At 42.4% G+C, this 69,960-nt stretch overlaps 13 protein-coding genes and 1 pseudogene across 64 annotated transcripts in view; 5 read left to right on the top strand and 9 right to left on the bottom strand.

Annotated features, from left to right (window-relative positions):
* sh3bp4a (SH3-domain binding protein 4a) overlaps positions 1–8,862 on the top strand; it is a 19,579-nt gene extending 10,717 nt beyond the window's left edge. The window contains exons 3-4 of the mRNA XM_083551348.1: positions 6,475–6,663; positions 6,973–8,862. Coding sequence (XP_083407474.1) covers positions 6,475–6,663; positions 6,973–7,197 — 414 coding nt within the window. The 3' untranslated portion in view covers positions 7,198–8,862. The remainder of the gene's footprint in view (positions 1–6,474; positions 6,664–6,972) is intronic.
* Positions 8,863–14,158: 5,296 nt separating this feature from the next.
* LOC310731665 (ADP-ribosylation factor-like protein 4C pseudogene) lies at positions 14,159–15,420 on the top strand (annotated as a pseudogene). 2 transcript variants are annotated; one of them, XR_014538410.1, is made up of 2 exons: positions 14,159–14,496; positions 14,683–15,420. The product of XR_014538410.1 is annotated as an ADP-ribosylation factor-like protein 4C pseudogene (transcript). The 2 variants fall into 2 exon arrangements; XR_014538411.1 differs by having other exon boundaries at positions 14,665–15,420.
* A 9,914-nt stretch (positions 15,421–25,334) lies between these two features.
* Positions 25,335–26,563, top strand: LOC310731633 (hatching enzyme 1.2-like; the record flags this gene model as incomplete). Its single annotated transcript, XM_083551293.1, has 4 exons — positions 25,335–25,452; positions 25,653–25,793; positions 25,934–26,051; positions 26,176–26,563. The coding sequence occupies 4 exons, from the start codon at positions 25,335–25,337 to the stop codon at positions 26,561–26,563; spliced, it is 765 nt and encodes a 254-aa protein (XP_083407419.1).
* Positions 26,564–30,657: 4,094 nt separating this feature from the next.
* On the top strand, positions 30,658–31,886 carry LOC310731632 (hatching enzyme 1.2-like; the record flags this gene model as incomplete). The annotated part of the gene is made up of 4 exons (XM_083551292.1): positions 30,658–30,775; positions 30,976–31,116; positions 31,257–31,374; positions 31,499–31,886. 4 exons carry the CDS (start codon positions 30,658–30,660, stop codon positions 31,884–31,886), a joined length of 765 nt encoding a protein of 254 aa, XP_083407418.1.
* Positions 31,887–35,829: 3,943 nt separating this feature from the next.
* Positions 35,830–37,132, bottom strand: LOC310731631 (hatching enzyme 1.2-like; the record flags this gene model as incomplete). Its single annotated transcript, XM_083551291.1, has 4 exons — positions 35,830–36,265; positions 36,402–36,519; positions 36,607–36,747; positions 37,015–37,132. The coding sequence occupies 4 exons, from the start codon at positions 37,130–37,132 to the stop codon at positions 35,878–35,880; spliced, it is 765 nt and encodes a 254-aa protein (XP_083407417.1). The 3' UTR covers positions 35,830–35,877.
* A 2,098-nt stretch (positions 37,133–39,230) lies between these two features.
* LOC310731630 (hatching enzyme 1.2-like) lies at positions 39,231–40,533 on the bottom strand (the record flags this gene model as incomplete). Its single annotated transcript, XM_083551290.1, has 4 exons — positions 39,231–39,666; positions 39,803–39,920; positions 40,008–40,148; positions 40,416–40,533. 4 exons carry the CDS (start codon positions 40,531–40,533, stop codon positions 39,279–39,281), a joined length of 765 nt encoding a protein of 254 aa, XP_083407416.1. The 3' UTR covers positions 39,231–39,278.
* Positions 40,534–42,666: 2,133 nt separating this feature from the next.
* On the bottom strand, positions 42,667–43,933 carry LOC310731629 (hatching enzyme 1.2-like; the record flags this gene model as incomplete). The annotated part of the gene is made up of 4 exons (XM_083551289.1): positions 42,667–43,066; positions 43,203–43,320; positions 43,408–43,548; positions 43,816–43,933. The coding sequence occupies 4 exons, from the start codon at positions 43,931–43,933 to the stop codon at positions 42,679–42,681; spliced, it is 765 nt and encodes a 254-aa protein (XP_083407415.1). The 3' UTR covers positions 42,667–42,678.
* A 2,132-nt stretch (positions 43,934–46,065) lies between these two features.
* On the bottom strand, positions 46,066–47,332 carry LOC310731628 (hatching enzyme 1.2-like; the record flags this gene model as incomplete). The annotated part of the gene is made up of 4 exons (XM_083551288.1): positions 46,066–46,465; positions 46,602–46,719; positions 46,807–46,947; positions 47,215–47,332. 4 exons carry the CDS (start codon positions 47,330–47,332, stop codon positions 46,078–46,080), a joined length of 765 nt encoding a protein of 254 aa, XP_083407414.1. The 3' UTR covers positions 46,066–46,077.
* Positions 47,333–49,465: 2,133 nt separating this feature from the next.
* LOC310731627 (hatching enzyme 1.2-like) lies at positions 49,466–50,732 on the bottom strand (the record flags this gene model as incomplete). The annotated part of the gene is made up of 4 exons (XM_083551287.1): positions 49,466–49,865; positions 50,002–50,119; positions 50,207–50,347; positions 50,615–50,732. 4 exons carry the CDS (start codon positions 50,730–50,732, stop codon positions 49,478–49,480), a joined length of 765 nt encoding a protein of 254 aa, XP_083407413.1. The 3' UTR covers positions 49,466–49,477.
* Positions 50,733–52,864: 2,132 nt separating this feature from the next.
* Positions 52,865–54,131, bottom strand: LOC310731626 (hatching enzyme 1.2-like; the record flags this gene model as incomplete). Its single annotated transcript, XM_083551286.1, has 4 exons — positions 52,865–53,264; positions 53,401–53,518; positions 53,606–53,746; positions 54,014–54,131. 4 exons carry the CDS (start codon positions 54,129–54,131, stop codon positions 52,877–52,879), a joined length of 765 nt encoding a protein of 254 aa, XP_083407412.1. The 3' UTR covers positions 52,865–52,876.
* Positions 54,132–56,263: 2,132 nt separating this feature from the next.
* LOC310731625 (hatching enzyme 1.2-like) lies at positions 56,264–57,530 on the bottom strand (the record flags this gene model as incomplete). Its single annotated transcript, XM_083551285.1, has 4 exons — positions 56,264–56,663; positions 56,800–56,917; positions 57,005–57,145; positions 57,413–57,530. 4 exons carry the CDS (start codon positions 57,528–57,530, stop codon positions 56,276–56,278), a joined length of 765 nt encoding a protein of 254 aa, XP_083407411.1. The 3' UTR covers positions 56,264–56,275.
* Positions 57,531–59,662: 2,132 nt separating this feature from the next.
* Positions 59,663–60,929, bottom strand: LOC310731624 (hatching enzyme 1.2-like; the record flags this gene model as incomplete). The annotated part of the gene is made up of 4 exons (XM_083551284.1): positions 59,663–60,062; positions 60,199–60,316; positions 60,404–60,544; positions 60,812–60,929. 4 exons carry the CDS (start codon positions 60,927–60,929, stop codon positions 59,675–59,677), a joined length of 765 nt encoding a protein of 254 aa, XP_083407410.1. The 3' UTR covers positions 59,663–59,674.
* A 2,132-nt stretch (positions 60,930–63,061) lies between these two features.
* LOC310731623 (hatching enzyme 1.2-like) lies at positions 63,062–64,328 on the bottom strand (the record flags this gene model as incomplete). Its single annotated transcript, XM_083551283.1, has 4 exons — positions 63,062–63,461; positions 63,598–63,715; positions 63,803–63,943; positions 64,211–64,328. The coding sequence occupies 4 exons, from the start codon at positions 64,326–64,328 to the stop codon at positions 63,074–63,076; spliced, it is 765 nt and encodes a 254-aa protein (XP_083407409.1). The 3' UTR covers positions 63,062–63,073.
* A 3,268-nt stretch (positions 64,329–67,596) lies between these two features.
* Positions 67,597–69,960, top strand: part of aox6 (aldehyde oxidase 6) — a 21,203-nt gene continuing 18,839 nt past the window's right edge. For all 50 annotated transcript variants that reach the window (XM_083551342.1, XM_083551334.1, XM_083551323.1 and 47 more), the window contains exons 1-6: positions 67,597–67,723; positions 67,909–67,966; positions 68,908–69,004; positions 69,346–69,454; positions 69,670–69,796; position 69,960. The exon at position 69,960 is cut by the window's right edge and continues 61 nt beyond it. In XM_083551342.1, coding sequence (XP_083407468.1) covers positions 67,670–67,723; positions 67,909–67,966; positions 68,908–69,004; positions 69,346–69,454; positions 69,670–69,796; position 69,960 — 446 coding nt within the window. In that variant the 5' untranslated portion in view covers positions 67,597–67,669. The remainder of the gene's footprint in view (positions 67,724–67,908; positions 67,967–68,907; positions 69,005–69,345; positions 69,455–69,669; positions 69,797–69,959) is intronic.

The raw sequence follows: 69,960 nt of genomic DNA, 5'->3' as shown, positions 1-69,960 counted from the left end.
AGGAGTTGGGAGCTCAGTGGTTAATATGTTGGATTTCCCAGGGCCCCTGAACAAGGCTCTGAACCTGAACTGTTTAGGTATAGAAATAAATGTATAAATGATTATCATTGCACGGTTTTAGCTACAACCTTCCAGCAATTATTTGCTAATATAATAGAACACGTCAGAGATTGTAACGTAACACATGTAACACGTTCTAATTCAAATGTAATCATTATTTCAGATGTTAGATATGATCTTAAAAACCTTTAGCAAAGTCTGCAGATTTAAGTCTGGAAAAGTCTGGGATCAGCTTTCGCTATCGGACCCCATTTTTAGTAAATGAGAAAGTGGAAGCGTATCTCACCATGCACTCGTCTCATTTCGTCTCGTCTCTTTTGTCAGAGAGTGAATGAGATAGAGAAGAAGAAAAGCAGTGACACTTCTCTGCTACGTCTCCTCCTTCCCTGCTAATCGAATCATTCGTCTTCTGCGGATATCTCACCGAGTTATGAGACAGGATACACACAAATCTACTTAAACCGGATAAAGGGTCGCTCGTCCTGCCAGGCTCTCAGTAGGTTCCTCAATCATTTACCAACAGTCAGAAGCATTCGAGATACACCAAGCCACACCCACCACCTAATCGTGAACAACCCAGATGGAGCTCAGTGCGCTAGCTGAACGTTAGCTGTATGTCTGACGATCACTATGGTTAGTGTAAAAACACAAGATGGTGCACAGCATTACATTTATAGAGTTTATAGATTTTCCTTCTTGCTAATGCTCTAAAACGGAAAAGTTTGCCTAATTAATAAATGTAAATGTGTGTGAGATGCAAACGATCATTAATATTTATCACCACGTAATAGCAGCAAACACAAGCGTGACTGATAGAGCGTGAGAACTCGGGAGAACGTTTTTTAGGGCTGCAGCTGCTAACGCAGGTAGAGTGCTTGTCTGTACAAATTCCGAGAAAAGCAATTATTGTTTGTGTGTTTGTGCCAAAATGAAGTGTAAAAAAGTTTTAAGAGAGAAAAAAGCCTCATTGCAGCAGAGCTTAGTAACGTATCAGAGTCACGGGGAGAGAGAGCGCTCACACACCGAGCCGAGCGAGTTACAGCACTGACTGCTCAAAAACCATGCAAAGTCAAATCATGGGGCTTCATTATGCCTTACATTGAGGGTGGGACACTAATGGTGAGACGTGTTGGGGGTGGGACACATTGGTAATGAGACACATTGGGGGTGATACAGGGGGATGGGACACATTGGGAGTGGGACACATTGGTGATGAGACACGGTGGTAAAACACTTCGGAGGTCAAAAATATTAGGGCTGGAATACACTGAGGGAAAGACACTGTGGGAAGAATTTACCGGGGGACACATTGGTGTTGGGATACATTGGTAATGAGACACATTGGGGGATTGGACACACTGGAAGAGGTAAGAAACTTCGGGAGTGGGACACACTGGTGGTGGGATACATTGAGGGTGGGACACTGGTGGTGAGATATTGAAGGTGAGACACACAAGGGGTGAGACACATTGGTAGTGAAACATTGGGGTTAAGACACATTAAGGGGTGAGGGTTGACTACAAAGACACACTGAATGTGACACTGAGGCTGGAATACACTGAGGGTAAGACACTGGGGGGGATAGACTGAGGGTAAGAGACTGGTTTATGAATTCATTGGGTGTAAGAGACTGATGGAGGAATACACTGAGGGTAAGACACTGGGGGGGATACACTGAGGGTAAGAGACTGGGGGTAAGAGACTGGGGGTAAGACACTGGGGAAGGAATACACTGAGGGTAAGACACTGGGGGGGATACACTGAGGGTAAGAGACTGGGGGTAAGACACTGGGGGGATACACTGGGGAAGGAATACACTGATGGTGAGACAGGTTGAGTTTGAGACACTAAGAGGATGAGAGTGAGACAGTGGAAATGAAATACACAGAGGGTGAGACACACTGGGGACAAAAAAATTAGGGTGAGACAAACTGGGGGTGAATCACATGGTGAAACACACTAGGTGTGGAGTACACTGGAGTAAAACACACTGGGGAAACTTCTGAGTTTCTGAGCTCCACATTCAGAAGGAGTTTTACTACCAAAAGTCTCGCCTTTAAACCGAAAAGAAACCAGGGATAGAAAATACGGACTGAAGACTGTTTGACAATGTGAAGAATCATCTGACCTGTCACTCTCCTGCAACGGCCCTCACATCTACATACAGTAACTCCTCGCCTGAGCTGATATCATGCAGGAAACACGTTTCAACCAGACATGCCCCTTTTTTTAGCTAAACCCCACCGTCACTTTTGTAACTCTCACATGAGTTCTGAATACTGATTTGGATCATTTAAGTCTAAAATTCATTTTGTGATGTTAGCAGTGTCGCGTCGTGAACATCCACCTCCAGGCTGCTGGGAAAGCTTCACTAAGCCCTAGGAGTTCTCCAGGGGCCTTGTCTGGCACAGACCCAAACACGCCATTAGCCAAGCGGAAAAGAAAGCGATCGCTCATCCTGGGAGCGGATTAAAGCGTGCATGAGCCGAAGAGAAGAATCAATCAGAGCGCAGAGACGGAGGAAATTGTTTTTATGGGAATTTATGTGACGGTTTCTTCATGCATTAAAGCGAAGAGTGTTCGCGTGAGAGATTCGACTCGGGCAATTCGGCGCACTTTTACAGGCGAAGATTATCCCTCCAATCATACGCCTATTAACCCGAGCGGAAATACCTGCAGGTCTCACCTCGCTTTACTCATAACAACCCAATACCGTGTTCAATAAATGTTTACTGCATTAAACAAACCACAGGACGGGAACGACTCCACAATCGCAACGTATAACGAGGCGTCGTTTCCACAGCCGATGAGTATGCAAATGAGGAGCCGCCCCTAATATCATTATCATAACAGTCTTGGGTTCTCTTCTCATTCCCTCACGTGGTTATTTTACAGTGGCAACTTCCATCAGCGGTTAAGGCGCTGGGTTGCCGATCGGAAGGTCTGGGGTTCAGGCCGTGGTATCGCCAAGCTGCCACTCTTGGGCCCTTGAGCAAGGCCCGTAACCCTCTATGCTCCGGGGGTCCCTTACGAGGGAAATATCAAGGTCCGTGATGTGGAGCCGCCTTCCCGTGGACTCACCACCTGCAGGAGGGAGCGTAAGGGACGGTGCTGTGAGGATTGGGCAGCAGTCGAAGGCGGGGGCCTGCTTAGACTGCTGCCCCCGCGACCCGAATTACGGATGAGAGGGAGAAAATGAATGAATGAATTGAACTTCCATCACTGATCGTCGCTAACTTTACCTGGGTTCACTCATTTGCATACCACTAATTTTGAGACATCATAAATTAGTGTTTTGTTAGCCCCGCCCCTAAATCAGTTTTAGATTTTCAAGTTAAGTTTAAACGTCTTATTTAGAAGCGCTCCTATTGACCGAAATGATATCAAACGTCAGTCGAACGATTTCCATTACATCTTACGCGATCGTTCTTCTATTTAATGCTAACAAATTCCACATTCAACTCCATTTCCCATCATGCACAAGGACTACAAACACTGTCACATGACCAATAACCAGGCTCAAGTTCATTGGATGTCTAATTAGCCACATCTGTTTGCAATCACACACTATATATATATATATAAACAACACACAGGCAGTTCTTACAGAGTCTTGCTAACAAACAGCAGTGAGGTTATTAAGCGCGTGTCCTCATGCGAGTAGTTTGTTTGCTTCTACTGATCATTTGAGCCACTTTCTTTTTGGATTCACGACTCCTGACTCCTAATTATGATCCTGCACGTAGCTCCAGCAGGTAGAGAGAACTTTGCTAGCAAAAAAAGTTACTCTTCATAGAAACTCTGCAGGATCTGAACCTTCTCGATCTTTTCCCCAGCCGTGTATCTGAGATTCTGAAATGGCGAAATTCTCTCAGTGGGGGATTTAAATAAAGTATCGATCGTTCTACCCACACTTTCACCCATTCCTCTGCTCTGCTCTGCTCTGCTCTGATTGATCTGCTGATTTCTTTCTCCGTCCCTTTTTACTCCTGCTGAGAAGGTGTTTATCACACGTCATCTCCTGCATCTGACCAACATGAATCACTAACGCTGACGTTACTCAACATCCGATTATTCACCGTCTAATCATACAACATCCGATTATTCACCGTCTAATCATACAACATCCGATTATTCAACGTCTAATCATACAACATCCGATTATTCAACGTCTAATCATACAACATCCGATTATTCAACATCCCATTATTCACCGTCTAATCATACAACATCCGATTATTCAACGTCTAATCATACAACATCCGATTATTTACCGTCTAATCATACAGCATCCGATTATTCAACATCCGATTATTCACCGTCTAATCATACAACATCCGATTATTCACCGTCTAATCATACAACATCCGATTATTCACCATCTAATCATACAACATCCGATTATTCACCGTCTAATCATACAACATCCGATTATTCAACGTCTAATCATACAACATCCGATTATTCAACATCCCATTATTCACCGTCTAATCATACAACATCCGATTATTCAACGTCTAATCATACAACATCCGATTATTTACCGTCTAATCATACAGCATCCGATTATTCAACATCCGTTTATTCACCGTCTAATCATACAACATCCGATTATTCGCCGTCTAATCATACAACATCCGATTATTCAACATCCGATTATTCACCGTCTAATCATACAACATCCGATTATTCAACATCCGATTATTCACCGTCTAATCATACAACATCCGATTATTCAACATCCCATTATTCACCGTCTAATCATACAACATCCGATTATTCAACGTCTAATCATACAACATCCGATTATTTGCCGTCTAATCATACAGCATCCGATTATTCAACATCCGATTATTCACCGTCTAATCATACAACATCCGATTATTCAACGTCTAATCATACAACATCCCATTATTCAACATCCCATTATTCACCGTCTAATCATACAACATCCGATTATTCAACGTCTAATCATACAACATCCGATTATTTACTGTCTAATCATACAGCATCCGATTATTCAACATCCGATTATTCACCGTCTAATCATACAACATCCGATTATTCACCGTCTAATCATACAACATCCGATTATTCACCGTCTAATCATACAACATCCGATTATTCACCGTCTAATCATACAACATCCGATTATTCACCGTCTAATCATACAACATCCGATTATTCTACATCCGATTATTCAACACCTGATTATTTAACATTGGATTATTTGACATCAATCAATGTCTGATTATACAACGATTATTTGACATTTGATTATTTAACATCTGATTATTCCGTGTCCATCAACATCTGATTAGTCGACACCTGATCATTTGTCTTTTGATTATTCAATGTCTGAATATAAGTCCATTGATATCTGATTATTTGACATCTGATTAATTGCCACCTGATTATTCAACGTCCACCTTCATCTGATTATTCAATGTCTGATTATACATCGTTCATTTATTTAACATCCGCTTACTCGACGTCAGATTTTTCTCTTTTTTTTACGGATTTTTGATTATTTGGCATTTAATCTGATTATTTGACATCTAATTAGTCGACACCTGATTATTCAATGTCATCTAATTGTTTTACAGTTGCCTTCATCAGATTACACATCGTTTGATTATTTGACACCTGATCATTTAATTATTCGAGCTCCGGTTATTCAGTATTTAATTATTCGACATTAGATTTTTCATCATGCTTGCAGTCTATCAAATGAAAGTTATTAATGACAATAAACATCCCATTTTGTTATCACTGCCACTGTTTATAAATATACATGAGTATGCAAATGACAAACCGCCCCTATACACTGATCACCGCTACCTTAACCTGGGTTAGCTCATTTGCATATCATATATGAGCTGATTTTGTGACATCATAAATCATGGTTTTGTTTGGGTCATATATATCCAGTCATATATATCCTAAACTCCACACACAGGCATAGGGGAGTTACCAGTTCATTCTGTAAATCCCTACAGACCCATTCTTATTCCAAATATGGCTTCCTGTGTGTGTGTGTGTGTGTGTGTGTGTGTGTGTGTGTGTGTGTGTGTGTCGGCACTGTGTTAGAAAGAGGCAGGAAACAGGGCTGGACCCCCCTGATGCAGTAGAGGATGCAATTATTTACTCCTGTTGTCTACTGCGAGACACAGAGCAGACAGAGTGAGAGAGAGTGAGAGAGATTAGGAGAAACATGAGCGAAAGAAAGAGACTGGGACTAAAAGTGAGACAGAAGGAGGAAACAGAGAGAGAGAGAGACAGGAAACGTGAAAAAAACAAAAAGAAAGCTGTAGAAGGCAGACAAAAAGTTCACGACCTCATGTCCGACTGCTCTCGCTGTTTACTGACTGTGTGTGTGTGTGTGTGTGTGTGTGTGTGTGTGTTTCTATACAGGCTCTGTTAAAGATGGACTGTCAGGGTCTGGTGGTGCGTCTCCTGCTGGACTTCGTCCTCCTGACGACGGCGGTGGAAGTGGCTCCTCGCTGGAGGGAACTGGCCGAGAAACTCGCTCACGTCTCCAAGCAGCAGATGGACGACTACGAAGCTCCACATAGAGACCGCAATGGCGTGATGGACGCTGAAGTGAGAAAACGCACACACACACACACACACACACACAAACTCACACACCTTCTAGCGTTCTAAACAAACTAACACTGGAGACTCCTTACTTGATCAACAGCTTTATACTCGTCCCTGTATAGCAACCGCAATGCAATAAATATAAATAAATGTGATAAAAAACACCATACCTCCTGTGGAATAGCCGTTACTATAGTAACCGTAATTCAATCATTATAAATCAATGCGATTTTTTGTTCTTTAATATTTTTGAATAATCAACCTGCCGAGCGTAGCATTGAACACAGCACTCTGTGTCTCCATCGGCAGGCCATGTGGAAGCCGGCGTACGACTTCCTGCTGACGTGGGCAGCTCAGATTGGAGACAGCTACCGTGACGTGATCCAGGAGCTGCAGCTGGGCCTGGACCGCATGAAGAACCCCATCACCAAGCGCTGGAAACATCTCACGGGCACGCTCATCCTCGTCAACTGCCTCGACATGCTGCGGAGCTCCGCCTTCAGCCCCGCCTCTCACGACGACTTCGCCATCTAAACTCCGCGCATCGTCGCACACGTTTTTTACCTCAGAATCATCTGTGACACGTCCTTCTTCACAGTTTGACTTTTGACCTCTTTCAGTTGGTCTGCGTTCGTCTCTGGAAGCCAAAACATTCGCGTAGCGTCACTTTCCCATTCCGCATGTTTTTTTGTCGCCGCCTTTCTTTTTCCTTTTTTTTTTTTTTTTTATATATAAATGATTTTTAGACTAAATTATTTTTCTTTCAGTAGAAGATAAAAAAGCGTAATGTGTACTAACGTGGCTTTATTTCCACATTTTCTCTCCACCTGATGGACAATCAGTGAACCAGAATGTAGAACGGTAGCAGTAGCAAAGTCACTAAGATTGCGCTAGCTGTGAATTAGCATTAGCGAACCGCCTGGACACACGCTGTACGTGTGTTACCTGTTTTTTCCCCTCACCTTTCTGAGCGCGATCAGTTCGATTGTTGGAATTGATGTTAAATCCTGTTTGTTTGTCTGTTTTTCTTTGTCAGTCAGAATGAGGTTAATGTTACTATCTACTGCTTTCTAAATCCAGTGAGACTCCAGTGAGACAACAGTCTGGGCTACAGCGCTAATGCTAAAGTTCTTTTGAGCTACTTTCAAAGTAGATGTTCAGTGATGTTCTCTTCGCTGTATGGTTTTTGTCTTTGGATATGAACTCGTAAATAAAAAACCTTTGTGGTTAGCATTAGCTGTGTAAGACTCGTTAGCAATGTGGATTTCTTCCAACTTTCCATTTTACGTATTTTTTTTTTTTTTAGATTTCGTCATCCTGAACCGGGAAAAAGGAAAATGTTTATTTCAAACATCGAGTTTTTTAATAGATTTGAATGAGAGAAGGGGCGTGGCTTGAGATTTCCAAATGCTGATTGGCTCGTCTCCTGTTTTATCGGAGGTCTGCTGCTTATTTTTTTCCCCATAACCCGTACCAGTGTACTCAGATGTTAAACTGCAAAGCTATGCAGAATGCACTATGGGAGGCTAATCCAATCTAATCCAATCCAGTCTAATCAGAGTTAACTGATGATCATTGGATATTATCACGTAGAGACGACTTATTCAATCACAAAATTGTACTGCTAGCTAATACTAGCTAAATATCTCTGAAGAAGTGCATTATGGGTAACACACGCTCACACTCATCCGATTAAACCCCGAGTCACTTCAGGATCATAATCGTGCGATGTAGCTGCAGCCTGAAGGAAACTGTAATGAAGTGATTTAGTTGCCAAATAGTGATCCATGTAAAGTGTTATGGTGCAGTATTATTCACGAACCCGCTCTCCTTCTCTTCTCTTATATTCCTTTGTTACTTTTCTCTCTTTTTTGTATGTTTCTCTTTAAATCCGATTGCTAGCCGCGCCCCCGATCGTCTTCACGTGAACCCGTGACGTGTTGTTTTTAGCGTGTAGCGTCCGTCTCCGCGTGAGTCATACCGAGACTGTGTGTGTTTCTGTGCATTGATCTCCTCCGTCCATCTTCTCACTGCTGTCACATGGAAAATTGTAGCCACGTGTAATAGTTCCAGCTACATGTGTAAAGGATGTGTGTGTGTGTGTGTGTGTGTGTGTGTGTGTGTGTGTGTGTGTAAGGAATCAAATGTGCTGTACTTTTTGTTTGAATCGGGTCAATAAATACGCCATCAGTTTGGAAATGTCATGTTTCTCAAGTTATTCTGAAGAACTCATCAGACCAAGTGGACTAATTTTATATCACACACACACACACACACACACACACACACACACACACACACACACACACCTGTACTGAAAATATTTTTGTTCCTTTATTTCATAATTCGTCCCCGTTATTTTGTTTATCTAAATTCTTCACCAAACACTCCAGTTCTCTGGGGGGTCTCCAAGCTGGAGATGTTGGAGGTCTCCGAATTCACATTTCCTCTCAAGGTTTCTTCCTTATGCCATCTCGGGGAGTTTTTCCTTGCCACAGTCGCCAGTCGCCACCGGCTTGCTCATCAGGGACAAACTTACTCATAAAGAACATATTCATTTTTAATCACCGCATTATCTGTGTAAAGCTGCTTTGAGACAATGTTCATTGTTAAAAGCGCTATACAAATAAAAATGAATTGAATTGAATTGAATTGAATTTCAGTGGTCACCAGGAAAAGGTGCATGTTTTTGGTACTTTCCTGTTTTGTGAATCAGCATTTCTGCCTGGAACTGTTTATTTATTTATTTATTTATTTATTTATTTATTTATTTATTTATTTATTTATTTATTTATTTGTATTTGCTTCCTGTTTGTGAAGCGATCGTTTCTGAGGTGTCTTCCATACGTCCATGGAGCTGCCGTGTGAAGCGTCCGTATCTTCCTGCCTCAACGTTCACCTTTAGGTGTTTATCTGTCAGTGGTGTACGAACACAAAGCATGTATTTGAGTTAAAGTAGAGACTCAGTAAAATGTGACTTCAGTAAAAGTAAAAGTGTTTCTTTAAACTTTCACTTCAGAAAAAAAGTACAAAAGTTTTTACCTTCAAATGAACATCAGTCTCCAAAGTAGTGATTTATTATAACTCTAATGTTCCTGTGATCATTTTTATCACAAGATTCTTCACTTAATCACCGCAGTTTCTGTGTAAAGACTCAAATGTGACTCTCAGCACACTGATCTATTAATTGAATGAGATTAATGACTCAAACACTGATTTTCATCTATTTCAGTTAAAATGTGTAAATGAGGTCACGTGTGTGGTGGTGAGTTCGAGTCTGGAGTTTCTTCATCATTTCTTCCTCTCTAAATGTTCTGCTTGATGTTGAACTGATGCTGAACTGTATGTTGGTGATCAGTAGATGCACCGAGCGCCAATCAGAACACGTGTAAAACAGAGCGTGCGCTCGATCCTGATTGGTGACTCGCTGCGTGTTTCACCAGTTACGTTTTTATCCTTGTTAAAAAAAGAAACGACTGATTTCACTAAATGTAGTAAAAAAGTGAGAGATTTGAGTTTGAGATGTAGTGAAGTAGTGAAGGAGACGGAAATTTACTCCAAACCAGCTTCATAAAGATACGATGTCCACAGGTTGGATTCGCTGGAAGATCTCCCTCTGTAGAACTCCAACCCTATTGAGCATGATGAATGTGAACACTGACTGCACCCCAGGAACCTCCTCACCTTCTCAGCTACATCAGTACCTGACTTTACTAACACCCTTTTATCTGAAAGAATCTCCACAAAGATCTAAAGGGAACATCTCCCCAGAAGAATGGAGCTTATATAACAGGAAATGGAGACTCAATGTGGAATGAGATGTTCTAAAAGAGACACATTCCAATATGATGTAGAGGAAACACACACACACACACACACACACTCTCTCTCTCTCTCTCTCTCTCTCTCTCTCTCTCTCTCTCTCTCTCTCTCTCTCTCTCTGTCTCTTTTGTCCTGTTTTATTTTGTACTTCTCTTCTCAGAGACACTTCATCTGTAATGGACATCACACTCGTGACATCATGAGTTAGCGGTTGTCGTGGCGACCGCAGCTCGAGGACACTTCAAGAAACTCGTCCGTGGTCTGAACTTAAGGGCCCTGTAGAGCATGTTTTATACATACACACACACACACACACACACACACACACACACACACACACACACACACAGCTCTAAACCTACAACAGGGTGAAATAGATTCAAGTCAGCTGATGCAGGTTCCTGCAATACATTCATTTATTTAGCCTTGAGGCAGCAAAATGTGTGTGTGTGTGTGTGTGTGTGTGTGTGTGTGTGTGAGTGTGTGTGTGTGTGTGTGTGTGTGTGAGTGTGTGTGTGTGTGTGTGTGTGTGTGTGTGAGTGTGTGTGTGTGTGAGTGAGAGAGAATTAAAGTGCAGTAATCAGTCAGGTTCAGAGGAATGAAGTGATCATTTGCAAGGCACTTAGTCCCGATTCACTAATTACACACACACACACACACACACACACACACACACACACACACACACACACACACACACACAGGCGCATAAACACAAATATCTGATTAATTACACTAATAAAGTAAATTTTCAGGGCAGTAAACGAGTCGATGAATCTCAATAAGTTTATTGAGGCGATTGGCAAGAAGGAAATAGTGTGTGTGTGTGTGTGTGTGTGTGTGTGTGTGTGTGTGTGTGTGTGTGTGTGTGTGTGTGTGTGTGTGTGTGTGTTCAATAAAAAGCTATTCAAGTCACTCTAGGTGTCCGTCACCAGCTGAGTGTGTCCTCAACACCCCCTCACACTCTCCACACTTTCTTAACTCTGTGTGTGTGTGTGTGTGTGTGTGTGTGTGTGTGTGTGTGTGTGTGTGTGTGTGTGTGTGTGTGTGTGTGTATATCAACAAGATGATGATTGTGATGAAAACGAGATGGAGTGTGTTTGAAATAGAATTCCTGAATACAAACACTTGTTAATACACACACACACACACACACACACAAACACACACACACACACACACACACACACACACACACACACTCCTTTCCTGTTTCCTTTAGCCTGTATTGGGTAGAATTGCAGGAAGTTTGCCTTTTGTGTGTTTGTTGATCTCCTTCTCCTCGATCTCATAAAATTTTACACACATTACATTTTCTGGTCTTGTCGTACATCAAGTACACACACACACACACATACACACACACACACACACGCACACACACGTACACACATGTATTTACACCTGTCATCACCAGTCCTCAAACCTGCATGTTCCAGGGAGAAAACCAGAGAACCCAGAGACAGCTGGAGCACCATGAGGAAACTGGAGAACCCAGAGGAAACCCACACAGAGAACCCACGAGGAGAAAATGTAAACTTCGGAAGACACCGCTACACGGTTTTACTGTTGTTTTGTTCAGCTCTCTTACTCACTCTTGTGGCTGAATGCCCACATTACACCTACCATCCGGTTCCTCCGAGAAGATCCCAGTGTTCTTTATTGTTTCTCTGTGCTGCTAAAGCTGCACATTAAATATGATTATAAACAGTTTAAAGTTTGGAACAGTCGCTGATACTAAAAAACTTTAATCTACAATAAATCATTGTAACTGATGAGCATTATTTAATATAAAGAGTTTACTGAAGATCAGTGAACAAATCACACACTGAGAGATGATGATGATGATGAGGAGGAGAAGTGAACTAAGTGTTGCAGTGAGCAGGGGTCAGGTTTCTCCATGTCCTACTTTCCTTGTGCCCTATCATCCAGGCTTCCTTGCAGAACAGTTTGGGATGTTCCAGAAGGACCCAGTTCTCAAGCTCCCTAACCATCCTGTTCCCCTGGAACACTCAAATAATAGCACAGTACACCATGCTATCTTCTTCTTCTCAAGTATCCTACCATGCTAGCTTCTAGAGATTATGGTTTTCTCAAACATCTACAACTTCTCTAACAAAACTTCTCCAAATCTGCTGTAAAGTGAGAACACACCACTGAATGTTAAGTAAATGAACAGAAGATCAATCTCAATCAAATCAATATTTGTTGTGAAGAACTATTTCAATTCAAGTCAGGGATTTTGTAGGATCATGAGTCAGGTGTCTGATGAACCAGTTCTACCAAGCAGGTGCTAAAGATCATTAAGTGAAACAGAAACAGCTGTGTAGGAGCTTCAAACTGGTTGAGGAGCCAAACTCTGCTCCTAAAATAAGGTTGTAAAAGACAGCTTCACGTCCTACACTTGACAAGACTCAAGGTGGTCCTACTGCATCAGGCAAAGATCTCAATGCAGACTGGGGTTTCAAGATCTTTCAGTGATGTTCAAGCTATTTTAAAGAATCACAAAGAAACGGGTGATGGTAAGGAGCGTGGACGCAGTGGTCCACCAAGGAAACCTGATGTGGTAGATGAAAGACACACAATGATTTCTTTCTTCCAGTGTCAGATGTCCAGCAGTGCTATATGAGACACGATATGAGTGAAGCACGGTGGAGGTTTCCTGCAGGTTTGGAGATGCGTTTCTTTCTTTCAGGAAGAATTTTGTCATTGATGCTAAGAATGACAGAAGATTCTTCTCCATCACACAGGAAGGCGTCTGATTGGCCCTGGATTTATTCTGCAGCACGACGACGACCCCAAACATACAGACAATGTCTTTGTAGTTTAGAGAAGATCAAAGAGTATTGAAATTGATCCTTTTGGGCTCTACAGAGTCTGATCTCAACATCATCGAGTATTTTTGAGATTACATGATTATGGACCTATGGATGATCATGGAGAAGTAGATGCCGAGTGTTTAAAGGCCCTGGCATGGAGAAGCTGATGCTGGATCTATGATGATCACAAATTGTTCTGTATTGTTGAAAGATTTATGATCAAACTCTTGATGTCACCCATATGAGGATGGGTTCCCCTTTGAGTCTGGTTCCTCTCAAGGTTTCTTCCTCATATCATCTAAGGGAGTTTTTCCTTGCCACTGTCGCCACGGCTGCTCATCAGGGACAAACGCACACCTTCACCTTCACTGTTGTTTTCTGTAAAGCTGCTTTGAGACAATGTCTGTTGTGAAAAGCGCTATACAAATAAACTTGACTTGACTTGACTTGACATGAAGAAACAGTAGGATCTGAGGAGCCTCCATCCACAGAAGATCTGTGTTTAGTTCTCTGAGATGTTCGGAACGACCTACCTGCTGAGTTCCTTCAGAACTTAGAAGCTGTTGGTTCTAAATGGTATCAGACATAACATGATAATGATGGAAGGCAACAAATGACCACAAGAAACCCAGTGGCAACATTAAAATTCCCATTAAAAACCATTACACAGATTTTTCAGTATCCTTCTGTCCAGTGTTACTATTACTGCCCCCTGGTGGCCAAATCCCTGCTTGACCATGCTGTTCTACTCCACAGCACAGTGGAGCGACCAGGTCCTACAGAAACACGCGCCATTCATTCTGTGCGCATGCGTGGAGTGCACTTCGACACAAATAAATGGTTTCTTTGCGCACGCGCACTGTGGTCCAATCAGATTTTTATTATAGAAGGTTATATTAGATGCGTCTTATGTTAGGGGCGTGGTTTCGGCTTAACCGGCACGTGCGGTGCAATAGCAGGTTTATTGCGCGCGCGGTAAGGGGCAGTTCGGCTCGCGGGAGACGCGCGTGCGCGCCATCGGTGCGTCGGGATGTAGGATTCAGATGCAGGATCTGGATGCCAAACCGAGATGTTCATTCACGCAGCTCGCGGAAGGAATGTGCGGGGACGCGCGCGCGGGATCACGCATGCATGCAGGAGAAATCACTTCGGAGGCAGCGCACGTGCCGGCGGTGAGCTTTAATGCGACGATGTGCGACGTTTTGTTATTACACATATATAAAATCTTTACCTCCAGGTCATTATGACTCATGTCATGTTTATAGCGTGACTCAGTTTCATAGTCAAATGTGCACTGATGCAGAAAAACATTTTGCATCATTGGACTAGATTTCGTCTTCCACTTTCTTCTGACATTCAGACTAAAAACCCTCTGCAGCTCATCTTCACTGAGAAATTGTGAGGTCCTTCACTGGTTGGTTGACGCGAATCAGCATGGGGAGCGGTTTGTCCGTGGTGGGACCGTTCCTGTCGCTCCACGTGGTGATGCTCGGGCTGGACTCGGCAGGAAAGACCACGGTTCTGTACCGCCTCAAGTTGAACGAGTTTGTCAACACGGTTCCGACCATCGGCTTCAACATGGAGCGCTTACGCCTGAACGACGGCGCGGCACGGGGGATCAGCTGCCACGTGTGGGACGTGGGAGGCCAAGAGAAGCTGCGTCCTCTCTGGAAGTCGTACAGCCGCTGCACGGACGGCATCGTGTATGTGGTGGACTCGGTGGACGCCGAACGCCTGGACGAAGCCAAAGCGGAGCTGCAAAAAGTGGTGCGACTCGCTGAGAACCAGGGGGCGCCACTGCTGATCATCGCCAACAAGCAGGACCTCCCCGGGTCGCTGCCCGCCTCTGACGTGGAGAAGAAGCTCGCGCTGAGAGAGCTCGGACCCTCCACGCCGTACCACGTGCAACCCGCCTGCGCCATCACCGGGGAGGGACTGCACGAGGGCATGGACAAGCTGTACCACATGATCACCAGGCGCAGGAAGACACTGAAACAGAAGAAAAAAACATAAATGGGTGCAGACGCACTTTTTATACTGGGCGAGAAAACGTGTTTATACAATGAACCAAAGATGAACTTCACATAGGATTGAACTTCACTCAGGAAGAAAGAAAGAGAATGAAGACTGAAGTAAAGATCAGATTTAATATTTAAGCATTAAATTGAATGCTTTCTCACTTCCAGATCTGATCTTCTGGATCTCCAGATGTTCTCAGTATTTTAATGGGGTTTTTGGTTTGTTTTGAATCTTTTACATTTGTTTTGCATTTCCCTCATTTTCATTTACTGTTTTCTGAAATGTTCCATTTTTGTAGGACATCAAGGAAGAATCATATTACAGATGTTTTTTGGGTTAAAAAGAAGTTAAAGAATAAATGTTTTTTGTGATAAATAGCCAAAATATTATTGTTATAAAAAAAAATAAAACTCACAAAAAATCTTAAAAAGGAATAAATCTAAAGATTTGAATGCATTTTGGAGTAAAAGATAGACAGATATATAAAAGTCTGGGTTTGTAGGGACGCTGTAGAGCCAAAAGTTTGTGGACCCCCGAGTGTAAGATCGGGATGTGAATCTTTATAGAACATCTCGGTCCACATTTAGTTTCCATTTGCAGCAATAATGAGCTCCAGTCTTCTGAGATTTTGTGTAAGATCTCATTCAACTACAAGGCTGTTAGTAAAGGCAGGTACTGAAGCAGGTGAGAAGGTGAGGAGGCCTGGGGTTCACATTCAGACCTCTATATCAGGAGATCTTTCACATCTTCCATCCCATGGAAAGCAGATCTTTAAAGGTTAAGCATCAGTGCACATGTAGCGTGTTCAAGAATATTTCAAGAAGAAACGCCATTATACTTGCAGATGTGGAATAAAAGCAGGCAGGTTCCTGCAGTGTTCTGAAGCAGCATCTGTTCCTGAACTTCTACAGCTTTTATATGAATCCCATTAGATAACATGATAGAACTCCAAACCTGAACCAGGATCAGAGATGAAGCAAGAGCAGGTGTGTTCCATATGTTACAACATTTTTCAACAGAGTCCCATCCTGAATGTCTTTCAAGTGAAGTTCCTCTGAGGTTCCTCATCACCTGATTGATGGGCACCTGTGCAGCTTTGTGGCTCTGGTTCAGTATAGAAATGTGTTCTGATATTATCCTTTTTACAGAATTATTAACTGGGAGAAAGATGAATATTTTACTGTTTCAATCTGCTGAAATAAAACCGATATGTTTTTTGTGTTATTGTGAATAGAATATGGATTTATGAGATTCGCAAATGATTGCAATCCGGTTTTATTTACATTTTACACTGCACTTCTTTTGGAATTGGGGACAATGAACAAAATAATCAGTATGTATTGCTCACTTGTGGAGTTCCTGGTGAAGACACCCATCTCAGATTTCACTGTACATGGTCCTGATCTTATGGACGTGTGTGTGTGTGTGTGTGTGTGTGTGTGTGGACCTGGATAATGAGCTTGGTGAAGTTTAGATGGGATATTATTAACCTGTCGCACTGGTTTTATAATTAGCTAAGCCATTTTAAGCCTCAGTAATCCCATAAAAAGACGCTAATTAGCTAGTATGCTAGGATAATTAGCCCTGAAACACGCACCATTCTTGCTGACTGGATCTAATCCCTATTTCATCTCTCGGAGACCAGTTTTTGTTGTGGGGTTTTTTGTGCACCAGGTTATAAAACAGCGACATGTTACAGTTTTCGAATTTCTTCATGTTTCTCCAAAAATACGACCTGAAAGGAAACCACAAGTTTTTGTATATAATTATATATTTGTGTATAAATGACACACTAGGAGTGTTTTTAAATGAACTACATGTGTGTGTGTGTGTGTGTGTGTGTGTGTGTGTGTGTGTGTGTGTGTGTGTGAAAACGCTCTCTTCATATTCAACAAGCTTACACACACACACACACACACACACACACACACACACACACACACACACACACACACACACACACACACACACTCAGTTCGGATCCTAACTTTTCTCTCCTGACCTACATTACGCTCGCTCCGTGTACTGAAACGTTTCTGGGTTAGTTGGATGCCTTTGATCTTTCTCTCTCTCGCACACACGCACACACACACACACACACACACACACACACACAGCCCTACACACTCAGCGACATTATCCAAAGTTCAGGTTTGTGGGTCCTGGAAGTCTTGTTTTCGATGCCCCTTCTGCGATTTGTACTGGATCTCAATGCACAATGGTGTGCAACAGTTCAAACTGGATCTTCATCTTCTGTTAGAAGGACACATAGACAGAGAGTGAAAGAGATATAGACAGAGAGTGAGAATAAGAATCAGATAATCTGGGATTAGGTTATATGTCCTTGAGGCTCACAGGTGTGAACCTACGAAAGAGCTACTGTAGCAGAAAGTGCTGAGAAAGGAGTTAAAAGAGAAGATAAGGAGTTAGAACACACAAAGCATCACAACTCGGTGTGTGTGGAGCTGCGTAGCTGCAGAGTGGTCAAAATGCCCATGCTGATCAACCTACACCCCACAAGGCTCCTGCAATAGACACGTAGACCAGACCATCTCTTCCTGTACCTTGTGAAAAGAAGCCAACCAGTGAACTCGACAAAATATTTCACAATTACCATGTTCTCCACAAGGGCATCTGCCAAAACTTCAGAAATGGGGCACTGGAAGCAGGTGGCCTGGTGTGTGTGGTGTGTGGGCGTGGCTTAGCAGGAGAAGATGGCACCTAGATGCAATGTGAGTAAACAGGTTTGGATATTTGAGTACTCATGGATACACTTCTACAACAAAGTCTTGGTGCCTAAAACACACAACGCACGATGAGGTTTTGTGGAATTCATACCAATGACAGCTTTTCTGATGGCTACAAGATATTAGAAATGTAACATATCCATTGTAGACCCATCAGATACGTTTGAAGTGTGTGATGGATGTGTTTGGGCTGTGCCACAGCTGGAACGCCAAGCGAAGGGGGAAGATCTCAGCAGGGGTTCCCAGTGTGTGATTATTTAATCTCTCTGTGCCCACAGGGAGGCGTCTGTGTTGTTTAATGGGGCATCTGTGATCCATGTGGGAGATCAGACTTTTCTCTGATCGTTCACCACAGGGTCTCTCTCTCTCTCTCTCTCTCTCTCTCTCTCTCTCTCTCTCTCTCTCTCTCTCTCTCTCTCTCTCTCACACACACACACACATCAACATCCCACAGAGACTGAACTGAACAGAGTTGGTTATCCAATATAATTTATCCTGGTTGCTATAAGAAGAAAAAGCTCTTATGTATTATTTAAAAAAAGATCTTTATAAAAGTCCAATCCAATGCTTACAGAATTTGTGAGCATTAAGCATCACTAGCGTGCCTCATCATCATCACCATATTTCTTGGACACTCGTTGAAGAGTTGAAGTGTGGCAGCCTCCAACTTCGAGTGCCACATTGCCAAGTCTGCCCAAGTCCAGCTCACAGTCCCAGTGGCAGAGCCACGGATTTTTCACACTGGTGACCAGCGGCAGGGGCCAGCAGCTATTTTGGGGGGGCACAGAAAATATCATTATACAATATTGATATATAAACACTGGTGGTCCCCGAGTTATGGTACATTTTTGCATGGCGTTATGTTGGGACGCTGCCAGGATGTACACATTTCCTGCCTCCTGAGATACCTTACTCACGTGTAAACACCACCTCAACCACAACTCCAAGACTACGATGCAGCCAGTAAACATGGCCTCCAGGCTGCAACTCCTTGACTACAATGCAGCCTACAAACTTGGCCTCCACCACAACCACAATTCCAGGATCACAATGCAACAAACAAACATGGCCTCCAAACCCCAAATCCAAGACTAATCATGGCCACTAAGGACTACAACACCCAGCAATCTCTTGTGAACTCTTTAATGTTCAGGTTCAAGCTCATGCTGATTGTATACACCTGAACTCAACAATTACAGACACACTGCTTAAAGAGTCTCAACCGGCTTGATATATTTGCTGAGTGAGATTTGAGATGAACCTTGTTTTGCTATTTGGTAGAAAGTCAGTAGGGTTTTTTTGTAGTTTTTTTTTTTTTTTTTCCAAAAAAAGAAAAGAAAATTATAACCCCCAAAACCCCCCACTAATCTTTAGTATTCGTTGTTAAAACAAGTCCAATCTAAACTGAATTATGTTAATGGGTTGATTAGTGGTGCAATGGATCAAAACTCGCATTCCAATTTTTTGAGTCACGGATCTGATCGTTTTTTCGGATCAGCAAAAACGAATCAAATTTGCTTTCCATTTATTTTAAGAGAAGTAACGGCAAGGAAATACACGCAATGTGAATAATGCAGGAGACTTTTGAAGTTCTTTTGTTCCTCGTCTGTGATCCGTTGCACCAGTCGGGTTAATAAAGCAGGAACGCCAGTGAACTGAAGAAAGATGTTCTTGCAGCAGACTGGAGGACGACTGAGAAGTTGCTTGTGTTTAGGCATAAATAAAAATTCCTATTTATACTTTAATATTCACAGTATGAACAGTATGAAGAGACCTGAAATATAAAAAACATAGCACTTCCTAGTTTCTCAGAACCAGAGCGCGCGCACACACACACACACACACACACACACACACACACTTTATATCTGTGTCTAAGCATCTTGGTTCTGATTAAACTAAGGCAGGATGACAGTAAAGCCTGACCGCATGTGGTGAAGTTGTAAACCAGCGGTACGCAGATGGTGCAGCGAGAAGAACTCGTGTGTTACTGCATGATTCCACTGAAGCTAGAAGAAAAAATGCCTAATGATGATTTGATGCATTGCATAGGGTTCCATAATTCAAGATGTTTTAAGAAGTTCCTCCACAAATATAAGCACTTTCTCTCCTCATACCTTTCCTATTTAATACTGTCTTTAGTAGAAACAAGCATCTACAGACCAGCACAAGTTTGATTATAATAGAAGGTCTGGGTGGTCTTGTAAAGAGGAAAAAAAGCACCAACGGAACAAAACACAGCAACTTTCACTTCCTTACAAATTAGGAGTTTTATTTCAACATGCCGTACATCCTGGAGATTCCACTGCAGTATTAAAAAGGATTGTAATTGTGTTCCCAGATTTATTTACTATTATTTTATATATTCATTTAATTCAATATTTGCAAACAATATTCTAGTTGGGACAATCAAACCTAATACAATTTTATTTCTCGTTTTGGTCATGAACGTTAAAATAAACTTTATAAACTTTGAGCATTTTATACTGGAATCTTGTGTGTGTGTGTGTGTGTGTGTGTGTGTGTGTGTGTGTGTGTGTGTATACATGTAAAACCCCCGGACAATATTTCATAAAACTCTTTACAAAACCGTTTATTTAACCAACAACAGGCAGTTTTACACGTGTTCTGATCGGCGCTCTGTGTATCTACTGATCACCAACATCCAGTTCAACATCAAGCAGAACATTTAGAGAGGAATAAGTGATGAAGAAACTCCAGACTCGAACTCACCACCACACACATGACCTCATTAACACGTTTTACTGAAGCTCATGATGATTGTAATAGAAAGCGATCAGTGTTTGAGTCATTAATCTCATTCTATTAATAGATCAGCAACAGAAATGTAAGCAACATCTTCTACTACTTTCGGCTGCTCTCATTGGGAGACTTCTCAGATTCCATCGCGAGCATGCTAGGAGCGACTGTGATGGCTACATCGCCATCAATTGGGACAACATCGACCCAACAACGAAGTCCAACTTCGACTTGTAGAATCATGCAATAAAATGGTTGCAAGCATTTTTTTTTCTTTGTGTACCATCATTTATTACATATTTATAACTTTTATTGGTCCAGACAACATCTGACAACATTGATCATTGATAGACAAGAAAATGAAAGAGAATGGGTCAGTCCACCAACGGGGAAAAATCTAATCTTCAGGAATCGGCAGATCTATTAATCAATCTACCATTATATCGCATGATTTCTAAAATCTCAACCACAGAGAATCTACAACGTTGAGTTTCTAATAGAAGGTTTTTATGTGTAGTAGAAAGTTTGAATCTTTTCTTTTATTTATTTTCTTTGTGATTTTTTTTTTTATCTGCAGTTTGAAGTGTTGGCTAAAATGCACCAAATGCTATTCAGTAATATCAATAAACTAATATTATTTATTTATTTATTTATTTATTTATTTATTTATTTATTTATTTATTCAGTAAACACCAAGAAAATTATACTTGCAGTCATTTTATTGCATGATTCCACATTTTGTTGCCACAGGAAGTGACATCATCACTGTGTCCTGTAACAAGTTACACAATACTACAGCACAACTAAATCTAGCCAAACATTCTGGACATGTTCAGCACTTGTAGAGAGTGTTGATCCTCCGGACATCAATAGTGGACAGCTCTTGTCTCTGTCCAATCTTTACCGAAGGATCGGGAATAGGGGTGATGGTGTCCAGACCGTTGATGGAGAAAGCTGTTCTTCCATAGTGCATCACAGAGGAGTAGTCGTACCGCGTGTTGAGGTCGTTGGTGTTCTTCAAGTTAAAATTAGACGTCATGGTCGGGTCCATGTTGTTCCATTTGATGGTGACGTAATTATCGCGGTCGCTTCTAACATGCTCGTGGTAGAAACCGAGTGCATGGTTCAGCTCGTGCTGGACGACACCGTAATAAATACAACCCAACCGGCTGAGGGAGACGACTTGAGCGCCACCTGATTTGCCCACGTCAGAGTAGCAACTGAGAGGAAAAGAGAGATGTGAAGTGACACTGATGTTACTGATGTCAGCAGGAAAGTATATTAAAACATGGACTTGGACTCACGCGCCGTTGCTTTTGATGCTGAGGTAGTCAGTTTGATTTGTCCTGGAGATGAAACGAATGCAGGTTTTGTTGTGGAAGCTGGACATGGCATTGGTAATTACAGTCTTGTCAGAGGAAGCTGTGAAGAAACCATCCAACACATTAATATGAAAGAAGTAAAGATTTGATGGTATTGGACTTTTTTGATATAAAGACATTTTTCACTCACAGAAAGCAGAGCTCAGTATGTAAGGCACCTCCACCAAGCCATTTGGGGACTTCTTCCAGTAGCAGTTGTTTTTGGTGCAGATCACAGCAGTCCTGCTTCTTTTCACATGTATGTCTCCTTCCAACAACGGTTCACTGAATCCTTCATACAGAGAAACAAAGAAATAACGACAGCAGAAGTAATAATCAGTGTTACTTGTAGAAATCGCTATTTGAGTTGATTATTCTGGTCATAAAGATTGTTTTGCAAAAGGAATCATGAAAATCTTAGAACTAGACAGATTCTAGGGCAATTTCTCCATAGCAGTAATGATGCTGGTCTCAGACCTTTGTTGGTGCTGAGAATCCTAGTTGTGATGTCCTCCTCCTCAGGTTGGTTGAGATAAAAAGCTTGTGAGAAGCCAAGCAGAAGGACTAGAATGTAGAGAGATGCTCTGGACTCCATGATTCTTCAGTGTGTGAAGAGGATCTGGATGCTCCTTTACTGTTGCTGGATGACTGCATGCTGGATTTATATACACATGGACACACAGCAAAACAACATGGTGTAGCTTTCTGGGAATTAACAGTAGGCTTTAGTGTTCACTGTCTAATGTGTGGAACCAAAAGTAGGACAAGCGGAATATCTTTTATTTAAATACCTTGCTGAAGCAGTGGTGGATTTAAGAGATTATTTAAATATTCTTTACTAATGTATGGATTGTTGCTCTTGTGTTTGGTTATCGATATTTCTAGGGAGGGACTTGTGCTTTTAAAAGGCTTAAGATTAAAGCCAAGATAATCAGTGGAGAGAAAGGTAACCTCTCTTGACAAGGAGAAAAAATACTAAAACATTTTTTGAACTAAAGTGGGGTAAATTTCAATCTCTAGTTAACATACAGCTAACATTTGTTTTAAAATCCAGAAACATTGATCAGGTAGAGTCAGTTGGAGATGGAGTTTTGGCTGGAATGGAATCTGCATTATTACTGGCTATTTTAGACTGCTGTGCTGTCTCAGAGACCTAGTCATGATGTCGAGCTTCACCTTTTTCCTCCTTTTTCCAACTTTTTCCTCCTTTTTCCTCCAGTTAACACCAAGTGTAAAATATGTGTAAATGCACAGTGTAAACATGCCGATAGCAATAATTATATTTTTTAAATTACATTTTTGTTTCTTTGATGGTTTTTACCAAGGTTCATTTTTATAACAAAAAGTTATTTGTGATTCAGCATTAATCAGCGGACACCCTGAAGTACTGCAGTGGACCCCCAAAAAACCATGCTGAAGACCCGTGTTGAAGACCCGTGTTAAAGACCCGTGTTGAAAACCCGTATTGAAAGCCCGTGTTGAAGACCCGTGTTGAAGACCCATGTTGAAAACCCTTGTTGAAGACCCATGTTGAAGCCCCATGTTGAAGACCCATGTTAAAAACCCATGTTGAAGACCCGTGTTGAAAACCCGTGTTGAAGACCCGTGTTGAAGACCCGTGTTGAAAACCCGTATTGAAAGCCCGTGTTGAAGACCCATGTTGAAGACCCATGTTGAAAACCCATGTTGAAGACCTGTGTTGAAGACCCATGTTGAAGACCCATGTTGAAAACCCGTGTTGAAGACCCGTGTTGAAGACCCGTGTTGAAGACCCATGTTAAAAACCCATGTTGAAGACCCGTGTTAAAGACCCGTGTTGAAGACCCATGTTGAAGACCCGTGTTGAAGACCCGTGTTGAAGACCCATGTTGAAAACCCGTGTTGAAAACCCGCGTTGAAGACCCGTGTTGAAGACCCGTGTTGAAGACCCGTGTTGAAAACCCGTGTTGAAGACCCGTGTTGAAGACCCGTGTTGAAGACCCGTGTTGAAAACCCGTGTTGAAGACCCGTGTTGAAGACCCGTGTTGAAGACCCATGTTGAAGACCCGTGTTGAAGACCCGTGTTGAAGACCCGTGTTGAAAACCCGTGTTGAAGACCCGTGTTGAAAACCCGTGTTGAAGACCCGTGTTGAAGACCCATGTTGAAGACCCATGTTAAAAACAATGCATGTGTATCGAATGCCAACTTATCTGATGCACCACACTGTTCACTGTTATTGTGAAGCTTAACATTCCTTATGAAGTTGTTTTTAAAGAATAATATTATTACCTAAAAACACAGGTTTTGAGCTGGGATTTTATGCTTGCCCGATGGTCCTTTCTAAATCACACTTTGAAAACAAACCAAGGGGGGCAGAGAATGGGTTTCATTGTAATAAATTGTAATTATGTGAACTTAATGATCAGATGAAGGAAACAGCATGTATAGCTTCAACTATGACATCTGAGTCCCTCTTCTAGCAAGAAGATTCATTTATGGCTGATGTGGATGTGATGATGTGAAATGTTGCTAAAATTAAGTTTAAATATTTTTCCACAGCTTTGCACGATTCCAGGGGAGTTGTGCTGGAAACTTGTTATTGCTGTTTATGAATTCTGGTCTGCATCGTTAGAGACTCTGGAGTCTGGGGTCAGTTTAGATTCGTGTCTTTTTAGATCAGGAAAAGCAGTGAATCTTTTGATAATATATAATGGAGTTAAAGCAAAGAAAATAAACCAGTCATTATCAATAAACATTTTCTTTCCATAGTAACTCTCATTCCATTCTTAAAACACAAGAAGATTTCTGGGCAGTTTATCCTGTGGTATACCTTTTAAAACACAAGTCACTTATAATAATTAGACCCTGAGCCTTATACCAATATCCACACCATTAAGTGCTACAATCCATCCATTAGTCCAGAATATCCAAACAATCTCCAGAACACAACCCTTCAGCAGAATTCTACAGTAAATGTCATTCAGAGGGTCCACCCTTTAGTTCCACACAATAGACAGTGGTCACTAATACCAACTGTTAATTCCCAGAAGCCACACAGTTGTTTTGCTGTGTGTCCGTGTGTATATAAAGCCAGCTATGCCAGTATGCAGTCAACCAGCAACGGTGAAGGAGCATCCAGATCATCTTAACACACTGAAGCATCATGGAATCCAGAGCTTCTCTCTCCATTCTAGCCCTGCTGCTCGGCTTCTCGCAGGCTTTCTATCTCACCCAGCCTGAGGAGGAGGACATCACAACTAGAATTCTCTCCATCAACAAAGGTCTGTTTGCTTGCTGATCTCAACCACAGAAGACCAGCATCATTAACACCATGCATTATGCAAATATAAGGATAGAAAATGCTCTTAATGAATTATTTTGTTACGACATCGTTTTAACTCTATTTTGTGTGACAGAAAAGTTTGTCTCCAGAATATTTGCCTCAGCCGTCGTTAATTCTTTCTCGTTTCTCTGTATGAAGGATCCAGTGAACCGTTGTTGGAAGGAGACATACTCCTGAAAAGAAGCAGGACTGCTGTGATCTGCACCAACAACAACTGCTACTGGAAGAAGTCCTCAAATGGCTTGGTGGAGGTGCCTTACATACTGAGCTCTGCTTTCTGTGAGTGAAAAACCTATTTATTGTTTTTTTTGGATGGCACTTTTACATAAGAGCTTATAAAAGTTCTAAAGTAAAATAATGAAAGTAATAAAAGAAACGAATCAGGTTTCTTATTAAAGTGTTGGACATTTGCTTCACAGCTTCTTCTGACAAGACTGTTATTGGCAATGCCATGGCCACCTTCCACAACAAAACCTGCATTCGTTTCATCTCCAGGACAAGTCAAAGTGACTACCTCAATATCCAAGGCAAAAATGGGTGAGACCCTCGAAAGTGATCCACTAACACATTATACATGGCGTTGGATGTTTATTTTAATTCGATCCGCTGTTATACACGGTGACACCAGTGACATGGACATGTCTTATCTTTATTTTCTCAGATGCTTCTCTAATGTGGGCAAAGCCGGTGGTGCTCAGGTCGTCTCTCTCAGCAGATTGGGATGCATGCAGCACGGCATCGTCCAGCACGAGCTCAACCATGCGCTCGGTTTCTACCACGAGCATGTTAGAAGCGACCGCGATAAATACATTACTATCAACTGGGACAATGTCGACCCGGTGATGAAGTCCAACTTTAACTTGAAGAACACCAACAACCTCAACACGCCGTACGACTACTCGTCTGTGATGCACTATGGAAGAACAGCTTTCTCCATCAACGGTCTGGACACCATCACCCCTATTCCCAATCCCAATGTGATGATTGGACAGAGAAATGAACTGTCCAACATTGACATCCGGAGGATCAACACTCTCTACAGCTGCTGACCTTGTTCAGAACTTTTGTCTTGATTTCACTTCTATAATTAGTATAGAAATATAACTGATGATGGTACAGGACACAGTGAGGATTTCACTCGCTGTCCAATGTGGAATCATGCAATGAAATGGCTGCAAGCATGTTTAGCTAAGTTTGTATTTTAATAATGTATTTTACGTGAACAACAATAAATGTTTTTGTTGCCCCAAAATCATGATCATACATGTTTAGTGATTTGATACTTTTCCAAAACAGACAAATTCTATGTTGATCATATACATGGATGATATTAGGTTCTAATTTAACATCATTGCTGATGATCTGACTGAACAGCAACAAAAAATAGTTTACAAATTCTGTCCATGGTCACCAATATAATGGTGTTTTTTCAAGATTTCAGGTCAGGTAGGTTTCAAAGACCTGAAATCCTCTCCAGGGAAGGCACAAAAACTGTTTCTTTAGAAACTTTATGGTCCGATTACTCCATTGGATTGCAAAGTTTTTTTCTGCCCCTTTAGAGGGGGTGGATTTTCAAACCCCACCTGTCCTCAATCACACCTAAAAATGGTCATTAAATACTTCTATACTTTCTTCTTCTTCTTAATTAATTAAAATATCAAGTTCTAATATAAAAACCTCATATAGCAATGAGTTCACATGAGAGAACTAACTGATGCTGTTTTTATTTACTTGCATTAGTGACCTAATTGTTAGTTTGTGGTTGTTTGAGTGCATAAACTTTATTTTTAATAGAGAAAATTATAAATGAAGATTAATGAACACACAAATATATACTGTATATATATCCTGCTATTTATTGCGCCTCACCTGTCATGTCTTTATTCACCACTAGAGGAGCACACACCACACTTTGAGAACTCATGGGCATGTGAATGAGGGTTGGTGGATGTCTGCAGTGTCTCCCACCTGGGCTCAGTGTTAAATGTGTTGTCTCTTTCACCTACTCAACTTTATTTAGCCAATGATATCTAACATAACTTAATAAGCATTTAAAATAAGAGAAAAACTAAAGAGAAAGAGAGGGAAAAGATAAAAAAGGATTATTAGATGCACGTATACTTGCTTATAATAAAACGGATACTGTACAGTGTGATCCGGCAAGACTACATACTGCAGCATTACTAAACTAGAGAAACAAAAGGGAACACAGACAGGAGGAGCATTGGGAACCAGCCAATTCACTTTGGAAAGGTGGAGGTGATTATTAACAGAAGGTTTGACTAAACAAACCTAGAATTAAACAGTGACTGTGTCTGAGTCCAGAACACTAATTTGAAAACACTTTACTAACAGTGGGGGCTTTATTTAAAAAACATTCTGTTCCCTGCTTTAGCATTCATTATTTGAGGTACCAATAAATAGCCTGCACCTTTTAACTCAAATAGGCATAAGAGATCATTGAGATTGTAATAATAGATCATATGAGATAAATAGCATATAGTAATATATTAGATAGATAGATAGATAGATAGATAGATAGATAGATAGATAGATAGATAGATAGATAGATAGATAGATAGATAGATAGATAGATAGATAGATAGTAATATATTAGATAGATAGATAGATAGATAGATAGATAGATAGATAGATAGATAGATAGATAGATAGATAGATAGATAGATAGATAGATAGATAGATAGATAGATAGTAATATATTAGATAGATAGATTCTTTACTAATGTATGGATTGTTGCTCTTGTGTTTGGTTATCGATATTTCTAGGGAGGGACTTGTGCTTTTAAAAGGCTTAAGATTTAAGCCAAGATAATCAGTGGAGAGAAAGGTAACCTCTCTTGACAAGGAGAAAAAATACTAAAACATTTTTTGAACTAAAGTGGGGTAAATTTCAATCTCTAGTTAACATACAGCTAACATTTGTTTTAAAATCCAGAAACATTGATCAGGTAGAGTCAGTTGGAGATGGAGTTTTGGCTGGAATGGATTCTGCATTATTACTGGCTATTTTAGACCGCTGTGCTGTCTCAGAGACCTAGTCATGATGTCGAGCTTCACCTTTTTCCTCCTTCGTTCAGCCAGTTAACACCAAGTGTAAAATATGTGTAAATGCACAGTGTAAACATGCCGATAGCAATAATTATATTTTTTAAATTACATTTTTGTTTCTTTGATGGTTTTTACCAAGGTTCATTTTTATAACAAAAAGTTATTTGTGATTCAGCATTAATCAGCGGACACCCTGAAGTACTGCAGTGGACCCCCAAAAAACCATGCTGAAGACCCATGTTAAAGACCCGTGTTAAAGACCCATGTTGAAAACCCGTGTTAAAGACCCGTGTTGAAAACCCGTATTGAAAGCCCGTGTTGAAGACCCGTGTTGAAGACCCGTGTTGAAGACCCGTGTTGAAGACCCGTATTGAAAGCCCGTGTTGAAGACCCATGTTGAAGACCCATGTTGAAAACCCGTGTTGAAAACCCGTGTTGAAGACCCGTGTTGAAGACCCATGTTGAAGACCCATGTTGAAAACCCGTGTTGAAGACCCATGTTGAAGGCCCATGTTAAAAACCCATGTTGAAGACCCGTGTTAAAGACCCGTGTTGAAGCCCCATGTTGAAGCCCCATGTTGAAGCCCCATGTTGAAGCCCCATGTTGAAGCCCCATGTTAAAAACCCATGTTGAAGACCCATGTTGAAGACCCGTGTTGAAGACCCGTGTTGAAGACCCGTGTTGAAAACCCGTGTTGAAGACCCGTGTTGAAGACCCGTGTTGAAAACCCGTGTTGAAGACCCGTGTTGAAAACCCGTGTTGAAGACCCGTGTTGAAGACCCGTGTTGAAAACCCGTGTTGAAGACCCGTGTTGAAGACCCGTGTTGAAGACCCGTGTTGAAGACCCGTGTTAAAAACCCGTGTTGAAGACCCGTGTTGAAAACCCGTGTTGAAAACCCGTGTTGAAGACTCGTGTTGAAGACCCGTGTTGAAGACCCGTGTTGAAAACCCGTGTTGAAGACCCGTGTTGAAGACCCGTGTTGAAGACCCGTGTTGAAGACCCGTGTTGAAAACCCGTGTTGAAGACCCGTGTTGAAAACCCGTGTTGAAGACCCGTGTTGAAGACCCATGTTGAAGACCCATGTTAAAAACAATGCATGTGTATCGAATGCCAACTTATCTGATGCACCACACTGTTCACTGTTATTGTGAAGCTTAACATTCCTTATGAAGTTGTTTTTAAAGAATAATATTATTACCTAAAAACACAGGTTTTGAGCTGGGATTTTATGCTTGCCCGATGGTCCTTTCTAAATCACACTTTGAAAACAAACCAAGGGGGGCAGAGAATGGGTTTCATTGTAATAAATTGTAATTATGTGAACTTAATGATCAGATGAAGGAAACAGCATGTATAGCTTCAACTATGACATCTGAGTCCCTCTTCTAGCAAGAAGATTCATTTATGGCTGATGTGGATGTGATGATGTGAAATGTTGCTAAAATTAAGTTTAAATATTTTTCCACAGCTTTGCACGATTCCAGGGGAGTTGTGCTGGAAACTTGTTATTGCTGTTTATGAATTCTGGTCTGCATCGTTAGAGACTCTGGAGTCTGGGGTCAGTTTAGATTCGTGTCTTTTTAGATCAGGAAAAGCAGTGAATCTTTTGATAATATATAATGGAGTTAAAGCAAAGAAAATAAACCAGTCATTATCAATAAACATTTTCTTTCCATAGTAACTCTCATTCCATTCTTAAAACACAAGAAGATTTCTGGGCAGTTTATCCTGTGGTATACCTTTTAAAACACAAGTCACTTATAATAATTAGACCCTGAGCCTTATACCAATATCCACACCATTAAGTGCTACAATCCATCTATTAGTCCAGAATATCCAAACAATCTCCAGAACACAACCCTTCAGCAGAATTCTACAGTAAATGTCATTCAGAGGGTCCACCCTTTAGTTCCACACAATAGACAGTGGTCACTAATACCAACTGTTAATTCCCAGAAGCCACACAGTTGTTTTGCTGTGTGTCCGTGTGTATATAAAGCCAGCTATGCCAGTATGCAGTCAACCAGCAACGGTGAAGGAGCATCCAGATCATCTTAACACACTGAAGCATCATGGAATCCAGAGCTTCTCTCTCCATTCTAGCCCTGCTGCTCGGCTTCTCGCAGGCTTTCTATCTCACCCAGCCTGAGGAGGAGGACATCACAACTAGAATTCTCTCCATCAACAAAGGTCTGTTTGCTTGCTGATCTCAACCACAGAAGACCAGCATCATTAACACCATGCATTATGCAAATATAAGGATAGAAAATGCTCTTAATGAATTATTTTGTTACGACATCGTTTTAACTCTATTTTGTGTGACAGAAAAGTTTGTCTCCAGAATATTTGCCTCAGCCGTCGTTAATTCTTTCTCGTTTCTCTGTATGAAGGATCCAGTGAACCGTTGTTGGAAGGAGACATACTCCTGAAAAGAAGCAGGACTGCTGTGATCTGCACCAACAACAACTGCTACTGGAAGAAGTCCTCAAATGGCTTGGTGGAGGTGCCTTACATACTGAGCTCTGCTTTCTGTGAGTGAAAAACCTATTTATTGTTTTTTTTGGATGGCACTTTTACATAAGAGCTTATAAAAGTTCTAAAGTAAAATAATGAAAGTAATAAAAGAAACGAATCAGGTTTCTTATTAAAGTGTTGGACATTTGCTTCACAGCTTCTTCTGACAAGACTGTTATTGGCAATGCCATGGCCACCTTCCACAACAAAACCTGCATTCGTTTCATCTCCAGGACAAGTCAAAGTGACTACCTCAATATCCAAGGCAAAAATGGGTGAGACCCTCGAAAGTGATCCACTAACACATTATACATGGCGTTGGATGTTTATTTTAATTCGATCCGCTGTTATACACGGTGACACCAGTGACATGGACATGTCTTATCTTTATTTTCTCAGATGCTTCTCTAATGTGGGCAAAGCCGGTGGTGCTCAGGTCGTCTCTCTCAGCAGATTGGGATGCATGCAGCACGGCATCGTCCAGCACGAGCTCAACCATGCGCTCGGTTTCTACCACGAGCATGTTAGAAGCGACCGCGATAAATACATTACTATCAACTGGGACAATGTCGACCCGGTGATGAAGTCCAACTTTAACTTGAAGAACACCAACAACCTCAACACGCCGTACGACTACTCGTCTGTGATGCACTATGGAAGAACAGCTTTCTCCATCAACGGTCTGGACACCATCACCCCTATTCCCAATCCCAATGTGATGATTGGACAGAGAAATGAACTGTCCAACATTGACATCCGGAGGATCAACACTCTCTACAGCTGCTGACCTTGTTCAGAACTTTTGTCTTGATTTCACTTCTATAATTAGTATAGAAATATAACTGATGATGGTACAGGACACAGTGAGGATTTCACTCGCTGTCCAATGTGGAATCATGCAATGAAATGGCTGCAAGCATGTTTAGCTAAGTTTGTATTTTAATAATGTATTTTACGTGAACAACAATAAATGTTTTTGTTGCCCCAAAATCATGATCATACATGTTTAGTGATTTGATACTTTTCCAAAACAGACAAATTCTATGTTGATCATATACATGGATGATATTAGGTTCTAATTTAACATCATTGCTGATGATCTGACTGAACAGCAACAAAAAATAGTTTACAAATTCTGTCCATGGTCACCAATATAATGGTGTTTTTTCAAGATTTCAGGTCAGGTAGGTTTCAAAGACCTGAAATCCTCTCCAGGGAAGGCACAAAAACTGTTTCTTTAGAAACTTTATGGTCCGATTACTCCATTGGATTGCAACGTTTTTTTCTGCCCCTTTAGAGGGGGTGGATTTTCAAACCCCACCTGTCCTCAATCACACCTAAAAATGGTCATTAAATACTTCTATACTTTCTTCTTCTTCTTAATTAATTGAAATATCAAGTTCTAATATAAAAACCTCATATAGCAATGAGTTCACATGAGAGAACTAACTGATGCTGTTTTTATTTACTTGCATTAGTGACCTAATTGTTAGTTTGTGGTTGTTTGAGTGCATAAACTTTATTTTTAATAGAGAAAATTATAAATGAAGATTAATGAACACACAAATATATACTGTATATATATCCTGCTATTTATTGCGCCTCACCTGTCATGTCTTTATTCGCCACTAGAGGAGCACACACTACACTTTGAGAACTCATGGGCATGTGAATGAGGGTTGGTGGATGTCTGCAGTGTCTCCCACCTGGGCTCAGTGTTAAATGTGTTGTCTCTTTCACCTACTCAACTTTATTTAGCCAATGATATCTAACATAACTTAATAAGCATTTAAAATAAGAGAAAAACTAAAGAGAAAGAGAGGGAAAAGATAAAAAAGGATTATTAGATGCACGTATACTTGCTTATAATAAAACGGATACTGTACAGTGTGATCCGGCAAGACTACATACTGCAGCATTACTAAACTAGAGAAACAAAAGGGAACACAGACAGGAGGAGCATTGGGAACCAGCCAATTCACTTTGGAAAGGTGGAGGTGATTATTAACAGAAGGTTTGACTAAACAAACCTAGAATTAAACAGTGACTGTGTCTGAGTCCAGAACACTAATTTGAAAACACTTTACTAACAGTGGGGGCTTTATTTAAAAAACATTCTGTTCCCTGCTTTAGCATTCATTATTTGAGGTACCAATAAATAGCCTGCACCTTTTAACTCAAATAGGCATAAGAGATCATTGAGATTGTAATAATAGATCATATGAGATAAATAGCATATAGTAATATATTAGATAGATAGATAGATAGATAGATAGATAGATAGATAGATAGATAGATAGATAGATAGACGGACGGACGGACGGACGGACGGACGGACGGACGGACGGACGGACGGACGGACGGACGGACGGACGGACGGACGGACGGACGGACGGACGGATGGACAGATAGATAGATAGATAGAGAACTCAGAGAGTTATTCTAGGCCCATATTTGCAGTTCAGTAATGGTGCCGGTCTAGTGCCATTGAAATCAGAGAGGTATCAGACCGTGGTTGACGTCGAGAATCTTTGATGTGAAGTCCTCCTGCTCAGGTTGGGTCAGATAGAGAGCTTGCGAGAAGCCGAGCAGCAGGGCTAGAATGGAGAGAGATGCTCTGGACATCATGATGCTTCAGTGTGGGAAGATGATCTGGATGCTCCTTCACCGTTGCTGGGTGACTGCAGAGTGTCATACCTGGATTTTTATACACATTGGCACATGGCGAAAAAAAAGTTGGTGTGGCTCGCTTGGGATCAAGGGTAGGTGTTAGTGTCCACTGTCTCATGTGTGGAGCTTAAGGGAGGACCCTCTAAACTCAACACTGACTTCAAAACCTTTCTGAATCAAAGCGAGCATCAGGCGACAGTTTGGATATTCTGTACTAAAGGATGGACCGAAGGCTCTTGATGTCAGGTCATTGATCTATGTTTCAGGTGCTGTTTTAGGGAGTGACTTGTAAAATGCAGGTCTTACGGTTTCATCCAAGATAAACAGCATGGAAATCCTACTGTGTGTACTTGAGAATAACTAATTCATCTTTTAGATGCATATCCTGTGGTTTCGATCCCAAAATCTATGCATATCTCTTAATTATTGCTCAGGTGAAGCTGGACCTGCACCCAATATTTCTTTTGAGGATCCAGATGAATTGATTTACCAGATCGCGTCAATTGGAGTTGCCGCTCTGGTCGGCATGAAATCTGCGGCACAAACGGTCATCTTCACGTTAGACCAGAGACCAGTTGGCTCTATTATCATTTCACGACACTTCATGTTTTATCGGTTCTTTACCCTGGCCCGGACTTCCTGCTGGAAGTCAGGAGACTCAGATGTTCGGTCATTTCGAATTTGGCTGCAACAGGACTCCAAAAAGTTGGGACAGGGCCATGTTTACATCTGTGTAGAATCACGTCTTCTGTCTATATATATCTGGGAACTGAGGAGACAAGTTGCTGAAGTGTAGGAAGAAGAATGTTGACCCATGTGTGTCTGATACAGGGCTCTAGCTGCTCAACAGTTCTGGGTTTCCTTTGTTGTTTTTCGTTTCACGATGCACTAAATGTTTTCAAATGGCAAAAGGTCTAGACTGCAGGCACGCCAGTTCAGCACCAGGAGTTTTCTATTACAAAGTCGTGCTATTGTCATATATGCAGCAATCAGTTAGCTTTGTCTTGCTCAAATAGACAAGGTCTTCCATGAAAAAGACGTTTTCTGTATGGAAGCATTTGTTGCTCTAAAACCTGTATATACCGTTCAGCATTGATGGAGCCTCTCCAAATGTACCAGCTGCCCAATCCACTAGTCAAAGCACTAATGCACTTTGACAACACCAGAGATGCGGCTCTTTGAACTGGGCGCTGATACAAAAGCCGGAAGATCCCTCCACTCTTTAGTCCAGAGGACGTGGCTTCCATTGTGTCCACAAGGAAATGAGAGTTTTGAATCGTCTGACCACAGAACAGTTTTCCACTTTCCCTCGGTACATTTTAAATCAGCTTTAGCCCAGAGAGGTTGTGCCGTTTCTGGACCATGTTCATGCATACCTTCTTCTTTTGTATGACAGGGATTTGACCTGCATTTTTGGATGTGTTCACAGACAATGACTTCTGGAGGTGTTTGTGAGCCACTGCAGTGATTTCTATTACAGAATCGCGACTGTTTTAATAGCAGTGCCGCCTGAGGGCCCGAAGGTCATGGGCATCCGATAATGATTTTTGCCCAAGTCCCTTGTGCACAGAGATTTCTCCAGATTCTTTGAAACCTTTCATGATATTATGCTCTGTAAACGATGAGATATTCAACTGTTTGCAATTTGATGTCGAGGAACATTATTCTGAAATTGTTCCACAATTTGTAGACACAGTCTTTCAGAGATTGGTGAAGCTCTGCCCATTTTTACTCCTGAGATACACTATTTATAACCAATCATTTTACTCACCTGTTATCGACATCATGCTAAAATGTCACTTGTAGAAAAAGCTATTTATTATATAACTAGTGAACATTTGTGAAATGCTGGTTTGAACTTTGGCAGTGTCAGAATTGATTTTCATGTTTTGGAGATTCATGAATGTGGGATGAAGGACACCGAGTAAAGGTGTTTATGTGAAATGCGCCATTTAAGTAAACGCTACACAAAACATGCTTGCAGCCATTTTATTGCATGAGTCCACATTTTGTTAGCACAGCAAGTGAAGTCCTCACTGTGTCCTGTATCATTAGCGCTTCTACAATGTTACAGCAAAGTGAAATCAAAACAAAGGTTCTGAACGAGGTCAGCAGTTGTAGAGAGTCTTGATCCTCAGGATGTCGGTGGCAGACAGCTCCGTGCTCTGTCCAATCTTTACCGAAGGATCGGGAATAGGGGTGATGGTGTCCAGACCGTTGATGGAGAACGCTGTTCTTCCATAGTGCATCACAGAGGAGTAGTCGTACCGCGTGTTGAGGTTGTTGGTGTTCTTCAAGTTAAAATTAGACGTCATGGTTTGGTCGATGTTGTTCCAGTTGATGGTGACGTAAGTGTCACGGTCGCTTCTAACATGCTCGTGGTAGAAACCGAGTGCATGGTTCAGCTCGTGCTGGACGATGCTGTTATAAACGCAACCCGGCTTGCTCAAAGAGACCACCTGAGCGCCACCTATCTTGCCCACGTAAGAGTAACATCTGAGAGAAAAATTAAAAAATATATGAATATATGACCGTGACACTGATGTCAACATGTGGGCACTGTGCATTAAACAGGAAAAAAAGAGCATCAAGCTCCAATATGAGACATGTTAAATGCTTTAGTGGGTCTCACCCGTCTTTGCTCTCGATGTTGAGGTAGTCACTTTGATTTGTCCTGGAGATGAAACGAATGCAGGTTTTGTTGTGGAAGGTGGCCATGGCATTGGCAATTACAGTATTGTCAGAGGAAGCTGTGAAGAAAATGTCCAGTACATAAATAAGAAATCGAGAGTGTGTGTCATAAGTGGACAATGTGAATAAGGTAGTCTTTCACTCACAGAAAACAGAGCTCAATGTGTAAGGCACCTCCACCAAGCCATTCGAGGACTTCTTCCAAAAGCAGCTGCCGTCGGGGCAGACCAGAGCGTTCTTAATTCCTGGCAAGAGTATGTCTCCCTCCAGCAACAGTTCACTGGATCCTTTATACAGATAAACACAATGGATTAATCACAGCAAAAACAATATGCTGTATTATTTGTAGTGTCTGAGCTTTTGGAGTCCAACATTCTGGTCTCACATCAAATTTTCATTGCCAGAGTTTCTGTCACTGGTTCAAGTGCAAAACATAGAATGGGAAAATCTATATTCCAGAATGATTGGCTTAGAAGAAGACAGATTCTAGGCCCATATTTGCATTGCAGTAATGGTGCCGGTCTAGTGCCATTGAGATCAGAGAGGTATCAGACCGTGGTTGACGTCGAGAATCTTTGATGTGAAGTCCTCCTGCTCAGGTTGGGTCAGATAGAGAGCTTGCGAGAAGCCGAGCAGCAGGGCTAGAATGGAGAGAGATGCTCTGGACATCATGATGCTTCAGTGTGGGAAGATGATCTGGATGCTCCTTCACCGTTGCTGGGTGACTGCAGAGTGTCATACCTGGATTTTTATACACATTGGCACATGGCGAAAAAAAAGTTGGTGTGGCTCGCTTGGGATCAAGGGTAGGTGTTAGTGTCCACTGTCTCATGTGTGGAGCTTAAGGGAGGACCCTCTAAACTCAACACTGACTTCAAAACCTTTCTGAATTAAAGCGAGCATCAGGCGATCGTTTGGATATTCTGTACTAAAGGATGGACCGAAGGCTCTTGATGTCAGGTCATTGATCTATGTTTCAGGTGCTGTTTTAGGGAGTGACTTGTAAAATGCAGGTCTTACTGTTTCATCCAAGATAAACAGCATGGAAATCCTACTGTGTGTTCTTGAGAATAACTAATTCATCTTTCAGATGCATATCCTGTGGTTTCGATCCCAAAATCTATGCATATCTCTTAATTATTGCTCAGGTGAAGCTGGACCTGCACCCAATATTTCTTTTGAGGATCCAGAGGAATTAATTTACCAGATCGCGTCAATTGGAGTTGCCGCTCTGGTCGGCATGAAATCTGCGGCACAAACGGTCATCTTCACGTTAGACCGGAGACCAGTTGGCTCTATTATCATTTCACGACACTTCATGTTTTATCGGTTCTTTACCCTGGCCCGGACTTCCTGCTGGAAGTCAGGAGACTCAGATGTTCGGTCATTTCGAATTTGGCTGCAACAGGACTCCAAAAAGTTGGGACAGGGCTATGTTTACATCTGTGTAGCATCACGTCTTCTGTCTATATATATCTGGGAACTGAGGAGACAAGTTGCTGAAGTGTAGGAAGAAGAATGTTGACCCATGTGTGTCTGATACAGGGCTCTAGCTGCTCAACAGTTCTGGGTTTCCTTTGTTGTATTTTTCGTTTCACGATGCACTAAATGTTTTCAAATGGCAAAAGGTCTAGACTGCAGGCACGCCAGTTCAGCACCAGGAGTCTTCTATTACAAAGTCGTGCTATTGTCATAGATGCAGCAATCAGTTAGCATTGTCTTTCTCAAATAGACAAGGTCTTCCATGAAAAAGACGTTTTCTGTATGGAAGCATTTGTTGCTCTAAAACCTGTATATACCGTTCAGCATTGATGGAGCCTCTACAAATGTACCAGCTGCCCAATCCACAAGCACTAATGCACTTTGACAACACCAGAGATGCGGCTCTTTGAACTGGGCGCTGATACAAAAGCCGGAAGATCCCTCCACTCTTTAGTCCAGAGGACGTGGCTTCCATTGTGTCCACAAGGAAATGAGAGTTTTGAATCGTCTGACCACTGAACAGTTTTCCACTTTTCCTCGGTACATTTTAAATGAGCTTTAGCCCAGAGAGGTTGTGCCGTTTCTGGACCATGTTCACGCATACCTTCTTCTTTTGTATGACAGGGATTTGACCTGCATTTTTGGATGTGTTCACAGACAATGACTTCTGGAGGTGTTTGTGAGCCACTGCAGTGATTTCTATTACAGAATCGCGACTGTTTTAATAGCAGTGCCGCCTGAGGGCCCGAAGATCATGGGCATCCGATAATGATTTTTGCCCATGTCCCTTGTGCACAGAGATTTCTCCAGATTCTTTGAAACCTTTCATGATATTATGCTCTGTAAACGATGAGATATTCAACTGTTTGCAATTTGATGTCGAGGAACATTATTCTGAAATTGTTCCACAATTTGTAGACACAGTCTTTCAGAGATTGGTGAAGCTCTGCCCATTTTTACTCCTGAGATACACTATTTATAACCAATCATTTTACTGACCTGTTATCGACATCATGCTAAAATGTCACTTGTAGAAAAAGCTATTTATTATATAACTAGTGAACATTTGTGAAATGCTGGTTTGAACTTTGGCAGTGTCAGAATTGATTTTCATGTTTTGGAGATTCATGAATGTGGGATGAAGGACACCGAGTAAAGGTGTTTATGTGAAATGCGCCATTTAAGTAAACGCTACACAAAACATGCTTGCAGCCATTTTATTGCATGGGTCCACATTTTGTTAGCACAGCAAGTGAAGTCCTCACTGTGTCCTGTATCATTAGCGCTTCTACAATGTTACAGCAAAGTGAAATCAAAACAAAGGTTCTGAACGAGGTCAGCAGTTGTAGAGAGTCTTGATCCTCAGGATGTCGGTGGCAGACAGCTCCGTGCTCTGTCCAATCTTTACCGAAGGATCGGGAATAGGGGTGATGGTGTCCAGACCGTTGATGGAGAACGCTGTTCTTCCATAGTGCATCACAGAGGAGTAGTCGTACCGCGTGTTGAGGTTGTTGGTGTTCTTCAAGTTAAAATTAGACGTCATGGTTTGGTCGATGTTGTTCCAGTTGATGGTGACGTAAGTGTCACGGTCGCTTCTAACATGCTCGTGGTAGAAACCGAGTGCATGGTTCAGCTCGTGCTGGACGATGCTGTTATAAACGCAACCCGGCTTGCTCAAAGAGACCACCTGAGCGCCACCTATCTTGCCCACGTAAGAGTAACATCTGAGAGAAAAAAAAATATATATATGAATATATGACCGTGACACTGATGTCAACATGTGGGCACTGTGCATTAAACAGGAAAAAAAGAGCATCAAGCTCCAATATGAGACATGTTAAATGCTTTAGTGGGTCTCACCCGTCTTTGCTCTCGATGCTGAGGTAGTCACTTTGATTTGTCCTGGAGATGAAACGAATGCAGGTTTTGTTGTGGAAGGTGGCCATGGCATTGGCAATTACAGTATTGTCAGAGGAAGCTGTGAAGAAAATGTCCAGTACATAAATAAGAAATCGAGAGTGTGTGTCATAAGTGGACAATGTGAATAAGGTAGTCTTTCACTCACAGAAAACAGAGCTCAATGTGTAAGGCACCTCCACCAAGCCATTCGAGGACTTCTTCCAAAAGCAGCTGCCGTCGGGGCAGACCAGAGCGTTCTTGATTCCTGGCAAGAGTATGTCTCCCTCCAGCAACGGTTCACTGGATCCTTCATACAGATAAACACAATGGATTAATCACAGCAAAAACAATATGCTGTATTATTTGTAGTGTCTGAGCTTTTGGAGTCCAACATTCTGGTCTCACATCAAATTTTCATTGCCAGAGTTTCTGTCACTGGTTCAAGTGCAAAACATAGAATGGGAAAATCTATATTCCAGAATGATTCGCTTAGAAGAAGACAGATTCTAGGCCCATATTTGCATTGCAGTAATGGTGCCGGTCTAGTGCCATTGAGATCAGAGAGGTATCAGACCGTGGTTGACGTCGAGAATCTTTGATGTGAAGTCCTCCTGCTCAGGTTGGGTCAGATAGAGAGCTTGCGAGAAGCCGAGCAGCAGGGCTAGAATGGAGAGAGATGCTCTGGACAGCATGATGCTTCAGTGTGGGAAGATGATCTGGATGCTCCTTCACCGTTGCTGGGTGACTGCAGAGTGTCATACCTGGATTTTTATACACATTGGCACATGGCGAAAAAAAAGTTGGTGTGGCTCGCTTGGGATCAAGGGTAGGTGTTAGTGTCCACTGTCTCATGTGTGGAGCTTAAGGGAGGACCCTCTAAACTCAACACTGACTTCAAAACCTTTCTGAATCAAAGCGAGCATCAGGCGATCGTTTGGATATTCTGTACTAAAGGATGGACCGAAGGCTCTTGATGTCAGGTCATTGATCTATGTTTCAGGTGCTGTTTTAGGGAGTGACTTGTAAAATGCAGGTCTTACGGTTTCATCCAAGATAAACAGCATGGAAATCCTACTGTGTGTACTTGAGAATAACTAATTCATCTTTTAGATGCATATCCTGTGGTTTCGATCCCAAAATCTATGCATATCTCTTAATTATTGCTCAGGTGAAGCTGGACCTGCACCCAATATTTGTTTTGAGGATCCAGATGAATTGATTTACCAGATCGCGTCAATTGGAGTTGCCGCTCTGGTCGGCATGAAATCTGCGGCACAAACGGTCATCTTCACGTTAGACCGGAGACCAGTTGGCTCTATTATCATTTCACGACACTTCATGTTTTATCGGTTCTTTACCCTGGCCCGGACTTCCTGCTGGAAGTCAGGAGACTCAGATGTTCGGTCATTTCGAATTTGGCTGCAACAGGACTCCAAAAAGTTGGGACAGGGCCATGTTTACATCTGTGTAGCATCACGTCTTCTGTCTATATATATCTGGGAACTGAGGAGACAAGTTTGCTAAAGTGTAGGAAGAAGAATGTTGACCCATGTGTGTCTGATACAGGGCTCTAGCTGCTCAACAGTTCTGGGTTTCCTTTGTTGTATTTTTCGTTTCACGATGCACTAAATGTTTTCAAATGGCAAAAGGTCTAGACTGCAGGCACGCCAGTTCAGCACCAGGAGTCTTCTATTACAAAGTCGTGCTATTGTCATAGATGCAGCAATCAGTTAGCATTGTCTTGCTCAAATAGACAAGGTCTTCCATGAAAAAGACGTTTTCTGTATGGAAGCATTTGTTGCTCTAAAACCTGTATATACCGTTCAGCATTGATGGAGCCTCTCCAAATGTACCAGCTGCCCAATCCACAAGCACTAATGCACTTTGACAACACCAGAGATGCGGCTCTTTGAACTGGGCGCTGATACAAAAGCCGGAAGATCCCTCCACTCTTTAGTCCAGAGGACGTGGCTTCCATTGTGTCCACAAGGAAATGAGAATTTTGAATCGTCTGACCACTGAACAGTTTTCCACTTTCCCTCGGTACATTTTAAATGAGCTTTAGCCCAGAGAGGTTGTGCCGTTTCTGGACCATGTTCACGCATACCTTCTTCTTTTGTATGACAGGGATTTGACCTGCATTTTTGGATGTGTTCACAGACAATGACTTCTGGAGGTGTTTGTGAGCCACTGCAGTGATTTCTATTACAGAATCGCGACTGTTTTAATAGCAGTGCCGCCTGAGGGCCCGAAGATCATGGGCATCCGATAATGATTTTTGCCCATGTCCCTTGTGCACAGAGATTTCTCCAGATTCTTTGAAACCTTTCATGATATTATGCTCTGTAAACGATGAGATATTCAACTGTTTGCAATTTGATGTCGAGGAACATTATTCTGAAATTGTTCCACAATTTGTAGACACAGTCTTTCAGAGATTGGTGAAGCTCTGCCCATTTTTACTCCTGAGATACACTATTTATAACCAATCATCTTACTGACCTGTTATCGACATCATGCTAAAATGTCACTTGTAGAAAAAACTATTTATTATAACTAGTGAACATTTGTGAAATGCTGGTTTGAACTTTGGCAGTGTCAGAATTGATTTTCATGTTTTGGAGATTCATGAATGTGGGATGAAGGACACCGAGTAAAGGTGTTTATGTGAAATGCGCCATTTAAGTAAACGCTACACAAAACATGCTTGCAGCCATTTTATTGCATGAGTCCACATTTTGTTAGCACAGCAAGTGAGGTCCTCACTGTGTCCTGTATCATTAGCGCTTCTACAATGTTACAGCAAAGTGAAATCAAAACAAAGGTTCTGAACGAGGTCAGCAGTTGTAGAGAGTCTTGATCCTCAGGATGTCGGTGGCAGACAGCTCCATGCTCTGTCCAATCTTTACCGAAGGATCGGGAATAGGGGTGATGGTGTCCAGACCGTTGATGGAGAACGCTGTTCTTCCATAGTGCATCACAGAGGAGTAGTCGTACCGCGTGTTGAGGTTGTTGGTGTTCTTCAAGTTAAAATTAGACGTCATGGTTTGGTCGATGTTGTTCCAGTTGATGGTGACGTAAGTGTCACGGTCGCTTCTAACATGCTCGTGGTAGAAACCGAGTGCATGGTTCAGCTCGTGCTGGACGATGCTGTTATAAACGCAACCCGGCTTGCTCAAAGAGACCACCTGAGCGCCACCTATCTTGCCCACGTAAGAGTAACATCTGAGAGAAAAATTAAAAAATATATGAATATATGACCGTGACACTGATGTCAACATGTGGGCACTGTGCATTAAACAGGAAAAAAAGAGCATCAAGCTCCAATATGAGACATGTTAAATGCTTTAGTGGGTCTCACCCGTCTTTGCTCTCGATGTTGAGGTAGTCACTTTGATTTGTCCTGGAGATGAAACGAATGCAGGTTTTGTTGTGGAAGGTGGCCATGGCATTGGCAATTACAGTATTGTCAGAGGAAGCTGTGAAGAAAATGTCCAGTACATAAATAAGAAATCGAGAGTGTGTGTCATAAGTGGACAATGTGAATATGGTAGTCTTTCACTCACAGAAAACAGAGCTCAATGTGTAAGGCACCTCCACCAAGCCATTCGAGGACTTCTTCCAAAAGCAGCTGCCGTCGGGGCAGACCAGAGCGTTCTTGATTCCTGGCAAGAGTATGTCTCCCTCCAGCAACGGTTCACTGGATCCTTCATACAGATAAACACAATGGATTAATCACAGCAAAAACAATATGCTGTATTATTTGTAGTGTCTGAGCTTTTGGAGTCCAACATTCTGGTCTCACATCAAATTTTCATTGCCAGAGTTTCTGTCACTGGTTCAAGTGCAAAACATAGAATGGGAAAATCTATATTCCAGAATGATTCGCTTAGAAGAAGACAGATTCTAGGCCCATATTTGCATTGCAGTAATGGTGCCGGTCTAGTGCCATTGAGATCAGAGAGGTATCAGACCGTGGTTGACGTCGAGAATCTTTGATGTGAAGTCCTCCTGCTCAGGTTGGGTCAGATAGAGAGCTTGCGAGAAGCCGAGCAGCAGGGCTAGAATGGAGAGAGATGCTCTGGACATCATGATGCTTCAGTGTGGGAAGATGATCTGGATGCTCCTTCACCGTTGCTGGGTGACTGCAGAGTGTCATACCTGGATTTTTATACACATTGGCACATGGCGAAAAAAAAGTTGGTGTGGCTCGCTTGGGATCAAGGGTAGGTGTTAGTGTCCACTGTCTCATGTGTGGAGCTTAAGGGAGGACCCTCTAAACTCAACACTGACTTCAAAACCTTTCTGAATCAAAGCGAGCATCAGGCGACAGTTTGGATATTCTGTACTAAAGGATGGACCGAAGGCTCTTGATGTCAGGTCATTGATCTATGTTTCAGGTGCTGTTTTAGGGAGTGACTTGTAAAATGCAGGTCTTACGGTTTCATCCAAGATAAACAGCATGGAAATCCTACTGTGTGTACTTGAGAATAACTAATTCATCTTTTAGATGCATATCCTGTGGTTTCGATCCCAAAATCTATGCATATCTCTTAATTATTGCTCAGGTGAAGCTGGACCTGCACCCAATATTTGTTTTGAGGATCCAGATGAATTGATTTACCAGATCGCGTCAATTGGAGTTGCCGCTCTGGTCGGCATGAAATCTGCGGCACAAACGGTCATCTTCATGTTAGACCGGAGACCAGTTGGCTCTATTATCATTTCACGACACTTCATGTTTTATCGGTTCTTTACCCTGGCCCGGACTTCCTGCTGGAAGTCAGGAGAATCAGATGTTCGGTCATTTCGAATTTGGCTGCAACAGGACTCCAAAAAGTTGGGACAGGGCCATGTTTTCATCTGTGTAGCATCACGTCTTCTGTCTATATATATCTGGGAACTGAGGAGACAAGTTGCTGAAGTGTAGGAAGAAGAATGTTGATCCATGTGTGTCTGATACAGGGCTCTAGCTGCTCAACAGTTCTGGGTTTCCTTTGTTGTATTTTTCGTTTCACGATGCACTAAATGTTTTCAAATGGCAAAAGGTCTAGACTGCAGGCACGCCAGTTCAGCACCAGGAGTCTTCTATTACAAAGTCGTGCTATTGTCATAGATGCAGCAATCAGTTAGCATTGTCTTGCTCAAATAGACAAGGTCTTCCATGAAAAAGACGTTTTCTGTATGGAAGCATTTGTTGCTCTAAAACCTGTATATACCGTTCAGCATTGATGGAGCCTCTCCAAATGTACCAGCTGCCCAATCCACAAGCACTAATGCACTTTGACAACACCAGAGATGCGGCTCTTTGAACTGGGCGCTGATACAAAAGCCGGAAGATCCCTCCACTCTTTAGTCCAGAGGACGTGGCTTCCATTGTGTCCACAAGGAAATGAGAATTTTGAATCGTCTGACCACTGAACAGTTTTCCACTTTCCCTCGGTACATTTTAAATGAGCTTTAGCCCAGAGAGGTTGTGCCGTTTCTGGACCATGTTCACGCATACCTTCTTCTTTTGTATGACAGGGATTTGACCTGCATTTTTGGATGTGTTCACAGACAATGACTTCTGGAGGTGTTTGTGAGCCACTGCAGTGATTTCTATTACAGAATCGCGACTGTTTTAATAGCAGTGCCGCCTGAGGGCCCGAAGATCATGGGCATCCGATAATGATTTTTGCCCATGTCCCTTGTGCACAGAGATTTCTCCAGATTCTTTGAAACCTTTCATGATATTATGCTCTGTAAACGATGAGATATTCAACTGTTTGCAATTTGATGTCGAGGAACATTATTCTGAAATTGTTCCACAATTTGTAGACACAGTCTTTCAGAGATTGGTGAAGCTCTGCCCATTTTTACTCCTGAGATACACTATTTATAACCAATCATCTTACTGACCTGTTATCGACATCATGCTAAAATGTCACTTGTAGAAAAAACTATTTATTATAACTAGTGAACATTTGTGAAATGCTGGTTTGAACTTTGGCAGTGTCAGAATTGATTTTCATGTTTTGGAGATTCATGAATGTGGGATGAAGGACACCGAGTAAAGGTGTTTATGTGAAATGCGCCATTTAATTAAACGCTACACAAAACATGCTTGCAGCCATTTTATTGCATGAGTCCACATTTTGTTAGCACAGCAAGTGAGGTCCTCACTGTGTCCTGTATCATTAGCGCTTCTACAATGTTACAGCAAAGTGAAATCAAAACAAAGGTTCTGAACGAGGTCAGCAGTTGTAGAGAGTCTTGATCCTCAGGATGTCGGTGGCAGACAGCTCCATGCTCTGTCCAATCTTTACCGAAGGATCGGGAATAGGGGTGATGGTGTCCAGACCGTTGATGGAGAACGCTGTTCTTCCATAGTGCATCACAGAGGAGTAGTCGTACCGCGTGTTGAGGTTGTTGGTGTTCTTCAAGTTAAAATTAGACGTCATGGTTTGGTTGATGTTGTTCCAGTTGATGGTGACGTAAGTGTCACGGTCGCTTCTAACATGCTCGTGGTAGAAACCGAGTGCATGGTTCAGCTCGTGCTGGACGATGCTGTTATAAACGCAACCCGGCTTGCTCAAAGAGACCACCTGAGCGCCACCTATCTTGCCCACGTAAGAGTAACATCTGAGAGAAAAATTAAAAAATATATGAATATATGACCGTGACACTGATGTCAACATGTGGGCACTGTGCATTAAACAGGAAAAAAAGAGCATCAAGCTCCAATATGAGACATGTTAAATGCTTTAGTGGGTCTCACCCGTCTTTGCTCTCGATGTTGAGGTAGTCACTTTGATTTGTCCTGGAGATGAAACGAATGCAGGTTTTGTTGTGGAAGGTGGCCATGGCATTGGCAATTACAGTATTGTCAGAGGAAGCTGTGAAGAAAATGTCCAGTACATAAATAAGAAATCGAGAGTGTGTGTCATAAGTGGACAATGTGAATATGGTAGTCTTTCACTCACAGAAAACAGAGCTCAATGTGTAAGGCACCTCCACCAAGCCATTCGAGGACTTCTTCCAAAAGCAGCTGCCGTCGGGGCAGACCAGAGCGTTCTTGATTCCTGGCAAGAGTATGTCTCCCTCCAGCAACGGTTCACTGGATCCTTCATACAGATAAACACAATGGATTAATCACAGCAAAAACAATATGCTGTATTATTTGTAGTGTCTGAGCTTTTGGAGTCCAACATTCTGGTCTCACATCAAATTTTCATTGCCAGAGTTTCTGTCACTGGTTCAAGTGCAAAACATAGAATGGGAAAATCTATATTCCAGAATGATTCGCTTAGAAGAAGACAGATTCTAGGCCCATATTTGCATTGCAGTAATGGTGCCGGTCTAGTGCCATTGAGATCAGAGAGGTATCAGACCGTGGTTGACGTCGAGAATCTTTGATGTGAAGTCCTCCTGCTCAGGTTGGGTCAGATAGAGAGCTTGCGAGAAGCCGAGCAGCAGGGCTAGAATGGAGAGAGATGCTCTGGACATCATGATGCTTCAGTGTGGGAAGATGATCTGGATGCTCCTTCACCGTTGCTGGGTGACTGCAGAGTGTCATACCTGGATTTTTATACACATTGGCACATGGCGAAAAAAAAGTTGGTGTGGCTCGCTTGGGATCAAGGGTAGGTGTTAGTGTCCACTGTCTCATGTGTGGAGCTTAAGGGAGGACCCTCTAAACTCAACACTGACTTCAAAACCTTTCTGAATCAAAGCGAGCATCAGGCGACAGTTTGGATATTCTGTACTAAAGGATGGACCGAAGGCTCTTGATGTCAGGTCATTGATCTATGTTTCAGGTGCTGTTTTAGGGAGTGACTTGTAAAATGCAGGTCTTACGGTTTCATCCAAGATAAACAGCATGGAAATCCTACTGTGTGTACTTGAGAATAACTAATTCATCTTTTAGATGCATATCCTGTGGTTTCGATCCCAAAAACTATGCATATCTCTTAATTATTGCTCAGGTGAAGCTGGACCTGCACCCAATATTTGTTTTGAGGATCCAGATGAATTGATTTACCAAATCGCGTCAATTGGAGTTGCCGCTCTGGTCGGCATGAAATCTGCGGCACAAACGGTCATCTTCACGTTAGACCGGAGACCAGTTGGCTCTATTATCATTTCACGACACTTCATGTTTTATCGGTTCTTTACCCTGGCCCGGACTTCCTGCTGGAAGTCAGGAGACTCAGATGTTCGGTCATTTCGAATTTGGCTGCAACAGGACTCCAAAAAGTTGGGACAGGGCCATGTTTACATCTGTGTAGCATCACGTCTTCTGTCTATATATATCTGGGAACTGAGGAGACAAGTTTGCTAAAGTGTAGGAAGAAGAATGTTGACCCATGTGTGTCTGATACAGGGCTCTAGCTGCTCAACAGTTCTGGGTTTCCTTTGTTGTATTTTTCGTTTCACGATGCACTAAATGTTTTCAAATGGCAAAAGGTCTAGACTGCAGGCACGCCAGTTCAGCACCAGGAGTCTTCTATTACAAAGTCGTGCTATTGTCATAGATGCAGCAATCAGTTAGCATTGTCTTGCTCAAATAGACAAGGTCTTCCATGAAAAAGACGTTTTCTGTATGGAAGCATTTGTTGCTCTAAAACCTGTATATACCGTTCAGCATTGATGGAGCCTCTCCAAATGTACCAGCTGCCCAATCCACAAGCACTAATGCACTTTGACAACACCAGAGATGCGGCTCTTTGAACTGGGCGCTGATACAAAAGCCGGAAGATCCCTCCACTCTTTAGTCCAGAGGACGTGGCTTCCATTGTGTCCACAAGGAAATGAGAATTTTGAATCGTCTGACCACTGAACAGTTTTCCACTTTCCCTCGGTACATTTTAAATGAGCTTTAGCCCAGAGAGGTTGTGCCGTTTCTGGACCATGTTCACGCATACCTTCTTCTTTTGTATGACAGGGATTTGACCTGCATTTTTGGATGTGTTCACAGACAATGACTTCTGGAGGTGTTTGTGAGCCACTGCAGTGATTTCTATTACAGAATCGCGACTGTTTTAATAGCAGTGCCGCCTGAGGGCCCGAAGATCATGGGCATCCGATAATGATTTTTGCCCATGTCCCTTGTGCACAGAGATTTCTCCAGATTCTTTGAAACCTTTCATGATATTATGCTCTGTAAACGATGAGATATTCAACTGTTTGCAATTTGATGTCGAGGAACATTATTCTGAAATTGTTCCACAATTTGTAGACACAGTCTTTCAGAGATTGGTGAAGCTCTGCCCATTTTTACTCCTGAGATACACTATTTATAACCAATCATCTTACTGACCTGTTATCGACATCATGCTAAAATGTCACTTGTAGAAAAAACTATTTATTATAACTAGTGAACATTTGTGAAATGCTGGTTTGAACTTTGGCAGTGTCAGAATTGATTTTCATGTTTTGGAGATTCATGAATGTGGGATGAAGGACACCGAGTAAAGGTGTTTATGTGAAATGCGCCATTTAAGTAAACGCTACACAAAACATGCTTGCAGCCATTTTATTGCATGAGTCCACATTTTGTTAGCACAGCAAGTGAGGTCCTCACTGTGTCCTGTATCATTAGCGCTTCTACAATGTTACAGCAAAGTGAAATCAAAACAAAGGTTCTGAACGAGGTCAGCAGTTGTAGAGAGTCTTGATCCTCAGGATGTCGGTGGCAGACAGCTCCATGCTCTGTCCAATCTTTACCGAAGGATCGGGAATAGGGGTGATGGTGTCCAGACCGTTGATGGAGAACGCTGTTCTTCCATAGTGCATCACAGAGGAGTAGTCGTACCGCGTGTTGAGGTTGTTGGTGTTCTTCAAGTTAAAATTAGACGTCATGGTTTGGTCGATGTTGTTCCAGTTGATGGTGACGTAAGTGTCACGGTCGCTTCTAACATGCTCGTGGTAGAAACCGAGTGCATGGTTCAGCTCGTGCTGGACGATGCTGTTATAAACGCAACCCGGCTTGCTCAAAGAGACCACCTGAGCGCCACCTATCTTGCCCACGTAAGAGTAACATCTGAGAGAAAAATTAAAAAATATATGAATATATGACCGTGACACTGATGTCAACATGTGGGCACTGTGCATTAAACAGGAAAAAAAGAGCATCAAGCTCCAATATGAGACATGTTAAATGCTTTAGTGGGTCTCACCCGTCTTTGCTCTCGATGTTGAGGTAGTCACTTTGATTTGTCCTGGAGATGAAACGAATGCAGGTTTTGTTGTGGAAGGTGGCCATGGCATTGGCAATTACAGTATTGTCAGAGGAAGCTGTGAAGAAAATGTCCAGTACATAAATAAGAAATCGAGAGTGTGTGTCATAAGTGGACAATGTGAATATGGTAGTCTTTCACTCACAGAAAACAGAGCTCAATGTGTAAGGCACCTCCACCAAGCCATTCGAGGACTTCTTCCAAAAGCAGCTGCCGTCGGGGCAGACCAGAGCGTTCTTGATTCCTGGCAAGAGTATGTCTCCCTCCAGCAACGGTTCACTGGATCCTTCATACAGATAAACACAATGGATTAATCACAGCAAAAACAATATGCTGTATTATTTGTAGTGTCTGAGCTTTTGGAGTCCAACATTCTGGTCTCACATCAAATTTTCATTGCCAGAGTTTCTGTCACTGGTTCAAGTGCAAAACATAGAATGGGAAAATCTATATTCCAGAATGATTCGCTTAGAAGAAGACAGATTCTAGGCCCATATTTGCATTGCAGTAATGGTGCCGGTCTAGTGCCATTGAGATCAGAGAGGTATCAGACCGTGGTTGACGTCGAGAATCTTTGATGTGAAGTCCTCCTGCTCAGGTTGGGTCAGATAGAGAGCTTGCGAGAAGCCGAGCAGCAGGGCTAGAATGGAGAGAGATGCTCTGGACATCATGATGCTTCAGTGTGGGAAGATGATCTGGATGCTCCTTCACCGTTGCTGGGTGACTGCAGAGTGTCATACCTGGATTTTTATACACATTGGCACATGGCGAAAAAAAAGTTGGTGTGGCTCGCTTGGGATCAAGGGTAGGTGTTAGTGTCCACTGTCTCATGTGTGGAGCTTAAGGGAGGACCCTCTAAACTCAACACTGACTTCAAAACCTTTCTGAATCAAAGCGAGCATCAGGCGACAGTTTGGATATTCTGTACTAAAGGATGGACCGAAGGCTCTTGATGTCAGGTCATTGATCTATGTTTCAGGTGCTGTTTTAGGGAGTGACTTGTAAAATGCAGGTCTTACGGTTTCATCCAAGATAAACAGCATGGAAATCCTACTGTGTGTACTTGAGAATAACTAATTCATCTTTTAGATGCATATCCTGTGGTTTCGATCCCAAAATCTATGCATATCTCTTAATTATTGCTCAGGTGAAGCTGGACCTGCACCCAATATTTGTTTTGAGGATCCAGATGAATTGATTTACCAGATCGCGTCAATTGGAGTTGCCGCTCTGGTCGGCATGAAATCTGCGGCACAAACGGTCATCTTCATGTTAGACCGGAGACCAGTTGGCTCTATTATCATTTCACGACACTTCATGTTTTATCGGTTCTTTACCCTGGCCCGGACTTCCTGCTGGAAGTCAGGAGAATCAGATGTTCGGTCATTTCGAATTTGGCTGCAACAGGACTCCAAAAAGTTGGGACAGGGCCATGTTTTCATCTGTGTAGCATCACGTCTTCTGTCTATATATATCTGGGAACTGAGGAGACAAGTTGCTGAAGTGTAGGAAGAAGAATGTTGATCCATGTGTGTCTGATACAGGGCTCTAGCTGCTCAACAGTTCTGGGTTTCCTTTGTTGTATTTTTCGTTTCACGATGCACTAAATGTTTTCAAATGGCAAAAGGTCTAGACTGCAGGCACGCCAGTTCAGCACCAGGAGTCTTCTATTACAAAGTCGTGCTATTGTCATAGATGCAGCAATCAGTTAGCATTGTCTTGCTCAAATAGACAAGGTCTTCCATGAAAAAGACGTTTTCTGTATGGAAGCATTTGTTGCTCTAAAACCTGTATATACCGTTCAGCATTGATGGAGCCTCTCCAAATGTACCAGCTGCCCAATCCACAAGCACTAATGCACTTTGACAACACCAGAGATGCGGCTCTTTGAACTGGGCGCTGATACAAAAGCCGGAAGATCCCTCCACTCTTTAGTCCAGAGGACGTGGCTTCCATTGTGTCCACAAGGAAATGAGAATTTTGAATCGTCTGACCACTGAACAGTTTTCCACTTTCCCTCGGTACATTTTAAATGAGCTTTAGCCCAGAGAGGTTGTGCCGTTTCTGGACCATGTTCACGCATACCTTCTTCTTTTGTATGACAGGGATTTGACCTGCATTTTTGGATGTGTTCACAGACAATGACTTCTGGAGGTGTTTGTGAGCCACTGCAGTGATTTCTATTACAGAATCGCGACTGTTTTAATAGCAGTGCCGCCTGAGGGCCCGAAGATCATGGGCATCCGATAATGATTTTTGCCCATGTCCCTTGTGCACAGAGATTTCTCCAGATTCTTTGAAACCTTTCATGATATTATGCTCTGTAAACGATGAGATATTCAACTGTTTGCAATTTGATGTCGAGGAACATTATTCTGAAATTGTTCCACAATTTGTAGACACAGTCTTTCAGAGATTGGTGAAGCTCTGCCCATTTTTACTCCTGAGATACACTATTTATAACCAATCATCTTACTGACCTGTTATCGACATCATGCTAAAATGTCACTTGTAGAAAAAACTATTTATTATAACTAGTGAACATTTGTGAAATGCTGGTTTGAACTTTGGCAGTGTCAGAATTGATTTTCATGTTTTGGAGATTCATGAATGTGGGATGAAGGACACCGAGTAAAGGTGTTTATGTGAAATGCGCCATTTAAGTAAACGCTACACAAAACATGCTTGCAGCCATTTTATTGCATGAGTCCACATTTTGTTAGCACAGCAAGTGAGGTCCTCACTGTGTCCTGTATCATTAGCGCTTCTACAATGTTACAGCAAAGTGAAATCAAAACAAAGGTTCTGAACGAGGTCAGCAGTTGTAGAGAGTCTTGATCCTCAGGATGTCGGTGGCAGACAGCTCCATGCTCTGTCCAATCTTTACCGAAGGATCGGGAATAGGGGTGATGGTGTCCAGACCGTTGATGGAGAACGCTGTTCTTCCATAGTGCATCACAGAGGAGTAGTCGTACCGCGTGTTGAGGTTGTTGGTGTTCTTCAAGTTAAAATTAGACGTCATGGTTTGGTCGATGTTGTTCCAGTTGATGGTGACGTAAGTGTCACGGTCGCTTCTAACATGCTCGTGGTAGAAACCGAGTGCATGGTTCAGCTCGTGCTGGACGATGCTGTTATAAACGCAACCCGGCTTGCTCAAAGAGACCACCTGAGCGCCACCTATCTTGCCCACGTAAGAGTAACATCTGAGAGAAAAATTAAAAAATATATGAATATATGACCGTGACACTGATGTCAACATGTGGGCACTGTGCATTAAACAGGAAAAAAAGAGCATCAAGCTCCAATATGAGACATGTTAAATGCTTTAGTGGGTCTCACCCGTCTTTGCTCTCGATGTTGAGGTAGTCACTTTGATTTGTCCTGGAGATGAAACGAATGCAGGTTTTGTTGTGGAAGGTGGCCATGGCATTGGCAATTACAGTATTGTCAGAGGAAGCTGTGAAGAAAATGTCCAGTACATAAATAAGAAATCGAGAGTGTGTGTCATAAGTGGACAATGTGAATATGGTAGTCTTTCACTCACAGAAAACAGAGCTCAATGTGTAAGGCACCTCCACCAAGCCATTCGAGGACTTCTTCCAAAAGCAGCTGCCGTCGGGGCAGACCAGAGCGTTCTTGATTCCTGGCAAGAGTATGTCTCCCTCCAGCAACGGTTCACTGGATCCTTCATACAGATAAACACAATGGATTAATCACAGCAAAATCAATATGCTGTATTATTTGTAGTGTCTGAGCTTTTGGAGTCCAACATTCTGGTCTCACATCAAATTTTCATTGCCAGAGTTTCTGTCACTGGTTCAAGTGCAAAACATAGAATGGGAAAATCTATATTCCAGAATGATTCGCTTAGAAGAAGACAGATTCTAGGCCCATATTTGCATTGCAGTAATGGTGCCGGTCTAGTGCCATTGAGATCAGAGAGGTATCAGACCGTGGTTGACGTCGAGAATCTTTGATGTGAAGTCCTCCTGCTCAGGTTGGGTCAGATAGAGAGCTTGCGAGAAGCCGAGCAGCAGGGCTAGAATGGAGAGAGATGCTCTGGACATCATGATGCTTCAGTGTGGGAAGATGATCTGGATGCTCCTTCACCGTTGCTGGGTGACTGCAGAGTGTCATACCTGGATTTTTATACACATTGGCACATGGCGAAAAAAAAGTTGGTGTGGCTCGCTTGGGATCAAGGGTAGGTGTTAGTGTCCACTGTCTCATGTGTGGAGCTTAAGGGAGGACCCTCTAAACTCAACACTGACTTCAAAACCTTTCTGAATCAAAGCGAGCATCAGGCGACAGTTTGGATATTCTGTACTAAAGGATGGACCGAAGGCTCTTGATGTCAGGTCATTGATCTATGTTTCAGGTGCTGTTTTAGGGAGTGACTTGTAAAATGCAGGTCTTACGGTTTCATCCAAGATAAACAGCATGGAAATCCTACTGTGTGTACTTGAGAATAACTAATTCATCTTTTAGATGCATATCCTGTGGTTTCGATCCCAAAATCTATGCATATCTCTTAATTATTGCTCAGGTGAAGCTGGACCTGCACCCAATATTTGTTTTGAGGATCCAGATGAATTGATTTACCAGATCGCGTCAATTGGAGTTGCCGCTCTGGTCGGCATGAAATCTGCGGCACAAACGGTCATCTTCATGTTAGACCGGAGACCAGTTGGCTCTATTATCATTTCACGACACTTCATGTTTTATCGGTTCTTTACCCTGGCCCGGACTTCCTGCTGGAAGTCAGGAGAATCAGATGTTCGGTCATTTCGAATTTGGCTGCAACAGGACTCCAAAAAGTTGGGACAGGGCCATGTTTTCATCTGTGTAGCATCACGTCTTCTGTCTATATATATCTGGGAACTGAGGAGACAAGTTGCTGAAGTGTAGGAAGAAGAATGTTGATCCATGTGTGTCTGATACAGGGCTCTAGCTGCTCAACAGTTCTGGGTTTCCTTTGTTGTATTTTTCGTTTCACGATGCACTAAATGTTTTCAAATGGCAAAAGGTCTAGACTGCAGGCACGCCAGTTCAGCACCAGGAGTCTTCTATTACAAAGTCGTGCTATTGTCATAGATGCAGCAATCAGTTAGCATTGTCTTGCTCAAATAGACAAGGTCTTCCATGAAAAAGACGTTTTCTGTATGGAAGCATTTGTTGCTCTAAAACCTGTATATACCGTTCAGCATTGATGGAGCCTCTCCAAATGTACCAGCTGCCCAATCCACAAGCACTAATGCACTTTGACAACACCAGAGATGCGGCTCTTTGAACTGGGCGCTGATACAAAAGCCGGAAGATCCCTCCACTCTTTAGTCCAGAGGACGTGGCTTCCATTGTGTCCACAAGGAAATGAGAATTTTGAATCGTCTGACCACTGAACAGTTTTCCACTTTCCCTCGGTACATTTTAAATGAGCTTTAGCCCAGAGAGGTTGTGCCGTTTCTGGACCATGTTCACGCATACCTTCTTCTTTTGTATGACAGGGATTTGACCTGCATTTTTGGATGTGTTCACAGACAATGACTTCTGGAGGTGTTTGTGAGCCACTGCAGTGATTTCTATTACAGAATCGCGACTGTTTTAATAGCAGTGCCGCCTGAGGGCCCGAAGATCATGGGCATCCGATAATGATTTTTGCCCATGTCCCTTGTGCACAGAGATTTCTCCAGATTCTTTGAAACCTTTCATGATATTATGCTCTGTAAACGATGAGATATTCAACTGTTTGCAATTTGATGTCGAGGAACATTATTCTGAAATTGTTCCACAATTTGTAGACACAGTCTTTCAGAGATTGGTGAAGCTCTGCCCATTTTTACTCCTGAGATACACTATTTATAACCAATCATCTTACTGACCTGTTATCGACATCATGCTAAAATGTCACTTGTAGAAAAAACTATTTATTATAACTAGTGAACATTTGTGAAATGCTGGTTTGAACTTTGGCAGTGTCAGAATTGATTTTCATGTTTTGGAGATTCATGAATGTGGGATGAAGGACACCGAGTAAAGGTGTTTATGTGAAATGCGCCATTTAAGTAAACGCTACACAAAACATGCTTGCAGCCATTTTATTGCATGAGTCCACATTTTGTTAGCACAGCAAGTGAGGTCCTCACTGTGTCCTGTATCATTAGCGCTTCTACAATGTTACAGCAAAGTGAAATCAAAACAAAGGTTCTGAACGAGGTCAGCAGTTGTAGAGAGTCTTGATCCTCAGGATGTCGGTGGCAGACAGCTCCATGCTCTGTCCAATCTTTACCGAAGGATCGGGAATAGGGGTGATGGTGTCCAGACCGTTGATGGAGAACGCTGTTCTTCCATAGTGCATCACAGAGGAGTAGTCGTACCGCGTGTTGAGGTTGTTGGTGTTCTTCAAGTTAAAATTAGACGTCATGGTTTGGTCGATGTTGTTCCAGTTGATGGTGACGTAAGTGTCACGGTCGCTTCTAACATGCTCGTGGTAGAAACCGAGTGCATGGTTCAGCTCGTGCTGGACGATGCTGTTATAAACGCAACCCGGCTTGCTCAAAGAGACCACCTGAGCGCCACCTATCTTGCCCACGTAAGAGTAACATCTGAGAGAAAAATTAAAAAATATATGAATATATGACCGTGACACTGATGTCAACATGTGGGCACTGTGCATTAAACAGGAAAAAAAGAGCATCAAGCTCCAATATGAGACATGTTAAATGCTTTAGTGGGTCTCACCCGTCTTTGCTCTCGATGTTGAGGTAGTCACTTTGATTTGTCCTGGAGATGAAACGAATGCAGGTTTTGTTGTGGAAGGTGGCCATGGCATTGGCAATTACAGTATTGTCAGAGGAAGCTGTGAAGAAAATGTCCAGTACATAAATAAGAAATCGAGAGTGTGTGTCATAAGTGGACAATGTGAATATGGTAGTCTTTCACTCACAGAAAACAGAGCTCAATGTGTAAGGCACCTCCACCAAGCCATTCGAGGACTTCTTCCAAAAGCAGCTGCCGTCGGGGCAGACCAGAGCGTTCTTGATTCCTGGCAAGAGTATGTCTCCCTCCAGCAACGGTTCACTGGATCCTTCATACAGATAAACACAATGGATTAATCACAGCAAAAACAATATGCTGTATTATTTGTAGTGTCTGAGCTTTTGGAGTCCAACATTCTGGTCTCACATCAAATTTTCATTGCCAGAGTTTCTGTCACTGGTTCAAGTGCAAAACATAGAATGGGAAAATCTATATTCCAGAATGATTCGCTTAGAAGAAGACAGATTCTAGGCCCATATTTGCATTGCAGTAATGGTGCCGGTCTAGTGCCATTGAGATCAGAGAGGTATCAGACCGTGGTTGACGTCGAGAATCTTTGATGTGAAGTCCTCCTGCTCAGGTTGGGTCAGATAGAGAGCTTGCGAGAAGCCGAGCAGCAGGGCTAGAATGGAGAGAGATGCTCTGGACATCATGATGCTTCAGTGTGGGAAGATGATCTGGATGCTCCTTCACCGTTGCTGGGTGACTGCAGAGTGTCATACCTGGATTTTTATACACATTGGCACATGGCGAAAAAAAAGTTGGTGTGGCTCGCTTGGGATCAAGGGTAGGTGTTAGTGTCCACTGTCTCATGTGTGGAGCTTAAGGGAGGACCCTCTAAACTCAACACTGACTTCAAAACCTTTCTGAATCAAAGCGAGCATCAGGCGACAGTTTGGATATTCTGTACTAAAGGATGGACCGAAGGCTCTTGATGTCAGGTCATTGATCTATGTTTCAGGTGCTGTTTTAGGGAGTGACTTGTAAAATGCAGGTCTTACGGTTTCATCCAAGATAAACAGCATGGAAATCCTACTGTGTGTACTTGAGAATAACTAATTCATCTTTTAGATGCATATCCTGTGGTTTCGATCCCAAAATCTATGCATATCTCTTAATTATTGCTCAGGTGAAGCTGGACCTGCACCCAATATTTGTTTTGAGGATCCAGATGAATTGATTTACCAGATCGCGTCAATTGGAGTTGCCGCTCTGGTCGGCATGAAATCTGCGGCACAAACGGTCATCTTCATGTTAGACCGGAGACCAGTTGGCTCTATTATCATTTCACGACACTTCATGTTTTATCGGTTCTTTACCCTGGCCCGGACTTCCTGCTGGAAGTCAGGAGAATCAGATGTTCGGTCATTTCGAATTTGGCTGCAACAGGACTCCAAAAAGTTGGGACAGGGCCATGTTTTCATCTGTGTAGCATCACGTCTTCTGTCTATATATATCTGGGAACTGAGGAGACAAGTTGCTGAAGTGTAGGAAGAAGAATGTTGATCCATGTGTGTCTGATACAGGGCTCTAGCTGCTCAACAGTTCTGGGTTTCCTTTGTTGTATTTTTCGTTTCACGATGCACTAAATGTTTTCAAATGGCAAAAGGTCTAGACTGCAGGCACGCCAGTTCAGCACCAGGAGTCTTCTATTACAAAGTCGTGCTATTGTCATAGATGCAGCAATCAGTTAGCATTGTCTTGCTCAAATAGACAAGGTCTTCCATGAAAAAGACGTTTTCTGTATGGAAGCATTTGTTGCTCTAAAACCTGTATATACCGTTCAGCATTGATGGAGCCTCTCCAAATGTACCAGCTGCCCAATCCACAAGCACTAATGCACTTTGACAACACCAGAGATGCGGCTCTTTGAACTGGGCGCTGATACAAAAGCCGGAAGATCCCTCCACTCTTTAGTCCAGAGGACGTGGCTTCCATTGTGTCCACAAGGAAATGAGAATTTTGAATCGTCTGACCACTGAACAGTTTTCCACTTTCCCTCGGTACATTTTAAATGAGCTTTAGCCCAGAGAGGTTGTGCCGTTTCTGGACCATGTTCACGCATACCTTCTTCTTTTGTATGACAGGGATTTGACCTGCATTTTTGGATGTGTTCACAGACAATGACTTCTGGAGGTGTTTGTGAGCCACTGCAGTGATTTCTATTACAGAATCGCGACTGTTTTAATAGCAGTGCCGCCTGAGGGCCCGAAGATCATGGGCATCCGATAATGATTTTTGCCCATGTCCCTTGTGCACAGAGATTTCTCCAGATTCTTTGAAACCTTTCATGATATTATGCTCTGTAAACGATGAGATATTCAACTGTTTGCAATTTGATGTCGAGGAACATTATTCTGAAATTGTTCCACAATTTGTAGACACAGTCTTTCAGAGATTGGTGAAGCTCTGCCCATTTTTACTCCTGAGATACACTATTTATAACCAATCATCTTACTGACCTGTTATCGACATCATGCTAAAATGTCACTTGTAGAAAAAACTATTTATTATAACTAGTGAACATTTGTGAAATGCTGGTTTGAACTTTGGCAGTGTCAGAATTGATTTTCATGTTTTGGAGATTCATGAATGTGGGATGAAGGACACCGAGTAAAGGTGTTTATGTGAAATGCGCCATTTAAGTAAACGCTACACAAAACATGCTTGCAGCCATTTTATTGCATGAGTCCACATTTTGTTAGCACAGCAAGTGAGGTCCTCACTGTGTCCTGTATCATTAGCGCTTCTACAATGTTACAGCAAAGTGAAATCAAAACAAAGGTTCTGAACGAGGTCAGCAGTTGTAGAGAGTCTTGATCCTCAGGATGTCGGTGGCAGACAGCTCCATGCTCTGTCCAATCTTTACCGAAGGATCGGGAATAGGGGTGATGGTGTCCAGACCGTTGATGGAGAACGCTGTTCTTCCATAGTGCATCACAGAGGAGTAGTCGTACCGCGTGTTGAGGTTGTTGGTGTTCTTCAAGTTAAAATTAGACGTCATGGTTTGGTCGATGTTGTTCCAGTTGATGGTGACGTAAGTGTCACGGTCGCTTCTAACATGCTCGTGGTAGAAACCGAGTGCATGGTTCAGCTCGTGCTGGACGATGCTGTTATAAACGCAACCCGGCTTGCTCAAAGAGACCACCTGAGCGCCACCTATCTTGCCCACGTAAGAGTAACATCTGAGAGAAAAATTAAAAAATATATGAATATATGACCGTGACACTGATGTCAACATGTGGGCACTGTGCATTAAACAGGAAAAAAAGAGCATCAAGCTCCAATATGAGACATGTTAAATGCTTTAGTGGGTCTCACCCGTCTTTGCTCTCGATGTTGAGGTAGTCACTTTGATTTGTCCTGGAGATGAAACGAATGCAGGTTTTGTTGTGGAAGGTGGCCATGGCATTGGCAATTACAGTATTGTCAGAGGAAGCTGTGAAGAAAATGTCCAGTACATAAATAAGAAATCGAGAGTGTGTGTCATAAGTGGACAATGTGAATATGGTAGTCTTTCACTCACAGAAAACAGAGCTCAATGTGTAAGGCACCTCCACCAAGCCATTCGAGGACTTCTTCCAAAAGCAGCTGCCGTCGGGGCAGACCAGAGCGTTCTTGATTCCTGGCAAGAGTATGTCTCCCTCCAGCAACGGTTCACTGGATCCTTCATACAGATAAACACAATGGATTAATCACAGCAAAAACAATATGCTGTATTATTTGTAGTGTCTGAGCTTTTGGAGTCCAACATTCTGGTCTCACATCAAATTTTCATTGCCAGAGTTTCTGTCACTGGTTCAAGTGCAAAACATAGAATGGGAAAATCTATATTCCAGAATGATTCGCTTAGAAGAAGACAGATTCTAGGCCCATATTTGCATTGCAGTAATGGTGCCGGTCTAGTGCCATTGAGATCAGAGAGGTATCAGACCGTGGTTGACGTCGAGAATCTTTGATGTGAAGTCCTCCTGCTCAGGTTGGGTCAGATAGAGAGCTTGCGAGAAGCCGAGCAGCAGGGCTAGAATGGAGAGAGATGCTCTGGACATCATGATGCTTCAGTGTGGGAAGATGATCTGGATGCTCCTTCACCGTTGCTGGGTGACTGCAGAGTGTCATACCTGGATTTTTATACACATTGGCACATGGCGAAAAAAAAGTTGGTGTGGCTCGCTTGGGATCAAGGGTAGGTGTTAGTGTCCACTGTCTCATGTGTGGAGCTTAAGGGAGGACCCTCTAAACTCAACACTGACTTCAAAACCTTTCTGAATCAAAGCGAGCATCAGGCGACAGTTTGGATATTCTGTACTAAAGGATGGACCGAAGGCTCTTGATGTCAGGTCATTGATCTATGTTTCAGGTGCTGTTTTAGGGAGTGACTTGTAAAATGCAGGTCTTACGGTTTCATCCAAGATAAACAGCATGGAAATCCTACTGTGTGTACTTGAGAATAACTAATTCATCTTTTAGATGCATATCCTGTGGTTTCGATCCCAAAATCTATGCATATCTCTTAATTATTGCTCAGGTGAAGCTGGACCTGCACCCAATATTTGTTTTGAGGATCCAGATGAATTGATTTACCAGATCGCGTCAATTGGAGTTGCCGCTCTGGTCGGCATGAAATCTGCGGCACAAACGGTCATCTTCATGTTAGACCGGAGACCAGTTGGCTCTATTATCATTTCACGACACTTCATGTTTTATCGGTTCTTTACCCTGGCCCGGACTTCCTGCTGGAAGTCAGGAGAATCAGATGTTCGGTCATTTCGAATTTGGCTGCAACAGGACTCCAAAAAGTTGGGACAGGGCCATGTTTTCATCTGTGTAGCATCACGTCTTCTGTCTATATATATCTGGGAACTGAGGAGACAAGTTGCTGAAGTGTAGGAAGAAGAATGTTGATCCATGTGTGTCTGATACAGGGCTCTAGCTGCTCAACAGTTCTGGGTTTCCTTTGTTGTATTTTTCGTTTCACGATGCACTAAATGTTTTCAAATGGCAAAAGGTCTAGACTGCAGGCACGCCAGTTCAGCACCAGGAGTCTTCTATTACAAAGTCGTGCTATTGTCATAGATGCAGCAATCAGTTAGCATTGTCTTGCTCAAATAGACAAGGTCTTCCATGAAAAAGACGTTTTCTGTATGGAAGCATTTGTTGCTCTAAAACCTGTATATACCGTTCAGCATTGATGGAGCCTCTCCAAATGTACCAGCTGCCCAATCCACAAGCACTAATGCACTTTGACAACACCAGAGATGCGGCTCTTTGAACTGGGCGCTGATACAAAAGCCGGAAGATCCCTCCACTCTTTAGTCCAGAGGACGTGGCTTCCATTGTGTCCACAAGGAAATGAGAATTTTGAATCGTCTGACCACTGAACAGTTTTCCACTTTCCCTCGGTACATTTTAAATGAGCTTTAGCCCAGAGAGGTTGTGCCGTTTCTGGACCATGTTCACGCATACCTTCTTCTTTTGTATGACAGGGATTTGACCTGCATTTTTGGATGTGTTCACAGACAATGACTTCTGGAGGTGTTTGTGAGCCACTGCAGTGATTTCTATTACAGAATCGCGACTGTTTTAATAGCAGTGCCGCCTGAGGGCCCGAAGATCATGGGCATCCGATAATGATTTTTGCCCATGTCCCTTGTGCACAGAGATTTCTCCAGATTCTTTGAAACCTTTCATGATATTATGCTCTGTAAACGATGAGATATTCAACTGTTTGCAATTTGATGTCGAGGAACATTATTCTGAAATTGTTCCACAATTTGTAGACACAGTCTTTCAGAGATTGGTGAAGCTCTGCCCATTTTTACTCCTGAGATACACTATTTATAACCAATCATCTTACTGACCTGTTATCGACATCATGCTAAAATGTCACTTGTAGAAAAAACTATTTATTATAACTAGTGAACATTTGTGAAATGCTGGTTTGAACTTTGGCAGTGTCAGAATTGATTTTCATGTTTTGGAGATTCATGAATGTGGGATGAAGGACACCGAGTAAAGGTGTTTATGTGAAATGCGCCATTTAAGTAAACGCTACACAAAACATGCTTGCAGCCATTTTATTGCATGAGTCCACATTTTGTTAGCACAGCAAGTGAGGTCCTCACTGTGTCCTGTATCATTAGCGCTTCTACAATGTTACAGCAAAGTGAAATCAAAACAAAGGTTCTGAACGAGGTCAGCAGTTGTAGAGAGTCTTGATCCTCAGGATGTCGGTGGCAGACAGCTCCATGCTCTGTCCAATCTTTACCGAAGGATCGGGAATAGGGGTGATGGTGTCCAGACCGTTGATGGAGAACGCTGTTCTTCCATAGTGCATCACAGAGGAGTAGTCGTACCGCGTGTTGAGGTTGTTGGTGTTCTTCAAGTTAAAATTAGACGTCATGGTTTGGTCGATGTTGTTCCAGTTGATGGTGACGTAAGTGTCACGGTCGCTTCTAACATGCTCGTGGTAGAAACCGAGTGCATGGTTCAGCTCGTGCTGGACGATGCTGTTATAAACGCAACCCGGCTTGCTCAAAGAGACCACCTGAGCGCCACCTATCTTGCCCACGTAAGAGTAACATCTGAGAGAAAAATTAAAAAATATATGAATATATGACCGTGACACTGATGTCAACATGTGGGCACTGTGCATTAAACAGGAAAAAAAGAGCATCAAGCTCCAATATGAGACATGTTAAATGCTTTAGTGGGTCTCACCCGTCTTTGCTCTCGATGTTGAGGTAGTCACTTTGATTTGTCCTGGAGATGAAACGAATGCAGGTTTTGTTGTGGAAGGTGGCCATGGCATTGGCAATTACAGTATTGTCAGAGGAAGCTGTGAAGAAAATGTCCAGTACATAAATAAGAAATCGAGAGTGTGTGTCATAAGTGGACAATGTGAATATGGTAGTCTTTCACTCACAGAAAACAGAGCTCAATGTGTAAGGCACCTCCACCAAGCCATTCGAGGACTTCTTCCAAAAGCAGCTGCCGTCGGGGCAGACCAGAGCGTTCTTGATTCCTGGCAAGAGTATGTCTCCCTCCAGCAACGGTTCACTGGATCCTTCATACAGATAAACACAATGGATTAATCACAGCAAAAACAATATGCTGTATTATTTGTAGTGTCTGAGCTTTTGGAGTCCAACATTCTGGTCTCACATCAAATTTTCATTGCCAGAGTTTCTGTCACTGGTTCAAGTGCAAAACATAGAATGGGAAAATCTATATTCCAGAATGATTCGCTTAGAAGAAAACAGATTCTAGGCCCATATTTGCATTGCAGTAATGGTGCCGGTCTAGTGCCATTGAGATCAGAGAGGTATCAGACCGTGGTTGACGTCGAGAATCTTTGATGTGAAGTCCTCCTGCTCAGGTTGGGTCAGATAGAGAGCTTGCGAGAAGCCGAGCAGCAGGGCTAGAATGGAGAGAGATGCTCTGGACATCATGATGCTTCAGTGTGGGAAGATGATCTGGATGCTCCTTCACCGTTGCTGGGTGACTGCAGAGTGTCATACCTGGATTTTTATACACATTGGCACATGGCGAAAAAAAAGTTGGTGTGGCTCGCTTGGGATCAAGGGTAGGTGTTAGTGTCCACTGTCTCATGTGTGGAGCTTAAGGGAGGACCCTCTAAACTCAACACTGACTTCAAAACCTTTCTGAATCAAAGCGAGCATCAGGCGATCGTTTGGATATTCTGTACTAAAGGATGGACCGAAGGCTCTTGATGTCAGGTCATTGATCTATGTTTCAGGTGCTGTTTTAGGGAGTGACTTGTAAAAATGCAGGTCTTAATGTTTCATCCAAGATAAACAGCATGGAAATCCTACTGTGTGTACTTGAGAATAACTAATTCATCTTTTAGATGCATATCCTGTGGTTTCGATCCCAAAATCTATGCATATCTCTGAATTATTGCTCAGGTGAAGCTGGACCTGCACCCAATATTTCTTTTGAGGATCCAGATGAATTGATTTACCAGATCGCGTCAATTGGAGTTGCCGCTCTGGTCGGCATGAAATCTGCGGCACAAACGGTCATCTTCACGTTAGACCGGAGACCAGTTGGCTCTATTATCATTTCACGACACTTCATGTCCTATCGGTTCTTTACCCTGGCCCGGACTTCCTGCTGGAAGTCAGGAGACTCAGATGTTCGGTCATTTCGAATTTGGCTGCAACAGGACTCCAAAAAGTTGGGACAGGGCCATGTTTACATCTGTGTAGCATCACGTCTTCTGTCTATATATATCTGGGAACTGAGGAGACAAGTTGCTGAAGTGTAGGAAGAAGAATGTTGACCCATGTGTGTCTGATACAGGGCTCTAGCTGCTCAACAGTTCTGGGTTTCCTTTGTTGTATTTTTCGTTTCACGATGCACTAAATGTTTTCAAATGGCAAAAGGTCTAGACTGCAGGCATGCCAGTTCAGCACCAGGAGTCTTCTATTACAAAGTCGTCCTATTGTCATAGATGCAGCAATCAGTTAGCATTGTCTTGCTCAAATAGACAAGGTCTTCCATGAAAAAGACGTTTTCTGTATGGAAGCATTTGTTGCTCTAAAACCTGTATATACTGTTCAGCATTGATGGAGCCTCTCCAAATGTACCAGCTGCCCAATCCACAAGCACTAATGCACTTTGACAACACCAGAGATGCGGCTCTTTAACTGGGCGCTGATACAAAAGCCGGAAGATCCCTCCACTCTTTAGTCCAGAGGACGTGGCTTCCATTGTGTCCACAAGGAAATGAGAGTTTTGAATCGTCTGACCACAGAACAGTTTTCCACTTTCCCTCGGTACATTTTAAATGAGCTTTAGCCCAGAGAGGTTGTGCCGTTTCTGGACCATGTTCACGCATACCTTCTTCTTTTGTATGACAGGGATTTGACCTGCATTTTTGGATGCCGTGGCAAACTGTGTTCACAGACAATGACTTCAGGAGGTGTTTATGAGCCACTGCAGTGATTTCTGGTACAGAATCGCGACTGTTTTAATAGCAGTGCCGCCTGAGGGCCCGAAGATCATGGGCATCCGATAATGATTTTTGCCCAAGTCCCTTGTGCACAGAGATTTCTCCAGATTCTTTGAAACCTTTCATGATAATATGCTAAGTAAACGATGAGATATTCAACTGTTTGCAATTTGATGTCGAGGAACATTATTCTGAAATTGGGGTTCGACAACTTTTTTCAGCGGTTTAATCGTAGTTACAGATTATTTGCTGCCCCTCCCCACCAACTGACCTTTTCCCGCTGACCTTTTTTGTGGCCTTCCAATGCAGAGCAAGCTTTCATCAGACCCAACGGCCTCTTTAACTCTGCCCCAGTCCTGGTTTTCCCCTATGCCTCTCGGCAGTTTAGCATGCAAGTCGATGCCTCTGACCTAGGGGTAGGCGCCGTACTGTCTCAGAGTGGCACTGCTGATAGTAAGTTGCACCCATGTGCCTTCTTCTCCCTCCGTCTTAACCAAGCGAAACGTGATTAAACTTTTGGAGGGCGGGAGCTCCTGGCCGTCAAGCTTGCCCTGAAGGAATGGCATCACTGGTTAGAGGGGGCTGAGACACCTTTCTTGGTCTGGACAGATCACTGCAACCTGGAGTATCTGTGCACCGCCAAATGCCTAAACCTTCACCATGATTGCTGGGGACTTTTTTCGGCAGGTTTAATCTAGGAACGGTAAGCCTGATGCTCTTTCCAGGTTAAACTTCCCTGCCTACATAGGAGATTCTACCTCCACACCCATACTTCCTCCTTCTGTTAACGTGCGTGTCCTAGTTTAACAGTTGTAACTAAAAAAATCGTTGTTTGGGGTCATAAATTATATTAGCAACTCCATGAAACAACGTTTCCTCTATGCATAATACTTTTTTGTTTTTTCTCATTCAAACAACCCCATGCATTTTTAATACAAATTTCTAATTCCTTCATTTCCCATGCATTGTTTGATATCATGACATGTTTGCTACATGCTACTCCGTGCATTCTTTGTTTCTTACATGCATTTTTTTTTTGTTCACTGTTGATAATTCTTTTTTTTTTTTTTTTTTATCTATGCATACAATTTCATGCATTTTAACCTATTCCATGTATTTTTCCAGGGACAGGGCCAGATTATTCTGTCAGGTAGCTGCAGAACTGGAAGTGTGTCCCATGAGCCCGGTAGACCTTGGCATTGTTTTAGTTCCATGCATGCATACGGTTGCATACATTTTCTTGTTTCATAAAACTCTATGTGAAAAACTTAAATATTTGTCTCATGCTTGCAACTTCATGTATTGTAATTCAATGCATACAGGTCTGTGCATTTCTTTTTTTGTTTTATGCATGCAACCCCATGCAGTTTTTGTTGTATGCATGTAATTCCCTGCAATTCCCTGCATGCATAAAACGAAAAAGAAATGCACAAACCTGTATGCATTTTTTTTCTATGCATATAGTTTTGTGCTTTTTTTGTTTTGTTTGTTTGTTTGTTTGTTTGTTTGTTTGTTTGTTTTATGCATGCAACTTCCCTTTTTTTTTTTGGATGCATACAACTTTATTCTTTTATTCCTGTATATTTTCTTTCTTAAAACCTCACGTTTTTCTCAGACTATATATATATTTATTCATTGAAGGAAAAATAAATACATATGAACTAATAGCAATTTTGCAAAACGCTGCATGAGACAAATCTGTCCCGCGCAGTTCTACGATGTAAAGTTCTCTAAAGCAGGAGGAGCTGGGAGCTGGAAGTGGGCGTGCTGTAAAGGTTCTCCAGTCAGTCCCAAATCCATCATCAAATCTCCAAAATGGCTGCTGAGAAGGAAAGCGGAGTTGTTCATCTCTATGTTAACGGAAAGAAGGTAGAAACCGTTTATATGTTCAATGTAAAACTATAGATGTGAAACTGTAACTTTCCTCTCGAGCGCGCGCGTCAGAGCGCAAAGTCGCGAGCTGCGTGACGTCTCCCTTTGATCTATTTACGTTTTTCCCCCATGTTAAGCATGTAAATAGTAAACAGCTTTATGAAATGTTTGCACGGTGACAGGTGACGGTGAAAGATGTGGATCCAGAGACCATGCTGCTCTCCTTCATCCGAGAAAAACGTAGGATTGTGCTTTTATTGACTTTATTCTTTTATTGACTTTATTAGATTTGGCACGCAAAATGATTCGATCAGATGTTCTGTTCTCTCGTGCACTGCTCTTTATTCATGCACCTGCCACGTGACCTGGAGCAGTAGTGCAGAAGAGCGAAAACACAAAGCATGTAATGCACACATCATTTCTCCAAAAGCGTGTGCATGCTGAAAAATATGAACACGTTTAATTAGGTGTTAATATTAAAGAACTGGTTTAGTGTACACGCATCAGTGACGTACCAGTGCTCTGGGTTCCTGAACGGAAGGTCAGGGATTCAAGTCATTCTTGGGGCCCCTGAGCAAGGCCCTTAAGGTTTGCTGTATCATGCTGTATCATCCCCAGCTCTGAATCCAGATCCATAACATGGCTGTAAAATGCGAAGAAAGAAGTTCATTGTGCTGTGAAGAACATGTGAAACGTATAAAACTTCATTTACACATTTTACCTTCACCTGAAACTACAAGTGATCAGATGTAGCAGAGCGAGAGGTGAGAATTAATCAGACCGTGTATGGAGGTGAGCTTCAGTGACTTTGACCCAAACTAATCTACCTTATCTCCTGTACACACACCACCCCCCCCCCCCCCCCCCCACACACACACACACACACACACACACACACAGTGAGAGAGTGGTTATGATTTATTTGACCTGCTGATCCATTCTCCAGTGTTCGCTGAAGTCAGTGCTAAAAATGACGTCTTTCAGGACAGAGGAGTGGGATCTTTTTTTTGGTGGTATTCCTGTAATGTGTGTGTGTGTGTGTGTGTGTGTGTGTGTGTGTGTGTGTGTGTGTGTGGGGGTGTGTACAGGAGATAAGGTAGACTAGTTTGGGTCAAAGTCACTGAAGCTCACCTCCATACACCGTCTGATTAATTCTCACTTCTCGCTCTGTGTGTGTGCAGTGAGTCTAACAGGCACTAAGTATGGCTGTGGAGGTGGGGGATGTGGAGCCTGCACCGTCATGATGTCCACATACAACACTCAGACCAAGTCCATTCAGTATCCTCCTGTCTGTCCTTCTGTCTGTCCCCCTGTCTGTCTATCTGTCTGTCCTTCTGTTTTTCCTCCTGTCTGTCCTCCTATGTGTTGTCCAGTCTGTCTCACTTCTCTGTTCTCTGTTTGTTTGTCCTGCTAGTTTGTCCTTCTGTCTTTATCTGTCCTCTGGTTTATGTCCAGTGATGATTCATTTCTTGATATTTTTTTGTATGAAATGTTTGTTAGACAGTGGATCATTTGCATTTATATGTTTGAGAGTGAAATAAATACACAATTGATAATGAAAGTGTTTGTGATATTGATGATGAAGTGATGGATGGAGTCCAGGTTCCTTCACTGCTCAGTCATTTCTCTGTTAACGCCTGTCTGATGCCTTTATGCCAAGCACATGGAACAGCCGTGACCACGGTGGAGGGCATCGGGAACAGCGAGAGCAAACTACATCCTGTACAGGTAGCGCACACACACACACACACACACACACACACACTCACACACACACACACAGGTGTAGATACACATATTGTACACACATCACAAATACACTACTTTATATTAAACAAGATCAATATATCAAAAATATAACATTACATTTTTGTGTGTGTGCGTGTGTGTGTGTGTGTGTGTGTGTGTGTGTGTGTGTGTGTGTGTGTGTGTGCGTTTTTCAGGAGCGTATAGCGAAGGCAAACGGCTCTCAGTGTGGGTTTTGTACTCCAGGGATGGTGATGTCCATGTACACGCTGCTGAGGAACCATCCACAGCCCAGCATGGAGGACATAACACAGGCCCTGGGAGGTAGCACACACACACACACACACACACACACACACACAATGATTTCTGAAATCCCCAGTCATGATATATAGGTAGAAAAACCTTTTAATATCATACAGTTTTATGACCCAGAGCACTTTTATATTCTCAGGCTGAACTCTGATGTGTGTGTGATGTTTTGTAGG

The sequence above is a fragment of the Silurus aristotelis genome (assembly GCF_946808225.1).
Source record: "Silurus aristotelis genome assembly, chromosome: 9".
NCBI lineage: Eukaryota > Metazoa > Chordata > Actinopteri > Siluriformes > Siluridae > Silurus > Silurus aristotelis.
This window is presented reverse-complemented; position numbering and strand designations above follow the sequence as displayed.